Source organism: Pelmatolapia mariae, linkage group LG3_W (genome assembly GCF_036321145.2).
Source record: "Pelmatolapia mariae isolate MD_Pm_ZW linkage group LG3_W, Pm_UMD_F_2, whole genome shotgun sequence".
Classification (NCBI taxonomy): domain Eukaryota; kingdom Metazoa; phylum Chordata; class Actinopteri; order Cichliformes; family Cichlidae; genus Pelmatolapia; species Pelmatolapia mariae.
In genome coordinates this window covers 68339489-68411577 of record NC_086229.1, presented here as the reverse complement: position 1 = coordinate 68411577, position 72089 = coordinate 68339489, and the positions used below count along the sequence as shown (strand labels likewise).

Here is a 72089-nt window from a genome sequence, read left to right as displayed (position 1 = left end):
ACATACATCCAAAACAACAACAACAATAATAATAATAATAATAATAATAATAATAATAATAATAATAATAATAATAATAATAATAATAATAATAATAATAATAATAATAATAATAATAATAAAGGTCCACACTGCTCACGGACCCCGAGTCCCCGGAACCGGGTCCGTGACAGGCACTGTTTTGGCGTCTGTGGGTGCGATTGTTAACACCAAATACGCAGATATTAAATCTTTTGAATCTGTGATGAATACATGATGATGTAGCTCACATGATTTAGCTTCTCTGCTAATGAAACAAATTTAAAAATAAATAATTAAAACCAAAGTGATGAACGACTGAGACTCATTCATGAAATCACAGGATCAGACTTATCCAGTAGTTTATTGTTCAAAATACAGAGACACCCTTCACACTGATCTTTGTTGTCTGTCCTTCATGCAAACATTTGGAGCTCACAGACTCTGTGAACACTGAGTTTTCAAGCTTTTCTAATCCTGTGTGTGAGCAGCAGGAAAATACAGTCAGAGCACAAAGGCCAAACATTCAAAACCAGCAGCTACACTTTTTAAACAAAACTCAGTCGAGGAAATAACTGATCACTGATGTGAAGTCAGGGAGTACCGAGGTAAACTTTTCTTATCTTTGAGAGCTATTAAAACAACTACCAATGACATTAAATCGTACTGCTGAGTGACAAAAATACCAGTAGTTAATACATTAGATGGTTACCTAGGCAACTAGGAATCTGTCAGCTACAAATTGATGCATGAACGATAGGATCAGTTTATACTTGGATGTAATTTTAGTGAAACAGCTGATTGAGGATTAGTGTTGTTGAAGTTTTTTGGTCCAAAGCTCAAACTCACATAATGAGGTCATATTTGATCTTATAAACAAAAGCACTGATCCCAGTAACAGTGTTCATGGATACTGAGGGTAAACAAAATATACAGCTGACAAAGATAAAGAGAAAACTGAAATCAGATTTTGACAAATGAAACATTCAGGTGTGAAAATATTAATATAAATATGTAATCTGAGCTCAAAATGATGTAACTACAGTCAGTGGAAACAAAACCATCAAAGTAAAAAATGTTCAAGTGTTGCCTTCATTTGTTTAAAGACGTAAAAGTTATTTTTGTTGACAGCAGTTGCAGAGCGCTGTCTCTGACTGCAGTTTCAGGTTTAGTTGAGCCAGCTAACACAAAGAAAGTCTGACTGTGTTGAACTTGATTTGTAGTCACAGCCCTCTGGATGTTCCAGTGAACTACAGAGCTGAAATGTAAAGACTGTTTTTAAAGATTAAACTTTTCCAGTGAGATGAGCTGTTAGCAAAAACAGAAGCAGCCAGTAAAGATAAAGATAAAGAGAAATAATAAGATAAATGAAATAAACATACAGTACTGTGGGCCTGCTGTCTGTGCTCAGTTCATCTGTTTCTGCAGATTTTAAACACCCAGAGCTCTGAACGGCAGCGGCAAACTCAGAGCTGGAAAAAAACTCTGAAACATTTCAAAGCTGCTGCAGCTCAACAGGAGGCTGGTTTGTTTACTCTCTCTGTTGTTGTCCATGTTTTCTGTAGATCAAAAAACCAACAGCAGCAGCAACAGGAACCACATCAGCCAAACAGATCCACTCTCCTTCTTCCCTCCATCCTCTGTGTCTCCTCCTGTGTGACCTGCAGGTGAGAAACAGGTGTGAGGTGTCAGCTGTCAGGTAGGTGATGAGTGAAGAACAGAACAGAATCCATTTCCTCTTCAAACTGCTGTCAGACATTATCTACTGCACTCTGATCACATCACTCAGACCAGCTGCTTTCTACAAAGTCTCATCAACAACATCTTTAGAAACAAACATCAACAACCAGGAAGCAGCTTCACCTCTGATCACACACACACTCAACTCTACTCACTCACCTGGAGGATTAACATGAAGGTTGGTGGTGTTGATGAGCTTCAAATACTTTGTTCCTATCAGGACGACACCACACCTGTAGGTTCCAGCATCATTAATTGTCACATCCTTCAGAATCAGAGACACATCTCCATCCTTCATCTGTCTGTCCTGCAGATCCACCCGGTTCTTAAAAGATGGATGCTGGTTGTCTGAAACAAAGTGACCATCCCGGTACAGAACACATTCATCTCCCAGGTCAGCTCTGCTCCACTCTACAACTATGATGTTGTTGTTTGGAGCTCGACATGTCAGAGTGGCGTTCTGTCCAGACTCAGCTGTGATGTTTTTCTGATCTGAAAGAGGAAACAACACAGAGCAGAGAGGTTAAAGGTCAAAGTACAAATGTTCTTCTACAGCAGCCAATCAGAAACACACAATAAAACATTGTTTTCTGTTATTAGATGATGATCTTTGATTGTGTCTCTTCTTGTGTCAGCTGCTCCCTTCAGGCGTCACCACAGCGAGTCTTCTCCTCCTCCTCACCTGATCCCGAGCATCTTCATCAGGGCTGATTTGTGACAGAAGGACAGCAGCAAGAGTGAAAGGGAAGGTTTAAAGATGGCAGTGAGCTGCTGTGATGTTTGCTTTGGAGACTCTGACACAAAGACAGGAGGCCGAGCTGAACATGTTCAGATTTTCTTTCATTTATATCATTAGAAATGAAGATAAAGTTAGAGAGGAGAGGAACTTTTGGAAATGACAAAAACTTATATAAAAATATAGCCTTAGTTTTAGAATCGTTTATTGTAACAGCTGTACTGATGCTCCTAAACCTCTGACACAAACCTCCAGACGGTGATAATTAAAAAAAGAATATGTCTGTGAGGGTTCTCAGTCATCCAGGTCATCGTAGTGAAAGGAGCTTGCAAAGAAAAGCGTCTGGACTTCTTTAAGTTGCTTGAAGAGGTTTCACCTCTCATGCGAGAAGCTTCTTCAGTTCACTGAAGTCCAGACGCTTTTCTTTGCAAGCTCCTTTGACTTAAAAAAAGAATAAAACTTTTAAAAACTCTTCAAGCAATAAATAATAAAACATGAAAAAGAAAAAAAATCATCTGGAAACTAAACTGAACTAAAAACAAAAAGTCCAAATGGAATAAAAAGTCAAACTAATGAGAAAATACAAAACTACAATAACTCTGTTGCACAAACAACAACATGTGCTGATAATAACTCCAGCCAGCCTTGCGTCAGTCATGATACTGAATGAATCAGAAACTAATTCTTAGAGAAATATTATCAGCATGTAAACCAGACTGAGACTCTTTATCTCAGAAATAAACTCAGTTTAGTTTCTAACAGTTAAATCTCACCTGCAGAGATAAACAGGACAAACAGCAAAGTGGAGCAGAGTGACGCAGTTACAGCAGACATGTCCGTGTTCTCTGTTTCTGCTGATCTGACTCTTAGTTTGTTCTAAATGTCTGAGTCTGTTGGTATTTTCACTCAATAACTGAACCTGAGTTTAAACCTGAACACATCAGATTACATTTAAGGTTTAAAGTTAAAGCTGTGGTTCAAACTCTTCCGTGTCTCGTGAGGACGTGGCGTTAGAGTGACGTTTGGTAGGCTGGACTGAGGATGCGCAGAAATAAGTGCGTCATAACAAACGAGGCGAAGTGGAAAAGTTTTAGTGGTCAGTTGTTGAACGATCTCCACAGAACAAAATCAGAACCTCTCATGTGTCGTCATGTATGAACAGTTTGTGTTACAGTTGCTGAAGCAGAAGAACGTTTTGTTTCTGACGGCAGTTTGATTCTCGTTTCATCTTCACAAACAGAAAAACTGAATCAATATGAAAATAAGTCTCAGGGAAATAGTTTTACTTTGCAGCGAAAATTTCCTGTTTTATCTCAGAGTTAAATCTCACCTGCAGAGACGAACATGACAAACATCAGCAAAGTATAGCAGAGTGACGCAGTTACAGCAGACATGCCTGAGTTTAAACCTGAACACATCAGATTACATTTAAGGTTGAAATAAAGATGAAAGTCCCAGAGGGTTAGAGCTGATCTGTAGTTCAGCTTCTCAACACTTCAGCAATGAAACGTCAAGTACGGATGTTCCATTGGATTGATGTTTGATATGTTGGAGCAACAAAATTTGACATTTCTAGCAATGACTTCATGTTTCAGACTTTTCAGGGTCAACATCCACTAGGGAGGAAATTGTATTTTAAATGAAGTCTGACTCGTCTTTGCAACATTTTTTTTGTTCAAACATTTTTGTGGGTGAATGTTAACTGAACTGTAACTGAAACTTTTACCTAAAAGATTTGAAATTATTTTAGAAAAAGACAGCAAACACTTACTGTTGTTTTCAAAAAATCTGTTAAATCCTCAAACACTCGTCTGATCATCAGGATGGAACAAAAATCCATATAAAGATAAAAAGTGTGAGGTTGGTATAATCCATCTGCTTTCACTGTAGGTCAAAAGGAAACTACTCAAGGTTAATTTAATAAAAGCATTAAATTAAAAAGAAATGTAAGAAGTCAATCTGTTGGTGAACTGACCTCTGTGCCAAACAGCTGAAGCAAATGACTCTTGTTTCACTTTCACGTCCTGTTTAACATTTAAAGCTGGTATTACAGTAACAGGAAATGAATTTGTCTCCGAGGAAACAAGTACATGTTTAAAGACAACATCTGTCCATCAGTGAATTGAGATAAACTTGGTCTAATGAATAAAGTCAAAGGTCATGACCTCCCGTGCAGCTGTTCTGGAGAACCTGTCCACCTTTGATTGTCTTTAAGTTGATTAATAATCATAATCTATAATTTACTGAATAATATGGAGAATATAAAGCAGAAGCTGTGGGATGAAATTGTGTATTTTCTGAAATTGTGAAATTGTGTATTTGTATTAAAAAGTGTATTTTCCTCACGTGTCTTTGGCCATTTTACTTCCTGTCTTTCCACATATTTCATTTCCTGGAGGAAGGAGGAAGTGATATTGCAGCAGCTTCACTGCAGAGTTAAAGGAGATGAAATGATACCCACTGGTCAGCCAGTGGGTATCAGGGTATGGAGTGATCCATCGGTGCCCAGTATAGTGGTTAATGTGCAAGTTTACCATCAACGCTGACACAAATAGAAGAAAGCAGCCTTTGAATAGCTGTCCACTGCAGTGACCACTAAAGGCTTAAAGACTGTTCTTTGCTCTCGCAGACTGGACGTCCTCTGTGTGACTGAGACCTGTCTGACTTTTTAATTCAGTTCTTTTTCTGAACTTCTGTGTGATTAATGTGGATTTAAATCTAGTAATGATGTGATCCAGGAGTTTTCTGAGGTTTTAGATGAATGTGTCCCTAAATATGGCAACATTTCTATAAATGAGATAAACAGTTTAAAGCAGATCCTTTCTCTGTTATTTAAGTCCACACTGTTAACACCAGCTGAGATTTGGAACTGAAATTAGATGAATAAACAGAATGAATTTAAGAAAGCTTTTTTTTTCTCCTTGAATGACAAAACTGTGATCAACAGTTTGACTTTAAAGATAGTAAAAATGCTCCAGTTTAATTTGTGTCCATCCAAGCAAAGGTCTACAAGTTACAATTCTTTCAAATGTTCCCTGAATTTCAGTCCTGTGGTTCTGTGGAACAGCGAGGAGTTCAAATGTTCAACCTTAGAGAGGAGAGCACAGCGAGCAGACAGGGGAGTGAGGGTGAACCACACGCAGGTCATATCTGATCACGGGTGGGCTTGGACCAGAAACCTCAAGTTTATAAAGATATAAACAGTGCAGAGCTCTGCTGTGCTGTAAGCCAGGGAGAGCTCATGTCTGCTAACTGAAGTGTGGAGAACACAGATCCATTAGAGAGAAGTGTAAATGATCCATGCAGAGAACAACATGAACAACATGAAGAACATTTAACAGGCTGTGAACAAGAAGGTGAAGCAGAGCTGATGATGTGAGGATAAAAGTGAATGTTTGAGAGACGTGAGAGAGGCTGAGCACACACACACACACACACACACACACACACACACACACACACACACACACACACACACACACACACACACACACACACACACACACACACTGTAGTAGGTCTTTGCAAACATATTTGATTATGTGTGATTACAGAGACACACAGAAACATTTCACTTACAATTTTGGTCATTTTGTGATTTAATAAACATCACTGTGTGGATTCTGCTTAAGCAGCCATTAAAGATAAAACTGAAATAAACCTACAGTACTGTGGGCCTGCTGTCTGTGCTCAGTTCATCTGTTTCTGCAGGATTTTAAACACTGACAACACCCAGAACTCTGAACAGCAGCAACAGACTCAAAGCTGGAACAAACCTCTGAAAAATTTAAACCTGCTGCAGGTCAACAGGAGTCTGGTTTGTTTCCATACGCTGTCTTTGTCTACATCTGTAGATACAAAAACCAACAAGAAGCACAAAAACTGAGAGACTTGCTATCAGTCCATGCCTCCCTCTGCTGACCCCATCCTGCTTCTTCCCTCCATCCTCTGTGTCTCCTCCTGTCTGACCTCCAGGTGAGAAACAGGTGTGAGGTGTCAGCTGTCAGGTAGGTGATGAGTGAAGAACAGAACAGAATCCATTTCCTCTTCAAACTGCTGTCAGACATTATCTACTGCACTCTGATCACATCACTCAGACCAGCTGCTTTCTACAAAGTCTCATCAACAACATCTTTAGAAACAAACATCAACAACCAGGAAGCAGCTTCACCTCTGATCACACACACACTCAACTCTACTCACTCACCTGGAGGAACAACATAAAGGTAGATTTTGCCGATGAGAATCGTACGTTTTCCGAATCCCCAGATGACAGCCCGGATGACATAACACTCGTACATTCCAGTGTCATCAGTGTTCACACTCTTCAGAATCAAAGACACGTCTCCATCCTTCATCTGTCGGTCCTGCAGATCTGTCCGATTCACAAAAGATGGATGCTGGTTGTCTGAAACAAAGTGACCATCCCGGTACAGAAGCACATATTCATCTCCCAGGTCAGCTCTGCTCCACTCTACAACTATGATGTTGTTGTTTGGAGCTCGACATGTCAGAGTGGCGTTCTGTCCAGACTCAGCTGTGATGTTTTTCTGGTCTGCAAGAGGAAACAACACAGAGCAGAGAGGTTAAAGGTCAAAGCACAACTGTTCATTTCTACAGCAGCCAGAGCACTGAGCTGGAGAAGAGGGAGAAAATTAAAAATTAAATAGGAGAGACTAAACTACATTTATTTATTATGTAACTAATCAATCATTTGCTTCATTCACCCATGCACTTTTTTCTATGTCAGTGATTTCTATCCAACACACATTCACACCCTGATGGATGCACCAGAGAGCAATTTGATGTTAGTATTTTGCCCAAGAACATTTGCCACGCACACTGAAGAAAATGGTTATTAAACCAACAACAAGTAGGTGACCTGCTCTATCACCTGAGGTACAGCCACCCCCTTCTTTAAATATCTTCAGCTCTAGACACACTGACAGTAATATTTGATCAGTGTGACCAGTGACAGCAGGTTATGGTTAACTGAGTTCACTTCTTAAAGCTGCAAACAGATTGAACAGACAGTCCAGTTTAATTTGATGCTTTTTAAATAAAATAAAATTAAATATACTGTTTGATGGGCAGCACAGTGGTTAGACACTGTTGCATCATGGGAGGAAAAAGGTCCTGAGTGTGAATGCACAAGCTGTGCACAGTTTGGATGTTCTCCCCATGTTTGCTTTGGATTTTCTCTGGGTACTCCCCCTTCCTCCCACAGTCCAAAGACATGCACTCAGTAGGGTTCGGTTGACTGAAGATTCTAAATTGTCCATTTGCTGAGACAGACTGGTGGCTGGTCCAGGGCGTACCCTGCCTCTCGCCCTATGACAGCTGGGATAGGCTCCAGCCCGCACGACCCTGATAGAGGATAGATAAATATATTGATAGCTAAAGGTAACTAGCTTGTTGTATAGAATTGCATTTTTAATAATAATGGATTGCATTTATATAGCACTTTTCAGGACCCTCGAAGCACTTTACAATTCCACTATTCATTCACACACTGATGGAGCCAAGCTACAGTTGTAGCCGCAGCTGCCCTGGGGCAGACTGACAGAAGCGAGGCTGCCATATCACATCATCGGCCCCTCTGGGGACACAACCACCTAGACTGTCCGAGCTGGGGCTCGAACCGGCAACCTTCCGATAACAAGACCAACTGCCAACTCTTGAGCCACAAGCGCCCTAGTCAGTTTGAGTCTTCCATTATATTACTAGACCAATGATTCAATAATGTGTATACCATGACCATTTTAGTTAAATGATATGGAGTACAAACAATATTTGCATAAAAATATATATATAATTACAATTAATACAATCAGAAAATGGCATGAGAGAAATAGTACATGTACATAAACATGTACTTAAATACTAATGTATGCTCGATCGTTGTTTCCTTGTGGAAGACACTTCACCCGTTGCCTACTGATGGTGGTCATAGGACCCGGTGGCGCCAGTGTCCGGCAGCCTCGCCTCTGTCAGTGCGCCCCAGGGCGGCTGTGGCTACAATGTAGCTTGACGTCACCAGTGTGTGAATGTGTGTGTGAATGTGTGGATGTAATGTAAAGCACTTTGGGGTCTATAGGGACTAGTAAAGTGCTATACAAAATACATTTACCATTTAATGTATAATAAGTATACAGTATGTACTTTCTTACAGGTCAAGATGATGTTTTATCTTGTCTGACAGGAATCTGATTCCATATAAAGGATTTCACCTTAAAGCAGTGCTGCTAACTGATTAGCATTATCACACTGACCAACAAACTGAATCAATTTGAAAATATTTCTTTGAGAATTATTATTAATAAGTTAAACAGAGTAAAACTCAGTTTAGCTTCTAACAGTTAAATCTCACCTGCAGAGACAAACAGGAAGACACCGACAAACATCAAAGTGGAGCAGAGTGACGCAGTTACAGCAGACATGTCCGTGTTCTCTGTTTCTGCTGATCTGACTCTTAGTTTGTCCTAAATGTCTGAGTCTGTTGGTATTTTCACTGAATACCTGAACCTGAGTCTAAACCTGAATACAAGTTTTAATTTAAGGTTTAAATTAAAATCAAAATTTTCTTTATTGCCGTTTGATCGATCTCAAAATGTCTGACTGTGAACTTAAGGAAGTTAAGCCACATAACGTCGTGACGTGTTACGTTGTGATGTGTTACATTAGACCATATGCAGATCATAAAGTCCATCGTTAAAAAAGAGGTGAAAAAATAATTTACAAAATATAAAATATATAAAATCTAAAGCAGGTCTGAGAGTTTAACAGGTTCAGTTGTTAAATGATCTCCACATCATCCATCATCAGGTACACACTAAAGACCATCTGTTAATCCAGAACATTAACATTAACAATATGTTAATCTACTGAGGATCACAACTTCATCAACCTGTCAGATTACCTAACAGACACACCTTCTGACATTCACATTGTTTAACATGACAGATGTGTTTAAGTACAAGGAACATGTAGTTCCTTAAGTACATATAGATATGTAGAGAGAACCGTCTACTCTGTCTGTCAGTGAATTGAAATGAACTTGTTCTAAAGTCAAAAGTCATGACCTCCTGTGTGGCTGTTCTGTAGAACTTTGTCCACCTTTGATTGTATTTAAGTTGTGTTGGAGCCACAGAGAGCAAATCTTTGTTCTTCATGGAGAAGCAGTGAGTTTGTTTGGACTTTCCTGTGAAACATCAGTGCAGGAGTCTCTCAGTACATCAGTGCACAATGAGGACAAAGAAGCAGCAGAAACAGAGAAAACATGGAAAAGACGAGCAGCAGCAAATAGTCTACAGGGAGAGAGCATGCAGCTGCTGCAGCACTTCCTGGAAATCACATGACTTTATAGTCTTCAGTTATTGATCTGATTATTTGTTCTTTTGTGATATTGAGGATTTTTTGTTTCCTGTTGTTTTATTTTGGTCTGTTCTTCCTTGTCTCTCGTGTCTAGTTTTACTTCCTCTGTCTCGTCCTCTGTGATTGGCTCAGCTGTGCTCCCACATGTTGTTCAGTCAGTCTTCTCTTGCTCTTTGTTGTTCTCTCTCACAGCTGTGTCCCATGAAGGTTATAGTTTAAGATAGTGATGAGTAGATGACCCCCATGGAGCGTGTGGCATATTCACTTAACTCTGTCCACACTGTGTTGGTGTGACACAGAAGAGCACCATCTGTTGGATTCATTAATCATTGCAGATAACCTGGATAAAGCGTGTGAGACTGAACTAAAGTCTTTTATTCTGACAGCTCTGTCCTGTGTGTGGGTTTGAAATCAGCCCTGATGGCTCGTGTAACGTCTGCTTAGAAATCATCTGATCACAGCCTGGAAACAGCTGGAGCTCACATAACCAATCATTCTGACTGATTTCTTTATTCTATGCTGCACCTCCTTTTTACTCTTTCTTCCTCTGAAAGTGTCTGATTATCAGTAATAATCTACAATATACTGAATAATACGGAGAATATAAAGCAGAAGCTGTGGGATGACTTTCAGGAGAATCCTCAGAGTTTCTGCTCCTCATCATGATGGAAACATGAAAACATGTTGATGCTCTTTGAGCTGGAATCAGTCCAAAGCAGCCGTGAGTGTGAACCAGCAGACATCATCATAATAACTCTGACATGAATCCTGATAGAAATCCTTCTCACTGACCTCTTTAACTTGAACTCTGTCACTGACACATCTGCCAACATCTGTTCCTGTAACTCTGTAGCTCTGAGGAGGAGTTCAGCACTTTCTCTCAGATTGTTATCAGAAAAGTAGGCGTAGTAGTGGCGCAGCGATAAACAAATTCCAAACCACAAACTCACAGACTTTGAGTATTGTTCACACATGTATATGAGATCTCCTCACTTCATTTAATCATTACTTATTATTAAATTCTGGCTCTCTTCTGCAACTGGTCATGGCAAATTGTCACGTCTGAAGGGACAGAGAGTGGAGTGGAGAGAGTGTGGACCCAAACGCAGACAACAGAGTTGGAGTGGACAGTTAACAGAAGGTGAGCATTTATTTAGGGCTGCACAAAACATTATAAACAAAAGGTGAAGTGAGACTGAGAGAACCGAACAAAACCTAAACTGGGGAAAGCTAAACACAAAAACACTAGGTACATGAGAGAAATACAAAAACCTGGGACCTGAGAGGCTTGGAACTTGGGAAACACGAGAGGTAACGAGGGAATGAGGACCAGGAGGGACACATGGCTGTTACTGATCACACACACAAGACCAGGCAGAAAGAAAACAGAATACACTAACACAAGTCAAGCTAATAATACAAGAGACCAAACCATGAAAAAGTCTAATTCAATAAAAATATAGAAATATTATTTATCATAAATATGAACACTGGGTCATCAGATCCAGGACCATGACACAGATGACAACCACTCCATGAGCCTGATTCTAATAGAGGTTTATTCCTGTTCAAAGGGAGTTTATCCTTCCCACTAAGTACTTGCAGGGTCATAAGGAGCCATTTGACTTTTGAGTTTCTTTGTTTTTCCCCTTTGTATAATGTTGGGTATTTAACTTACAATAAAAAAGTGCCTTGAAGCAATTTGTTGTTGCGATTTGGCTGTCACGGTTTGGCGGGGCAAACCGTGGGGATGTAGGGAAGGAGGACCCAGGCGCGGAGCTCTGTGTGCAAACAGTGCATTTATTTACAGTGAATATGAAATCAATCAATAAATCCCTGTGCTATCCCCTGACTCCCGTGTCGCGTCCTTCGCGAAAAGTCTGTGTCTTAGTGCTCTCCGCTCCCGTGTCTCAGCACTCCCCCGTGCTGGCTGCTGTCTGGTGCTCCATGCCTCTTGTGGAGTCTCACGCAATGATCCCGCGTCGGTGGGAGCTCCATCGGTCTCTTAAATAGCTCCCCCAACGAGCCTGATCAGCAGCAGGTGTGTAGGGGGCTTCAGGCATGGCCAATCCTCTAGCAAGACCACACCCATCAGGCCTGCAGGTGCTTGACATCCCCACACATATACGCACACATACACACACCCTGCCTACACATACAATAAGTGAAACACCGAAGAGAAGCATAGAATAACAACTATATAACTATACATATCACAATATAATTCATAACTGCTCGAGGACTCTGGGTTGCTCCGACCCAGGACCCTGACATTGGCATGATAAATAAAATTGAAAAAAAAAACCCTGAATTGAAAAAAAATTTCATTTGAAGACCAATTTTTTCACAGCAAGGAAACAAAGGGTCCTCTAAATGTTGCCCACAAATATATATGTCAGGTTTCCTGGATCCTTCCTCAGTGTTTTCACTTCATACTTTATCACTCTTTTTTTAACCTTTCTCTCATCATCATCATCGTCACTCCCGTGTATTTAAGTCCTTAGTTTCCTCCAGTTCATCGTCGTGTCAATCCCGTAATGGGTGTGCTTCTCTTTCATTTTAGCCAGCCAGCCATTCATTCATTCAGACTGGCTGACTATGTTTTATGCTCTGTTCATACTGCCAACATAAAAAACACCAGCCTTCACCAAGCCGTGAGTGCTGCGTTTGGGTCCTCGCTTCTTCTTCTCCATATCCACACAATGATCACCCCACAATATCCTTCATATGAGAATATATATGAATGCATATCAGAAAATATTTTTCAATGAACAATATAAAAAACTTTTACAGCCTGCCTTTCTTCCTTTAATTTGTAACTTTATAAGTTACATTGAAACCAAGCACACCATTGTTTTTCTTGTGACATTACCAATAAGTTTGATGTGTCACATGGCCCTCTTCCTATTGAAAAAACAAAAGTTGTATCCAAGATGGCCGACTTCTAAATGGCTACCATGGTCACCACCCATCTTGAGGAGTTTGCCCACTCACATATACTAATGTGCCACAAACAGGACTTTAATATCACCAACCATTTCATGTTATTACGGTGTATCCATATGAATGGCCCACCCAGTAGAAATTAGTAGAAATATGTGGAAAATGCATGTGATACAACACCTTTACTGTCAGTGGACGATTATGAACATCTTTGGGTCTGATCTCTTTTTTCCTAATTGAATATACCTGCCACAGGACCGCACTCCACTCTTTACTTACAGCAGCTAACATGAGATTTTTCTTTTCTGATTTAGTCTAAAGTTGAACAATGGAAATCTGTAATTACTTGCCTGCTTTCCTGGGTGTAGATTGCTTTCTGTTCTTTACATGACTACCACTTTCATACATTGTCAATTGTTAGAAATCATTTTTATCTTTAAGACTATATACCTCATAATTTGTTTTTTATCCTTCACTGAACACAAATAAGTATTGTAGAATAGTTTTGGATTTAGACTTTTAAACTCAATAGCAGATTTGAGTTTAAAAGTGGCAGAGACAAGCTAGCTGCTCACCCTGTTTACAGCTATCATGTTAAGCTGAGCTAACCAAAATGGAGTTATGCTGTTGAGATGTCAAACAAGGTAACTGAATAAACACTCAACAAATAAATATCAGAACATTTGAATATTTGGGTGCAGTCCCAGTTATCAGCAGACCATCCAGTGCACTACATGTAGCCATACTTTAGTATGAACACACTTCTAGGCTAGGGATGGGTACCGGTATCCGGTGCCATGATGGCACCGGTTCTGACATAAACAGTAGTAACCATATTTCTCCTGTTTTGGCTTCCCTTCTGTTACGGTTCTGGGTCTGTTGGACCCAGTATTTTGAGTTTATTATGCTTTGGTTTATTTTGCATCTGGGATTGTTTTATTGTTCTCTTGTTGTGGTGATGATTATGATGATGTCTGTTATTTGAGTTCCATGTTTCTGTTTATTGATATTTAGGATTTGTGTTCTCATGTTTTGGTGTGGGTCATTTTCCGTCTGTTTCTCAGTGTCAGGTCTGCGTCTTGGTGTAGTGTTCTTGTTTCCTGTTTTATTGTGAAGGTCTGCGTCTCATGTGAGTGTGTTCAGTTTTACCTGTCTCGTCTTGTTAATTACTCCCAGCTGTGTCCACCACCTGTGTGTAATCTCCCTGTGTTTCCCTGTGTGTATTTAAGTCACGTCTTTAGTCATTGTTGTTGCTGGTCCGTCTGCGTTTACATCCCGCTTCATCTGTGTGTCTCCCTGCTGTCCGTCGCTTGCCACCTCCGCTCATCTTCCTTCATGTTCAGGTCCTGGTTTTTGTCTGTAGTTGTTCTCAGTTTAGTTAGTTTCGGTCCCGTGTTGCTGTTTTGTCCATTTCATTTTGTGTTTAATAAACCACCTTCTCACCTTCATTCTTGCCTGCAATTGGATCCTCCTTTATTATTTTCCACACGGCTCATCTCACTCGCCGTGACACCTTCATTGGCTTCCTGTTCAATCCAGAATTGAATTCAAAATCCTGCTCCTCACATACAAGTTCTTAAATAATCAGGCCTCATCTTATCTTAATGACCTTGTAGTACCGTATCACCCTATTAGAGCACTTCGCTCTCGCTCTGCAGGCCTACTTGCTGTTCCTAGAGTATTTAAAAGTAGAATGGGAGGGAGAGCCTTCAGTTTTCAGGCCCCTCTTCTGTGGAACCAGCTTCCAGTTTAGATTCAGGGGACAGACACTATCTCTACTTTTAAGATTAGGCTTAAAACTTTCCTTTTTGCTAAAGCATATAGTTAGGGCTGGACCAGGTGACCCTGAATCCTCCCTTAGTTATGCTGCAATAGACGTAGGCTGCCAGGGATTCCCATGATGCATTGAGTTTTTCCTTTTCAGTCACCTTTCTCACTCACTATGTGTTAACAGACCTCTTTGCATCGAATCATATCTGTTATTAATCTCTGTCTCTCTTCCACAGCATGTCTTTATCCTGTTTTCCTTCTTTCACCCCAACCGGTCGCAGCAGATGGCCGCCCCTCCCTGAGACTGGTTCTGCCGGAGGTTTCTTCCTGTTAAAAGGGAGTTTTTCCTTCCCACTGACGCCAAAGTGCTTGCTCATAGGGGGTCATATGATTGTTGGGTTTTTCTCTGTATTTATTCTTGTGCGATCTACTGTACAATATAAAGCGCCTTGAGGCGACTTTTGTTGTGATTTGGCGCTATATAAATAAAATTGAATTGAATTGAATAACCAGACCGAAAAGCAGCGCACATTTCGGTGCTTTATTTCGGTGCTTTATTTCGGTGCTTTTTTTTCCTGAGATGTGATACACTTTGGATTCGAGCCAATCATTTTACGTTTCCGAGGATAGTAGGCGGGCCCAGGTACGTCCATTCTTTTAGAGCAGAGCTACAGATTAAAAATGCCCAAGGCGAAGCGCTCAATGTCTGGTCTGTATTTCACTGCAAAAGATGCAAACTCAGCAGCCTGCAACAAGTGCTTTAAGGTGATACAGTGCAAAGAAGGTAACACTTCGAATCTGATGAAACGCCTGGTGACGCATAGCGTTTTTTAAGCCAAGAAACGCACCGTTTTTGATAGCTTGCTGCGAGACCTCACACCGAGCACATCTACTGTAGGTGGGTTGCCTGTTATCGGACCCGGAGTTAGCAACATCCCCCAAGAACCCTAAGAGGAGAGTCCTGGCCCGTAGCCCTGCCAGTGTAGCAGAAATGATGATGGATGATGATGGCAGCAGCAGCCGTTCTTCCCTGTGTGAGTAGCTTAATGTTGTTCGTGTGTAATTTACGTTGCGTAGGCTAACCACGTTATTAAATTAATGCATGAACTAGCAAACACCGTCGTAGTTACATTCGGCTGTCTTCTTGTTTGACGGCAGATATTCCCTTCACCCTGGCCAAAAAGGCTAAAATGACCAAAAAAAAAGTGGAAAACAGCTAAACATGAGAGGTTTTTGGGCAAAGTTTGTGTTTTTTCCATTCTTTAAGCTCTGCTTCCAGCCAAGAGTGATACCATATATGCCCTATAGCTGAAGAAAAGGCTTACATTGTTATCTTTTTACAAAAAAAAACAGCTAAACATGAGAGGTTTTAGGAAAGATTTATGTTTTCCATTCTTTAAGCACCGGTTTGAGCACCGTTTAAGCACTGGCAGCGTTTCAAAAGTAGCGGTTTGGTACTGGTATCGGATAAAACCTAAACAATACCCATCCCTATTCTGCACTCAGTTTAACAAGTCTAAGTAGAAATGTAGATCACTTCATTCAGAGCATCTCATTTCTGTCATCAATGATTTACAAGCTGTTAAAAAAGAAAGAAAGAAGCTGCAGAAAAACTGATGTTTTCTTGCAGTCAGTGATTTTCGGCTTTATTTCAAGTTTCACTAATCCAGTCAAGTTGTTTGATAGGTAGGACATTGAGCTTAAATGCAGGATGTAGGAGACAAAATATAAACTCCAGAGCAGCTTTAAAGCTGAACTCTCAAAGTACAAAACCACTGCAGGTCAGGAAAAAAGAATCTAAAACAAAAGGAAACTCTTCCAGGAAACCAGATAAGCAAAAGGCAAAGCAGCTCAAACAGAAAATCAAACATCTGAAAATAAAAACTAAGTAATGAACCCAAAAAAACACACATAAACCTAAAGAACTCGGATAGGAGCACAGAACTAAAGGCATTAAATACCATGACGGGAATTCGCATGAGGAATAAGAAAATAAAGACCCATAAACAATAAGAATCAACGAAAAGCAAAATATCAATACAAATGAGAAAATAAAACAAAACAAAAAAATAACATGATCCCAGCCACAAAAACAGGAGTTTCCTGGAACACTTAATCAGTGGCGGTCCTAGCCTGTTTGGCGCCCTGGGCGAACACTCCCTTTGCCCCCCCCCCCCCCCCCCCCCCCAAACACGCACACACACACACACAAAACATGTTAAACATGTTAAGGATTGTACATTAACATAAAACTGTTGTCGCAACCATACTGAATTTCACCAGAGAAACACACACGCACATGAAGACAGATAGAGTATGCATTGTATGAAATCTGCTACCAAACAGCCATCACAATTTGTCATTTAATGAGAACAAGACAAATCGACAATTGACACTGACTAATTAAAATCTGTAACATGATGTATTGTTTGGAGTTTAGTCTGTTACTGTTACTATTTTTACCATTTCTTCTTGGAGCAACTGTAATCCATATAATTTCCTTAGGGATTAATAAAGTATTCCGATTCTGATTGTTTCAGGATGACCTGGCATTATCCAATGACACATTTGCTTACATGTATCTTTTGCTCGTCTCTCCTCTTCTTCTTTTTTTATTTTTTCTAAACTGAGCACCTGAGCACCATACAACAGTATGAACACAAATCCCCCAACCCGAGGATCACCACAACATAACCCAATAGACTTACACCTTAGTTCAAAGATTCACTTTCTCTCTCGCGCACTGATGCCTGCTGCTGCCGTGACAACAAACACACAACCACTGTCATGTTGTCCGTCTGTGTGTTAGCAGTGTAGCCTAGCTCGGCTAAGCATTTGACTTTTGTTGTTAGGGCCAAAGGTCAAAGTTGAATTTCAAAATTAATGTAAAGAAACCATGTGGAGTATAATATCTGATATGAAAGGACACAAAGAACAACACACATTTGACACCAGAAAGTGTCACAAAATCACACACTGCATGAAAACATCTTAAAATCTGAAGTTTTTACAGATTATAGAAGCCAAGGATTTCCAGTTCTGCTCCAATCATGTGGGTAAAGATAATAAATACAAAGGTCAAAGGTTTAACTTTGACTTTAAAGTAATATATTAGTCACTGGAGGACATGAACACTTTCTTTGTTTGAGCTTTTTAAATATTCTTTTTTTCAGTGCAACATTATATGACTTCACACTGACACAAAGATTAAAATACTGCATTAGATTTACATATTAACACTGCTGACATCAGCACATGATCTATAAAACCTGATGATGTCATCAGGCTGACGTCGCCATTATGTCACAAAAACAAGATAAAACAAGTTTTAGTAGAGCCCTCTTGTTCTCTCCTTTAGTCTGAGTGTAGCCATTATAACAGTGAGACAGCACTTCCACCATGAGGTCAAACTGGAGCATTGCAGGTAATAATTCTCAGCCTGAACACTGTTGGAACATCAGACCTTCTCACCAGTGTTGGGCAAGTTACTTTGAAAAAGTAATAAGTAATAGTTACTATTTACTTCTTCAAAAAAGTAACTGAGTTAATAACTGAGTTACAATATTATAAAAGTAACTAATTCCTAGGTAAAACAACTATTGTTTTACTTTAAAAAACAGTTCCTGCTCTCCAGGAATCCACCCTGCAGGTGAGGAAGAGGTAGAGGAGAGTTGGAGAATGAACTCAACCTGGGTCTCTATTGTAGTCTGGTAGATGATTGGATGATGGGGTGGGTGTAGCTTCCTTTGTGGTGTAGTTGGGTGGGCCGCCCCGGGCTCTGCAGGGCTTGGCGGTGCTGCTGCTGCGAGCCCCGACCTGAGGCTTTTTACATTGCCTGTTTGGTATCATTGTTTGCAGCACAACCTCACATGTCTGAATTTACAGTGATTTTTTTGATTTTGACATAGTGATCTAAAATCAGACAAAAAACATAAAATCTGTCTAGAAAAAAGTTATATTTTTTACAGTAACAACCACAAACATGTTTAACAAATCGTTTTCATAACTTGAAATGCAAATATTGTCACATGCAACGGAGTGGACTCAGGTGCAGACTAAAATTCACAGTTCAATGCAGGTTTTTATTTGTACAAACACCAGGTGTGATATATATACATGTGGGGGAAATCCGGGGTTCCAAGGGTCCAAAAGGGAGGTCGGAGAAAGGGAATGGTTCTCTCACACTCGTGCTCCACCTCACGGTTCCACACACCAACTCAGTCACGTCCCAAACGGCAGATTACAAAGGTCCAGGGAAACTGTTTACAGGAGAGGGTAGTTACAACGAGGAAACAGACTCACAAAGGACAGGTTCATGAAAGCTCGAGTCTTAACACTAACGTGTCTCGCACAATGAGAGAATCTGAGCCCCGGCCTTAAATGGCAAAGAAACACAACATCAGAGTTATTGGAGACAGGTGCGTGGGCCAAAAGCAGAAGCCCACAGTGAGTCTGCCCAGGCAGAATGACGAGTGGGAGAGAGCAGCAAAACAATAAAGATATGTAGCCTTGGGGGCCGGCCGGGTAGACACAGCGACCAAGACAAACATAAATTTTAAGTTTTAAAAGCCTATGCACAAGTTTTTTAAAGTTAAATGCAGCCATTACCTAAAAATAAAGCCAAGGCTTTTTTTTTATAATCTTTTCAAACTATTTACAGAACAATCAGCTGTTCTGCATCAAATAAGATGCCAAACAAATTATTTGTGCCACTCCACAAAATAATTTCTGTCCACTATAAAGGAGAACATCACGCAACCAAAAAGCGCCAGACACCCCTAGCTGGTCGCGTGCACATTCGCACCTCGAAGCGCGTACAAAACAGGGTTTTAATAGTTTTGCAATTTTCATTAGTTTTTATTTTTATTTAGTTTTGACTTCAGATTTTCAATTTTATATCAGTTTTAATTAGTTTTTTACCAATTGTTTGCTAGTTTAGTTTAGTTTTTATTTTTTGGAAAATCCTTAGTTTCAGTTTAGTTTTGATTAGTTTCAGTTATAGTTTTAGTTGTGTTTGCAATAATTAAGTGTAACAAAATCCCAGTTTCATCATATCAGTCATTCTCTTCTGCTTATCCTTGGGTATGTTGCTATTACAGCTACCATACCCTGCACCCTGGACAGGTCGCCTGTCTGTTGCAGGGCTAACACGCAGAGACAGACAACTCACATTCCCACTGAGAAGGGATATTTTACTGTTATTTTATCATTGCATCAGAATCATACAACAAGCATTTATTGAAGTTGGGGATATTACATTAAGGTTGTATTACAGTGATTGTTATAATTAGGATAACTATAATTTTCTATTTACAGTTGTTAGTATAATCATATAATCTTTCATTGCAGGTGTAACCATGATCATCTTTATACATATTGCCACTTGGTGCTTATTATGGAGTTGTGCTCAAGTCAGTAAGGGTTAAAAGCTACAGTCAGCGGGATGTTTGGCTGATCTATTGTGTGAAGTGACGGAGAGCGTAGAAGGCCGCACATGCTTACAAGACACTTACATCATGTTGTTTTATGATCTTTTATTCAGTTATATCTTTTGTTAACCTTTAAGTAGTGTACATTGGCAATACTTACTCATTACTTCATTTACTTATCATCATTAATTGTTATTTCATTAAAGAATTTCTTTAGGCTGTCGGCCTTATGTTACAACTTCTATTACAGGTATTGTCATAGTCCCATATTAACATTTTCTATTACAGGTGCAGTGATAATCATTTTCATATACATGCATTGTATTTTTGTGCTTGCCAATGAGGGGGGCTCGATCAACTAGTGGAGGGTCGGAAACTTTGTTCGGCGCGAGGACCGAACAATCTATTGTGTCAAGGATCTTGAGCTATAGAAAGAACATGCTTACAAAACACATATACCATGTTATTCATCATGATCCTTTATTCATGTATATTCTTTTTTTAAAGCTTTGAGTAGTGGCATTTGATTAGAACATTTATTCAACATATCACATGTGTGGTTTCAGTTAGGTTATTGCACACATGAAGAGTTGGCCTCTGTCCTTACAGACAGAGTGAATGCTGAGGTCGAGGCACACACGCACACACGCAAGCAGTAGTTAAACTCATGTGTAGGAGAGAGTTCAAATATTTAAATAACAATCTGCGAAGCCTTGTAGCTGTTTGATTATGCTTGCAGGAGAGACGGTTTGTTCCAGGGGATAAGCGGAGTGAGAAGATTATTGGGAAGGATCTGGCCTCGGGAAGAAGATGTTCTTTCAATGTGTTAAAAGTTGTCAACATTGATTGTATTGTACCTACTTTACGCATGAGGGTGCGTTCTAATACCCTGATGTTCATAAAAACTATTGTTGTGTGGTTTTCGGTGAGAGATCTTTTGCTGTCTGCGTGCAGTATTCATCTCCCACACGTGTGTTCATTAAAATCATCGTTTTGACCTGACCCGGCCAGACCAGTGTTGTTATTTTGGTTTTCCTCTTGTATCCATCCCCAATATTTTGAACTCGTAACACCACCTATGGGTTCTTTAAATAAATAAATAAATGAATAAATAAAGGCAGATGAACAACCATTGATACCAGGCAACTATAAAATGTATATCTTGCCCCAATGACACTATTAACTCTTGCAGCACCGGCTGTTAAGGCAATTGACTCACACAGTTATGTAGATATCCCAGTCCTGTTGTCTTGGGATGCATCACGCTGCCTTGCCTGGGGTTAGCTTCTGTTTTCTGGGGATGAGGGTTGAGTGTGCTCCCTTACCTTCTCAAGGTAAGCTAGCTTAGCCTTCTTGTGTGAGCTTTTCAAGTGCACTTTAAGGTTTGTGGGATTTTTTTCCCTTTAGAAATGTCCCTCATAATTTGTCTCGTTCCACTACAAGACACTCGCTTTATCCAAAACACAGTCATATTCAAAGTAATCCCAAATTGGACTCTGGCGCTTTCCCCCGACTTTTCCTGACACGATTCTGCACGTGGACGGAGCAGCGACACAGACGACTCTACTAACGTACTGCCACCTGCTGGCATAATGAGACACAGCAAGAAAAAAACCTGGAACCTAAACTTCATTTTCACCCTTGACTATTGTATGACACACACACATCAACGAAAACTAAACACATTTTTGCTATAAATTCAGTTAATTTTAGTTAGTTTTGTGAACACTCATTACAGTTTTAGTTAGTTTTCCTTTTTTTGTTTTTATTTTTATTTCCGTTAACGAAAATGTTTTTTCACTTCTAGTTTTCGTTATTTCGTTAGTTTTCGTTAACGATAATAACCTTGGTCCAAAGCGAACTGGTCGTGCTTTAAAATATGCAATTTTCACTAGCGTGAAGCAGAAATGTGGGAGGAAGTAGTGCCAGACGGTATGTTTGCAAGACGGCAGCTGTCGATCTAATGTTTGAAGAGAGAGTCTCCCTTCTCTATTCACTGTGTAGACAGAGCAGCGGCATAAAGGACGCTTTACACATTAGTCATTACAAAAATGTATTTGAAATAATATTAAGATGCTCAAACAGAAAAACAATAAACATAAATATATAAAATATAACTATTTACAGAGAGACAGGAAGAAAAAGGATCCGGCTTAAAGTGGAAGAGCTTCAGGAAGAAGGAGGAGAAAAATAAGAACATTGTTTCTGCCCTGGAGAGCCTGCTGCCTCATCAGAGAACTACTGACTGCTAGAATGATGGCTTTGGCTGGACCGCCCCTTTGACGTCACCAGGGTCCTGATTGGTTGTCGCGGCGCGACTTGACGCTGGAGTTCAGATTTTTCCAAACCGAGCAGTAGACGCGAAAAGCGTGAATGCACAAAATGCACCACTCACACTGCAGCGCGTATTTTGCTTCGTGCTTCAAACGTGTCAGTCGCGCTACTAGGTTGCGCGAATCAGGCAGAAAAGCGCTTTCGCAATGCAAATCTGCATCTGAATTTTCATCGCGCTCCTCCATTGACTTTACATGCAAACCTGATGTCGTGTCTATCACGTTCGGTGTGAACGCACCGTCACTCCTCCTGTTTTCCACCTGGAGACAGTGTTTACACTGTAATCTGACTTTGGTGGCTTTGTGGCAGAAACTGTGACATTCAGCAGTCGTCTCAATGTTCTGACACACAACACAAAACTATCCACTACACTACATACTAACTACACTTTAACTACACACTCCAAACACGCTAAACATCACAAATCTCTCACATCTCAAAACTCTCTCTCTCTCTCACTGCCATCACTCCTAAAACTTTCCCCTCTGCCCTAAACAACCAAATGCCATGTTGCCATATCATTTATTAATTGGTACAGAAAGAAAAGGTGGATTTTTTTGTTTTGTGAGAGTTTTGGAAGAGTACTTTCCTTAGAAAAGTCCTGCAGTAAACAAAACGATGATATTCAGGAAAAATATCGTTTTTATCATGAGGCTGGTTTTACATGGCCGATCAACACAATTTAAAAACTAGTAAACAGTTTGAAATCCACACAATTGTTACACAAAAATGGAAAATCAGGGTTGTCTTCGGCTGACACAGCATCTTGTTGCTATGTTATCTTAAATTGCTCATGTGATTGGTTTACCGTGACTACTTCTCTCTCCAAGCCAATCAGCAGCACTCGGGAGATTTTTTCACCCCTTCCAGCTCTCAGTAAACTGAAGACAGCTTTAACCGTCTGTGTGTTGAAAAACAGTAACAGGTCTGCACTGCATTTTCTTCTTAATAATAGTAGCGCTGTTGTAATGATAGAAATAGTAATTAGTTGGATTACTAGTTACCGAAAAAGTAACGCTGTTACTTTTAATGCTGTCATTCCCATCAGACCTCCTCACACTTTGAACTCATTGTTATTCTGAATGTTTCTATTTTCACTTTGTTTCTATTTTTCTTCTCTCTGTGGTGATTCTTTGGTTTTCTTAAGTATTTCTGTGTCTCCCTGTCTGTGTTTACTCCTTGTCTCTAGAGTTTATCACTTCCTGTTTTTTTTTTTTTTTGAAAGAATCTGTTCTTGTGTGTTTTTTTTCTCACTTTACTTCCTATTCCTGTCTCTCCACACAGATTTCTATCTTCCAGCAGTGACTCTGAAGTATCTGCAGCTATAATCAGAGCTGGTTGAATCTCTAAACACCTTGATTACCTCCTTTCAGTCTGAACTGTGTCTGTGTGTCCTGGACTTATGTGGAAGATGTAAGTCAAGACTTAGTTCTGAGCAGGTTTTAAGTGTGTTGTGTCCTCACTGGAAAAATGACAACACTCAGAGCCCTAAAAACACAAGACTGCCTTTAACATTTACAACAATTTCTGCATTTTAGCATTTTAGCCACAGTTAAAGAACCCACTCAAAAAAGAAGATATTTTGACTGATATCAGTTAAGCTGACCTTGTTTACTTCTTCATGCTTTCTTTTTGGGTGTATGTCAAAGAATTGTTTCAGCAGGCAAAGAAAGACACAACTCAGACATGTATATACATGGGTGATCTCAGTGGAGACTCACACTGAGACATCAGTTCCCTCTTTATTTATACACTGCTCCTTCCTAAAATATGTCGGGGTGGCGCCCTTTGTGAGTAAAACCAACTCCTTACAAGGTGATAAGCATGAAACATATGTTCAAACTGTTAAAAATAGTAACTGGTCAAGCTTATCTCAGCAAACTCAGGAAGGGGGAGGTTTCCTGTGGTATTTCCTCATGCAAGCTTTGTCATGAAACACAGTGAAATAGGAGTTTTAAATGAAGCTAAACAACTAGGGATTTTTAACTACAATAGAGCAGAATACATATAAAAATCCTTTAACAGTGTAAAAATCTAAAAATCTGATAAACATGGTTTTTAATACAAACTTCTTTGGTCATAATGGGCACGGATGTTCCTCTATACTGTGCCGGCCATTTGTTATGGTGTTCCATGTATGCGCCAATGTTCTCTTAATGCTAGTAAGATGCTAACAGGCAGAGAACAAAAGCCAACAAACATCAAGTCAATTGAACTGACTTCCAGTAAGTAATTCTGGGTCATCAGACTCTAATTCAGTGATAAAAAGGCTGCCAAATGGGCACCACGGTGTCAGGCAGTGAGCACAGGGTTCACTAGAGGACATCGGGCTCTCAGCCACCCTCATAAAGCCTATTTCTGTCATGCTTCTGCATTTTTTGACACAGAATTTTGAGTTTTATGTCTTTTTGTATCATTGTGTTCTAGTTTGTATTGTTTTAAACTTTAGTTAGTTCTGTGTGTTATTTAGTTCTTGTCTGTTTAGTTTCATCTCATGTCTGCGTTTTCCCTGCTATGTTGGCTATTGTGTTGTGTCTTCAGTGTGTGAGTCTGTCATGTTTCCTGTGTTTAAGTCTCCCCCGCCCTTTTTGTTTTTCTCAGTAATGTTTTTCACCATTCATGTCCCTCTATCTCACTCCCTCTCGCTCCCCCATGTCCCCTCTCTCTCCCTCTCTCTCTCTCTCTCGTCTCTTCCTCTTGTTTACATTTTCCCTTGTGTCTCATTCCATCTGTCTTGTGTGTTTGCCCCAGCCCGTCATGCCCTCTGTTCATGTTGTGTAGTTATGTCCATGTCTCGTGTCGTGCAGTTCTCCTAGTTTAGCTGTCTGTCTCCTGAAACAACCTCCATGTTCAGACTGTGCTGGCAGGCACAGCAAACCTTGTGCCATTTGAACAACCTGTGTAACCTCTGTAAGGTCCAGTTTTTGCCTCACCCTAACAGTTCTGACCCTGACCCTAACCAAATGCAAAACTAGTGAAAAATGTCAGAATACATGAGAAGGAAACATGTCAGTAACCTCCAGCTGTGAAACCCTTCCTGTTTTGAGCGGTGTTTCATTGCACCTGTTAAGATGAAACTGATTAACAACTTCCTCTGATTAGTCACTAGCTAGGGTTGTGCATCTGAATTAAAAGAAGTAAGATGACAGAATTCAGTTGAATAGAATCTGCTGACTTTAAGCATTGTGTCAAGATAAGTAGAAAGACCACGCTATAATGGACAGTTGAAGGAAAAGGTCAACTTTACAAGAAACCTTTTTTTGTTCTGTTTTGTTTTGTTTTTGAAAGAAAGATGAGTATTTTGATGTCTTTGAAGTCTGAGCTCTGGGCTTGAGTCACGATGTGGTTTGATTAGCTTAGCTTAGCATGATGTCTGTAAACAGGGTGAGCAGCTAGCTTGTCTCTGTCCACAGTCACAGATAAAGAGCAGCTGTACCTGGGCCTCCTTGTTCTGATGGTTGTTTGTCCATAACGGACGTCTTCACTTCTCACTGCTGAGTAGACCACAGCTGAATCAGTCTCTGTACAATAAACACATTAAAATTACTACAACAGTGCTGTGATATTATTACACTACAGTGACAGAGATATTTCATTCTGTTCATGCTTTTAAAAGACATTGAATTGTGTCTTTTTATAAACTGCAGCAGCTTTTCACAGTTTGTTTTTTATCTTGACATCTCTGCTGTGAAACATAGTGAGCACAAAAATGAGGATGTTACTGAGAAAAGGAAGAAGGGCAGCCACAAAGCTGATGCACTTTTACCACAAAGGAAACATGCATGGCCACTATTATCAGCCACTCTTATCAGCCAAACCCACACACACTGCAGCAAGAAGCTCCATCAGTGTCAGACTAACTCGAGTCAAAAACAAGCTGCTGTGTTTTACATGCAGCACAAGTTTAAAAGGATAAAAAGTCAATGATGGATATAAAGGACATTTTATCTGTTCAGTCTCTTCATATGTCTCATGTTAACACGTTCCATATCTTAACTGTGTGTGTACAGACAAACACGCATGTGTGGGCCTCATCTGAGCTCTGACATTTATAGCTCAGTAACAGCACTGCTGAATGTGATGTCATCCAACAACAAACACCTGCTGTAGAGCTGCAACAAAGTCCTTCTAGAAGTAAATCCACCCACTCTGTCTACACGGCTGTGGACACAATTTAAACGCTGAGGCTTCAAAATCCATCCAGCTCTTATTTAGATTTGATGCAACAGTCTCCATGGAGACGACTACAATTTACTGCATCTTTACTGTGATAAGCAGCTGAAACTCTTGTGAACTTCAACACAAGTCATATTTCCTGTTTCAGAGCTGCTGATTGGTTCTTTGGGCCCTTTACCTTCAGGAAGTCATGGAAGAAGCACTGCAGTCGCTCATGGAGAAAGAAGTGTGAACTGATCAAGCAAAGAAACTGAAACATTTCAGACTGAAGAAACTGAACTGTTTCCTAATTCATGTGACTCTGATCTTTGACCTGTTTATTACCTTTACCCAAAATCATTGGAGCAGAACTTGAAATCTTTTGCTTTTATAAGCTGTATCAGTTGTATTCATGCAGTGAGTTTGTGAAACTTTATGACATCATTGTGATATCATAAATGTCATGTTGTCATGTTGTATTGAAAAAACATAGTACAAACCTCCTACTCTGATTTGTTTGACTGGTTGTTGATGATTTGATGATTTCACAACACTGTATGTGATGTCACTGGTGATGTCATCTTCTCCATCTGATGAAATGAGTTAAACAATTTTATGATTTAAGAATCTAAAAAGACCAAATTATGACCACAGAATGGAAACAAAAAAACAAAATTAATAAGAATGAATATGTGAAAACCTTCATGTTTCCTGTAAACACATCGCCTCAGCAGCAGAACCAGTAGCACCAGTAGAACCAAAACATAGACTGATCCAACAGGCAACAGCACAGAGAGAAGAACAATGGTGTGTTTGTCTAAAATAAAGCAAACAGTCATTAAGTTGTCGTCACATTGTGAATGTTGAAACCTGCAGAAACACAGACAGGTGAGTGTGTCACCTGTGACAGTGATCCAGCTGTAAGTGAGGGGAGGGGCTGTGTGTCTGTGAAGTTGTGTCTCAGCTGGAGGAGCCAAAGATGACATGCCGTATTGATGCAAATGAAGATCTGATCATATATTAGTTTTATTATTGATTTTGAGAACCAGTGTGAGTATCTTTCTATTTTCAGTGACTAACAGAGAACCTGAATCTAAATGTGATCAGATGAAGTGTGAGGTTGTGAGAAAGTCTCTGACTGCATTCATAGATGTGTCCTTTCAGCTGCTCGCTCTGATCCAACCTTTGGTCTCTAAGGAAGAGGCTTCAGGGAGATGTTTGCTACGTTGGACTGTAGGACCATCAGAAATGTGTGCAGTAATAAAACAGGCAGCACTGAAAGGAGCTCTAAGTGTTTGTGTTGTTTAATGATTTGTGCACAACAAAAAAACCCACCAGCTCCACCCCTCCCCTCCCCCTCCAGCTGTAGGCTTTAACATTGCGTTTCCCCACACATGTTTACAGACGAGTTAGAGAGCAAGAGTAGAAGAGACTGATTCATAAATGTCTTTGTTTCTGCTCTAACCTTACCCAAACAATGCTGCTCTACAACTCTAGACTACCAGCCACAAAGACAACAGCTGGAGAAACATCTGTCTACCTCTGACATCCACCAGCTCATCCATACAACAAATAAACATCAACAACCAGGAAGCAGCTTCACCTCTGATCACACACACACTCAACTCTACTCACTCACCTGGAGGAACAATCAAGTGGATGATGCTGATGAATTCCCATGAGTCTGTTTCTCTTCCCATGTAGACACGACACTCGTATGTTCCAGCATCATTAATCGTCACATTGTTCAGAATCAAAGACACGTCTCCATCCTTCATCTGTCTGTCCTGCAGATCCACCCGGTTCTTAAAAGATGGATGCTGCTTGTCTGGAACAAACTGACCATCCCAGTGCAAAAGCACATATTCATCTCCCAGGTCTCTGATCCACTCTACAACTCTGATCTCACTGTTTGGAGCTCGACATGTCAGACTGACGTTCTGTCCAGACTCCGCTGTGATGATTTTCTGGTCTGAAAGAGGAAAGAACGGAGAGCCGAGAGGTTAAAAGTCAAAGTACATTTATGATCAGAATGATTGACTTTAAATATTTTCTTTATTTCCTCTGACAATTGAGTTTTTAGTCATGTTTGATTTACTGAACCTCTGAACATCCACCAGGTCACCAGTGACCCACTGAGGGGGAATTTTAGCCTCATGCTAAACATGCAAAGTGTAATCAAGGTGACATCCAACCACTACCAGCAATCTAATTTTTGTGGCAGGAGTTAACTTTGCATAAGTTCCGGGTCAATCTGCTGCATCTCCCTTGCTTCATTGTTGCTGCTGTCTCAGTGGTTGCCGTCCTCTCTCAGAAGTTGACAGTGTAAGTGGTATGGCTGATTCAATCAAAATTGTGCCCGATTACCCGATCAATGGTGAGTTTGTTACTTTGTTTGTTTTGTTATAATTAATGGAAATGCAGAGCTGTGGTCACGCAGTCAAAACACCAGTGAGCTAATGCTAGGCTAGTGAAGCTTAAATTTGATTACTGGTTTATTTGGTAAATGGTAAATGGCCTATATTTGTAAAGCGCTTTATACTTCATACAGTCATTCACCCAATCACACACACATTCACACACTGGTGAAGGCAAGCTACATTGTAGCCACAGCCACCCTGGGGCGCACTGACAGAGGATATCTGTTTTTTGGTCTTATCACTATGGCCACATGTTAACAGTTCCAGAGTTGAGTGAGTGATTTGATTTTTGTAGTTTTGTCCATATTGTAGGTTTTTTTTCTTACTTTTCTACTTTTAGTTTATTGAACCAGTTGCACAATACATAAACAATTAAAGTTGTTCTGTAAATAATTATGTAATTTTGGACAATATTTCTGATTTACTTTACTTTGACTTTAATATTATTCTAAATGAAGAATGATGTTTTATGACTTGTTTCGTTATTGGTTGTTTTTTATGGATTTGTTTATTTATTTGAGATAGCAGTAGAAAGCTTTTCCAATTTAATTGTAAATGTTAATTATGTTTTCTGACCTAGTTTAGGTTAGTTTTTTTTCTTGCGATCATTGTCCTGTTCAGTGCGGGATGAAAAGCCATCCAACCATCACTGCATTGAGGTGGGACCAAACTTAACCTATGAGTTAACTGAACTGACCTGAACTGAACCTATACAAGATCATCAGGACCCTAAGAGCTTTCATCAGGAACTCAATGGGGATGTGGCGTACAACACGAGAGGCCAACGTCAAGCCCACAGCACAAGCCACTATCAAGTGCAGGATCTATCAAGGAGATGCTCTGTCCCCACTGCTGTTCTGCATAGGCCTGAACCCCCTCAGTGAGATCATTAACAAGACTGGCTATGGAGACCGACTACGGAGTGGAGCAGTTGTCAGCCACCTCCTATACATGGATGACATCAAGCTGTATGCCTAGACTGAGCGAGACATCGATTTACTCATCCACACCACCAGGATATACAGCAATGACATTGGAATGTCGTTCAGACTGGAGAAATGTAGTCGGATGATAACAAAGAGAGGGAAGGTAGTCAGAACTGAGGTGATTGAACTATCAGAAGGCAACATTGCAGACATAGAGGACAGTTACAAGTACCTGAGGATCCCAAAGGCAAATAGGAACCATGAAAAGGCTGCTAGGAAAGCTGCAACCACCAAGTACCTGCAAAGGGTCAGACAAGTCCTCAGGAGTCAGCTGAACGGTAAGAACAAGATCCGGGCTATCAACAACTACGCCCTGCCTGTGATCAGGCTGGGGTAATAAGCTGGCCAAAGGAGGAGATAGAAGCCACTGACATCAAGACCAGTAATATGGACTATGGTAAGCCTGCAAATGTCTCATCCCCTTATGTTGGGCACGAATTGGCCGGGGTTTGATCAGCTGTTGATGTGGGGTCGTCCGACACTGATTCTGGGACGGGGGAGATGGTGGACCCTTCAAGAGAGGACCAGCCGGCTCCGGAAATTACCCCTATGGGAGATTTCCCACTGGAGCGTTCTCGTGATGAAACCTACGCATAGCCTTTTACCAAGTGATTGAGATTGATGGTCACGTGGTGCGCCCTGAAGTCGTGCGGACCCACCTGTGCTTCGTGTTATTACAAGATAGGTTGTATCGAGTGGGTTGTGACGCTTGCATGGAGGAGACGCACATCCGGTTGTTGGAGCCACCAGGCCGCCTAGAAATAATTTTCCAAGCGACTCATTATAACCCAATGGCAGGGCATATGGGATATGACCAATGTTCCCTCTAATTTTTCATGTGTCTGAACGAACACACAAACTCCCTGAGCGGTCCCTTGGACCACTGTGAGCGACATCAGACGTGTGCACTGTGGTCACGCCAGCATTGAATCCATCCAAGTTACATGGTTTATTAAAATAACCAAATTACAGTATTTATGTTAGACTACTTTTAATTAACTGCTTTAGCCCACTTACAATGAAAATTAAAAAAAAATCTAGTCATTGACCTGTGTAGTATGTTAACACTATTGGAAGTAAAAATAACTTGAACTCAAATTTCGAAAACACAACTTTCATTTTTTCTTTTTTTCTTTTTTTTTTATAAAGCTCTGACTTGTATTCTGAGTCTGTGGTCTGGGAGAGAGTCCTGTAACTCTCTGTCTGCAAAATATAGTACATAATGACCAATGCTGGGCAATTAATTATATAGTTACTTCTTTAAAAAAGTAACTCAGTTTGGCAAACAACAAAGTTTTTTGCAGCTATTTTTTTTAAATGCAGCCAATGCATTTTTAAATAAACATTTCAAACTATTTACAGAACAATCAGCTGTTCTGCATCAAATCTGATGCCACACAAATTATTTGTGCCACTCCAAAAAAAAATTTCTGTCCACTGTGAGATAAAGGAGAACAACAGCCTGATACCTGCAGGCCTGACAACAGGAGATGTATCACTCCTGTAACACCTGTAACATTCAGCAGTCGCCTCACTGTTCTGACACACACAACTAAACTATTGACTACACTACACACTAACTACACAAGATTTGCGCTAAACATCTCAAATCTCTCACATCTCAAAACACCGCCGTCACTCCTAAAACTTCCCCTCGTTTTTTAACAACTAGATGCTGCTTTGCCATACCATTTTTTGATTGGTCGACATGGTACTTTTTTGGACGAATAGGAAAGAGAGAGGGGGGTGGGGGGTTGTTTTTGCTCACTTTGAGCCTTTTTTCTTATAAAACGCCGTTTTTACCGTTTCTTCCCGCAGTAAATATAAACAACGATAGTATTCAGGAAGAAAACCAAACATTGCATATATTTTTAATCACAACTCTGGTTTTACATGGCCTATCAACACAATTTAAAAACTGGTATAAAGTCCACACTTTTTCCGTCAATTGTTCCGTCTGTCCTGCTCACATCTCCAATGGTTGTACACGTTGTCATTAACGTGGCTTCACTCCACATCAGCCACGTCGCTTTGCTAGCTAAAACTCCGGTGTCGGCACATAAGGACGCTGTCATAGCCTGTCAACGACGTTGATTGGCTGCGTATACGAATGTGAATCTCATTATTGGCTGGACTATGGGATAAGGTGGCATCGCTCTAATCCCATATGGGAGCAGCCAGTCACTTACTGACTAACACTGCAAAACAGAATTGTTGAAGTATTAATTTTAATTTCAATTCAGGTTAGATTTTGTTTGTGCGCAACGCAGATTTTCTGTGCGCAGAGAGCGTGCCAGCAGTGCGCAATTGCGCACGTGCGCAGCTTAGAGGGAACATTGGATATGACAAAACTCATTTTATTGGCCCGGCATCCACGCTGATCTGCGCTGCTAGTGCACATCCTGCCCGGAATGCAACCTTGTTTATCAGCTGGCCATTCCAAAAGCGCCTTTGTGCCCGCTCCCTCTAATGGACGTCCCGTTTGAGCGCATTGGCATGGACCTTATCGGGCCGCTTCACTGGAGTGCATGCAGCTATTGCTTTGTATTAGTTCTGGTGGATTATGCAACGTGATACCCGGAAGCAGTGCCACTGCGCACCATCTCTGCAAATAGTGTGGCACATGCACTGTTTCAGGTTATCTCCCACGTCGGTATCCCGAAGGAGATAATGACTGACCAGGGCACGTCGTTCATGTCTCGCACAACGCGGGAACTGTACGAATTGTTGGGGACTAAATCTATTCAGACCAGCGTCTACCACCCTCAGACTGATGGGCTGGTAGAGCGACTGAATAAGACTTTGAAGTCCATGATTCGTAAGTTCATTCATGAGGATGAAGGCAATTGGAATTGTTGGTTAGACCCTCTGTTATTTGAAGTGTGGGAGGTGCGCCAGGCCTGCACAGGATTTTCTCCCTTTGAACTGCTGTTCAACAGGAAGCCTCGTGGGGTGCTCGACCTGATTAAAGAAAGCTGGGAGGATGGTCCAAGCCCAGAAAAAAAATGAGATTCAGTACGCGTTGGACCTGAGAGCAAAACTCTACATTTTGGGGAGGTTATCACAGGAGAATTTGCTCCAGGCCCAGCAGTGTCAGCAAGGCCTGTATAACAGAGGGCTCAACTCAGGAAATTTTCACCGGGTGACAGAGTGCTTCTTTTAACTCAAAGTTACTCACCAAGCGGCAAGGATCCTTCGTGGTCACACGCTGAGTGGGGGATGTTGACTATGAGGTCGCATGGTCAGACAGGGGAAGGGCCAGACAGATTTATCACCTCAACTGCCTGAAAGCATGGAGGGAGGTTTAGACCACTTCTCTGGTGAGACTGGTTAAGGAGAGAGATGAGGGCCGGAGGTGCCAAATTCCATCATTTCCGCCTCCCTCCATTGTGATGACCATATCACACAGGCCCAGAGAGCGGATTTTACAATGTTGCAACAGTGTTTTTTGGACGTGTTCTGCGCCCTGCCCAGCTGAACGTCGGGCAGCCTGGTGTGACATCAACAGCATTTGCAGTGGGTGGCCGCGGTTGTGGAGTCCTTGAGGCAGGCGGGGCTTACGCCTAACCCAAAGAAGTGTGCGGTTGGATGGAGGGAGGTACAATATATGGGGTACCACTTGGGGGGCAGGCAGGTGCGTCCACAGGTGGACAGTGGACGGGGCCGTGCCAGGCAGCATTTGTGCAGGTGAAGAAAGCTCTTTGTGGGGAGACTCTGCTCCAGACTCCTGACTTTTTCCTCCCTTTTGCTCTGCAGACTGATGCCTCGAACAGAGGGATGGTGGCCGTTTTGTCCCAGCAGGTAAGAGGGGTCGACTGGCCCGTGCTCTACATTAGCCGTAAGCTGTGAGAGCGTGAGAGACAGTACAGCACTGTGGAGAAAGTGTGCCTGGCTATCCGGTGGGCGGTCGACTCCCTTTGCTATTATCTCCTGGGGCACTTGTTCACCCTCTGCTCGGACCTGCCCCGATGCAGTGGCTCTACCGCATGAAGGATGTCAACGCCCGGATCACCCAGTGGTATCTCCAGTGGGTGGTGTAGGTTCGGCCAGATGGCTCCCAGGCCTCAGTTGCGTGGTGGAGGTGTGTGGCGGTGGTGTGGTCCCTGGCGCAGCTGCTGAGGAGGAGTAGTGCAGTGAGCGCGGTACTGGGAGGCAGGTGAGCCACAGGTGGTGGAGATTGTTTGATGACAGTGTTTTCTTTTTCTTTTTTTTTTGTCTATATAGTGATGGCAGAGTCAAGTGGGAGGGAAAGCTGGACCTGAACGGACTGTTTCCCGTGAATGCAGAACTGTCAACTAAACACAATATTCCTGAGCACGATCACTGTGTGTCTTGATCCATTCTCAATCATCCAGGAAAGTAAATCTCCGAAAGTTGATTCTGTTCATCTGGACGTAGCGTTTTGTGGGAGAAACGTTTCGTCACTCATCCAAGTGACTTCTTCAGTCTCAGCTGACTGCAGGTTTCAGTCATTATGCAAATGTACTGTTTATAAGATTTGGGGAAACCTGCAGTCAGCTGAGACTGAACAAGTCACTTGGATGAGTGATGAAACGTTTCTCCCACAAAACGCTACGTCCAGATGAACAGAATCAACTTTTGGAGATCACTGTGTGTGTCGCATACTTTACAATATCGTTCAATGTCATCCATGGAGAGTGTCGGCAGACACATGATGCAACCAACCATCAAGTATTCGGGCTCTCCCAAGCCCCAGCTACTCGTCGAGAAGAGGTTGTCCTGTTCCCAATGACATCAACATCAGGAAAAAGGAACATGAGAAGCTTGAGGAATACCAAGGGCTCAGAGAAGAGCTCGAGAAAATGGGGAGGATGAAGGTAACAGTGGTCCCATTGCTAATCAGAGCACTAGGTGCGGTGACTCCCAAGCTAGGCGAGTATCATCAGTAGTCACATACAAGGTCTTAGGTAGTCAGGCCTCATCTTATCTTGAGGACCTTGTAGTACCATATCACCCTATTAGAGCACATCGCTCTCGCACTGCAGGCTTACTTGTTGTTCCAAGAGCATTAAAAGTAGAATGGGAGGCAGAGCCTTCAGTTTTCAGGCCCCTCTTCTATGGAACCAGCTTCCAGCTTGGATTCGGGAGACAGACACTATCTCTACTTTTAAGATTAGGCTTAAAACGTTCCTTTTTGCTAAAGCGTATAGTTAGGGCTGGACCAGGTGACTCTGAATCCTCCCTTAGTTATGCTGCAATAGACGTAGGCTGCCGGGGCATTCCCATGACCTTTCTCACTCACTATGTGTTAATAGACCTCTCTACATTGAATTGTACCTGTTATTAATCTCTGTCTCTCTTCCACAGCATGTCTTTCATCCTGTTTTCCTTCTTTCACCCCAACCGGTCGCAGCAGATGGCTGCTCCTCCGTGAGCCTTGTTCTGCCGGACTTTTCTTCCTGTTAAAAAGGAGTTTTTCCATCCCACTGTCGCCAAAGTGCTTGCTCATAGGGGGTCATATGATTGTTGGGTTTTTCTCTGTATGTACTGTACAATATAAAGTGCCATCAGGCAACTGTTGTTGTGATTTGGCGCAAAATAAATAAAATTGAATTGAATTGAATTGAATATATCCGTCTATAACATTCACATCCCCACAGTATATTCCTTTGTGAGCTCTATTTCTGTTGTTAGTTTTTTATTCACACACTCTTAGTCCTGAGTTGAACCTACTTCTGTTTCACTTATTAAACACTAAGCAGCAGTCAGGTGTCCTATCCTTTTGCCGAATTACATTAGCTTCCACAGAACAACAACATGTGCTGATAATAAGTGAACATAATGTGTGAGAGAAAGCAGCCCTCTCATTATAAGACAATGTGAGTCTCTGCATGCTGCCTATATGTAGCTACAGCTGTTTGTATACACTGAACAAAAAGCTTTGTAGCTGTATACTGACTCCTGACACTACAACACATCGCAATGATACACACATTACACTTCTTTGTATCTGTCACGGCTGGATCAAAGACACAAATGCAAACTTCATACAAACAGACTGAAACAACATGAAAACAATTCTATTGTACTCCTTTGTGCTCATTTGGCTTCTAACAGTTACATTTTACCTGTAGAGACAAACATGAAAGTCAAGCAGACATTAACTTGCTATTATTACTGCTCACCTTAAAATATTATAAATCTCTTGGTCTTTAGTTTACTGAGTAGCAGAGAATCTGACTCTAAATATGACTCTAAAGCTGAGTTTAAATTTGATCAGATGAAGTGTGAGGTTGTGAGAAAGTCTCTGACTGCATTCATAGATGTGTCCTTTCAGCTGCTCGCTCTGATCCAACCTTTGGTCTCAGGCAGCACTGAAAGGAGCTCTAAGTTTTTATGTTGTTCAATGATTTGTGAACAACAACAAAATGGGACCTCACTCATCCATCAGTCATCATGTGGACATTTTTCTGACACACTTTGAAGCTGATGGACGTTTTGTGTCTGCACTAAGTACGTCTTCAGCAGCTATGGCACCGGCAGGATTCACTTTCACAGACTCACAACCACCAGCTTCACTCCTCCCCTCCCCCTCCAGCTGTAGGCTTTAACATTGAGTTTCCCCACACATGTTTACAGACGAGTTAGAGAGCAAGAGAAGAAGAGACTGATTCATAAATGTCTTTGTTTCTGCTCTAACCTTACCCAAACAATGCTGCTCTACAACTCTAGACTACCAGCCACAAAGACAACAGCTGGAGAAACATCTGTCTACCTCTGACATCCACCAGCTCATCCATACAACAAACAAACATCAACAACCAGGAAGCAGCTTCACCTCTGATCACACACACACTCAACTCTACTCACTCACCTGGATCAACAATCAGGTGGATGATGCTGAGCTTCAGTGACTGTCTTTCTTCTATGACACGACACACGTATGTTCCAGCGTCCGTAGTCGTGACATCCTTCAGAATCAAAGACACGTCTCCATCCTCCATCTGTCTGTACTGCAGATCCACCTGGTTCTTAAAAGATGGATGTTGGTTGTCTGGAACAAAATGACTATCCCAGAACAAAAGCACAGTTTTTGGCCACAGGTCAGCTCTGATCCACTTTACACCTGTGATGCTGATATTTGGAGCTTGACATGTCAGAGTGACGTCCTGTCCAGACTTTGCTGTTATGATCTTTGGGTCTGAAAGAGGAAACAACACAGAGCAGAGAGGTTAAAGGTCAAAGTACAATTATGATCAGAATGACTGACTTTAAATATTTTATTTATTTCTTTTGACATTTGAGTTTTTACTCATGTTGGATTTAATGAACCTCTGAACATCCACCAGGTCACCAGTGACCCACTGAGGGGGAATTTTAGCCTCATGCTAAACATGCAAAGTGTCAGAAACTACAAGATGTTAGCTTCCACAGAACAACAACATGTGCCGATAATAAGTGAACATAATGTGTGAGAGAAAGCAGCCTCTCACTATAAGACACTGTGAGTCTCTGCATGCTGCCTTTATGTCGCTTCAGCTGTTTGTATACACTGAACAAAAAGCTTTGTAGCTGCATACTGACTCCTGAAACTACACATCACACTGACACACACATTACACTTCTTTGTCTCTGTCACAGCTGGATTACAGATGTTAAGTGTCCACCCAGCCTCGTGTCTCCTTCACACACAGACAGTGTTGGTCAAGTTACTTGAAAAAAGTAATCAGTAACTAATTACAGATTACTTCCCCAAAAAAGTAATCCTGTTACTTTACTGATTACTTATTTTCAAAAGTAATTGATTACTTAGTTACTTAGTTACTTTTTAAAAACACGATTTACAACCTGAATAGGTGATAAAGCGATAGATCTTTCAGCCCAATTCTACTTTTTCTGCATAATCCATCATACAAAATGTAATCAAATGGAAACGTCTCTTTTTAAAATTTGTTTTATTAGTTTTAACCTTTTAACTTTATGCATGAAGCAAAAATTTAATTATATGCAACATTCTCTGACTGGAAGAAATTTGTTTAACATTTAAACTTATTTTCTGAACATTTCAGCACATAAAATATTTTTTTTTGTGTGTCTTTACACTCACTCTTTCAAATAGATGCAAGTAAAAGACAGCAGAAAATAAATAAAATCAAAGACTAGCGGTCCTGTTGCTCTATTTTCACCTGTATAGCAGGAGTGGGGTAGGCGGAGGTTTACCCTGGTGCAGGTGTGCCGCAGCGCTCAGTTGAAGAATCCGCGAGTTTCTCTGTGAGTTTCCCATTACAAGGTAGCGCACTCCCGGTGCTTGCTTGGAAGTTGAGGGGTTTTTTTCGCTGTAAAAATAAGTTTTCTTCCCACGCACAATGGACACAAATGTTTTTGTCACTTTTTATGGAATCAAACTCGAAGTAAGGTCAGTACTTCCACACTTTAAACGCTGCACGCTCATACTATTTCCCGCACTCGATATATGATCCATTGTTGATCTGCACACAGCTGTTGTCACCACTGTTGTCGCACTCACTTATGTCACTGTCATGAGACATTCTCGCAAAAAAATCACGGGTTTAGTAACGCAGTAAGGCAATAGTAATCCCTTACTTTACTCGTTACCTGAAAAAGTAATCAGATTACAGTAACGCGTTACAACTAACGCTTTACTGCCCATTTTTGCACACAGACAAACTGAAACTATATGAAAATAATCCTCCTGTACTTCTTGTTATCTCAGAGAGAAACTCAGTTTAGGTCAATCTTACCTGCAGGGACGAAGACAAGGACAAACAGCAAAGTGGAGCAGAGCAGCGCAGTGCCAGCAGCCATCTCTGTGTCAGTATTTGTGCTTATCCGAGTCTTAGTTTGTTCTAAATGTCTGAGTCTGTCGGAGTTTTCAGTCAATAACAGAGCCTGACTTTAAATACTGACTACATCAGATTACATTTAAGCTTGAAATAAAGCTGAAAGTCTGCTTTGAAGAACAGATCTGACTTTCAGCGCCTCACTCGGACTCTGCGGTTTGTGGTGCATTGAAGAACCTCGGAAACCTCGCCCTCGGTTTGATTAAGCAATAGGCCCACCTGACCTGGTGACGGTTACAGCGTAACAGTTGCCTGCTCGGTGTAACCAAAGTGTCTTATCTGTGATGAAACTTCTGCTGTGAATATGTGATAAACATCAGGAGGCAGGTTCACTATAACCAGACTCACAGTACACATCATGGCAGTGTTATAAGATATAGTATCCACAGTGTAGAACAAACCTGATGACACCAACTAGAAAACTGAAAAACCAACCAGACACATACAAACTGAGCGCTGTCATCAGGCTGTTGTACGTTTTTGTGACGTTATGACAACGTCAGCTCTCTCTTGTTCTCTCCTGTATAACAATGAGAAAGTACTGCCACCATGAGGTCAAACTGGAGCATTGCAGTTAATAATTCTCAGCCTGAACACTGTTGGAACATCAGACCTTCTCACACTTTGGACTCATTGTTATTCTGAGTGTTTCTAGTTTCACTTTGATTCTATTGTTTTCTTCTCTCTGTGGTGATCCTTTGGTCTCTTAATGTTTCTGTGCCTCCCTGTCTGTGTTTGCTTCAGTGTTTCCTCTGCATGGCTCATGGAGGAAGTTTTGATCTGTGTTTGGTGTTTCACTGACTAAACAGACAGCCTTTGCTTCTGTTTGCTCATAGAAGACTGATTATAGCAGGATTCATAACACTGACAGCAAAAACACGGGAAGGAAACTCGGGCTAAACTCCATCAGCAGCAACAAATGAGAACAATGTGAAGCTGTTGTGTCTCAGAAGATGCCCGTCTGTGCTTTCATGTGCTGTCCTTGGATTATTGACTATTATCAATTTTCTTGTTTGACTAAAACATCGATTAATTCTTTCCAAAATGTTGCTGTGAGGTTCTTAACTCATTCTCATGAATCTTTCAAAGCTTCTGCTTTGGCCTGTATTTATATAGCGCTTTTACTAGTCCCTAAAGACCCCAAAGCGCTCCCTCTAAGCTTTAGACTCCAGTTTAACATCTTGATTATTATCTTTATGGTCTTGTTTATGTCATGTGTTCATTTTGCGTTTTGCTGCTGGCTTTTTTTTTTTTTTAAATTACCAAAAAGCTTAATAACTGTTCTTGGTCTTAACAAGTGCAATATAAATTAATTTATGAAACTGAAAGCTGTTCTGAGTCAGGTGAAAAAAGCGAGGTTGCTTTCATTCAAGAAGTTGCAGATAAAAGTGTTTGAGAAGCAGACATAACCAGATTTGAAGTCTGACTCAGTTCCAGTGTCACCATCCCAGCCCTTATGCATGGCAGACTATGAGGGCTCACGGCTGACCTATTGTCAAAGTTGACAACATTCTATTACATAAAACCAAAGTACACTTCACTTCACTAAACTTCAGTTACGACACATCAATTTACTGAAGGACTTTCCCTGCTCCAGGATTTTGTGAATAGTTTCCTCTTCAGCTTCACTATAAATAAACTCACTGAATCTGATCCTCCTGCATTTAAGTCCAGCTTGCTCCATTTATTATGACAGCAAATTACTTTTATCTATCCCTAAGAGTCTAGTTTTGCAGTTTGACCTGTTCTAGTCTGGATGAGTAACACTATGATGAAGAGACATTTTGTCACGGTTCCTGGTCATTTTGACCCAGCTTTTTCGGTTTCTTGTATTTTAGTGTTTTTCGAGATTATGTTCATTATATTTATGTTCTGATTCTTTAGCTATCCTATTCTATGTTCCAGCTTACTCTGGTTTAGGTTTTGTTCTCTTGCCCTCATGTTTCGTATAGGTTTAGTTCTGTGCTTAGTCTTCTCTGCTCGTGTGTCCCTCTGTCCAAAGTCCATGTTTCTCAGTCCGTGTCTTTGTGAATTGTTTCTGGTTTCCTGTTTTACTTTGAAAATTTATGTCTCATGTCAGTATGTTCAGTTCTCCTGTTCCCTTGTCTCGTGAGCCTAATTTCTCCCAGCTGTGTCTCCCTCCTGTTTCCCATTTCCTGATTAATCCCCTGTTTATATAAGCCCTTTTTGTCCTGTGTTTGCTGTCACGTCGTACTTTCTCCATGCTGTGTGTTTATAGTGTTCCAGTCTTTCTGTTTTGTTTTGATTTTTGTGGGAGTTGTTTTTTAAGTAGATTTTCCAGCAATAAAAGCGATGCCCTGAGTTTAAGTCCCGTCTCCGAGAGTCCTGCATTTTGGGTCCTTTTTTCCTTTTTTCTGCCTACCTGCCTGTGACAAAGTGGAGGAGCAGTTGTAAAGCTCTCCATTTGTCCCATATGTATTTACTTTATTTTGCACATTGTACACATTATTCTGTTTCTATGTGTTTGCTTCCATTTGCTATTTGTCAAGTAACATTGCTTCACTCACTATCCCGGGTTTGTTTGTGTAAGCGTTCTGTTGCCAGCAAATCAAACATTCTGCAAATTAAGACAAATACTAAGTTATGTTTCTTTAGATTTTATTATGTTACAGATTAAGTCATTTGTTCATACTTACTTTGTTTGTCTTTTCAGTTTTCATGAGGGTCAGGTGTGGGGAAACGCCCGCCTGGCATTTCCTCATTTTAAAATCCTGATGATGTCACACATGACATCAGCGGGTCAAACCAAGTGGAGGGGTTTCTTTTTCCATAGAGATGCTTCCTTTTGTTTGTGTTAAGGTTTAAAGGAATTTGTTGAAGGTTTTTTCTTTTGTTAATATTGCCATTTAGTTGTGTAAATGTGCATATTAGAAGTGTGTAGAGTTTTTGTGTTTTTAAATCATCTGTGTAGAGTTTTACATCGCTCAGTTGAGTGAGTGGTACTGGTTGGGCAATTGGAGGGAAATTGATGGCCCTATTTAAAGCCAGTCTCTACCACATGCAAGAGAGAGGAGAGGTGAGCTGTGTTACCAGAGCCATGTTATGTTGAGTTTTGTTAACTGAATTGATTTGGGGGGAAAGTTTTGTTAAGTTACGTTATATTAAGTTCACTGTAAATAAATTGCTCACCTTGGAAATCTGAAATGCCTGCCTAGTCTGCTTCCCTACCACCTTCCTTGACGTTCGTGTCTGACTACTTCACACTGCCACACAGCCAAGCATGACACGTTTGGATTTGGTAAAAATTATGTTAACCAAGGACAAATCATGTGTAAAGAATACTGTTTCCACTGTAAAACAGCACAACTGACTTATTACACCTTGTTACACCTTATTATTAGCAGTGTTGGTTACTTGAAAAAAGTAATTAGTCTAATTACTGATTATTTTCACCAAAAAAGTAATCCTGTTACTTTACTCTATGTGTGTGTGCATATATATATATATATATATACATATACATATACATATATATATATATATATATACATATACATACATATATATATACATATATATATATATATACATATATATATATATATATATACATATATACATATATACACCCATCTCGCCCCTGCGGGCGGTTTATCCTTCAAGCTCGGGTCCTCTACCAGAGGCCTGGGAGCTTGAGGGTCCTGCGCAGTATCTTAGCTGTTCCCAGGACTGCGCTCTTCTGGACAGAGATCTCCGATCTTGTTCCCGGGATCTGCTGGAGCCACTCGCCTAGCTTGGGAGTCACCGCACCTAGTGCTCCGATTACCACGGGGACCACCGTTACCTTCACCCTCCACATCCTCTCGAGCTCTTCTCTGAGCCCTTGGTATTTCTCCAGCTTCTCGTGTTCCTTCTTTCTGATGTTGCTGTCATTCGGAACCGCTACATCGATCACTACAGCCGTCTTCTCCTGTTTGTCTACCACCACTATTTCCGGTTGGTTAGCCACCACCATTTTGTCCGTCTGTATCTGGAAGTCCCACAGGATCTTAGCTCGGTCATTCTCCATCACCCTTGGGGGCATCTCCCATTTTGACCTCGGGACTTCCAGGTTATACTCGGCACAGATGTTCCTGTACACTATGCGGGCAACTTGGTTATGGCGTTCCATGTATGCCTTGCCTGCTAGCATCTTGCACCCTGCTGTTATGTGCTGGATTGTTTCTGGGGCATCTTTACACAGCCTGCACCTGGGGTTTTGCCTGGTGTGATAGACCCCAGCCTCTATGGATCTTGTACTCAGAGCTTGTTCTTGTGCTGCCATGATTAGTGCCTCTGTGCTGTCTTTCAGTCCAGCTTTGTCCAGCCACTGGTAGGATTTCTGGATATCAGCCACCTCCTCTATCTGCCGGTGGTACATACCGTGCAGGGGCCTGTCCTTCCATGATGGTTCCTCGCCTTCCTCCTCTTTCTTGGGTTTCTGCTGCCTGAGGTATTCACTGAGCACACTGTCAGTTGGGGCCATCTTCGTGATGTATTTGTGGATGTTTCTTGTCTCATCCTGGACTGTGGTGCTGACACTCACCAGTCCCCGGCCCCCTTCCTTCCGCTTAGCGTACAGCCTCAGGGTGCTGGACTTGGGGTGAAACCCTCCATGCATGGTCAGGAGCTTTCTTGTCTTTATGTCAGTGGCTTCTATCTCCTCCTTTGGCCAGCCTATTACCCCAGCAGGGTACCTGATCACGGGCAGGGCGTAGGTGTTGATAGCCCTGATCTTGTTCTTACCGTTCAGCTGACTCCTCAGGACTTGCCTGACCCTCTGCAGGTACTTGGTGGTTGCAGCTTTCCTAGCGGCCTCTTCATGGTTCCCATTTGCCTGCGGGATCTCCAGGTACTTGTAACTGTCCTCTATGTCTGCAATGTTGCCTTCTGGTAGTTCAATCCCCTCAGTTCTGACTACCTTCCCTCTCTTTGTTACCATCCGACTACACTTCTCCAGCCCGAACGACATCCTAATGTCATTGCTGTATAGCCTGGTAGTGTGTATCAGTGAATCGATGTCTCGTTCGCTCTTGGCATACAGCTTGATGTCATCCATGTACAGGAGGTGGCTGACAACCGCTCCGTTTCGTAGTCGGTATCCGTAGCCAGTCTTGTTAATGATCTCACTGAGGGGGTTCAGGCCTATGCAGAACAGCAGTGGGGACAGAGCATCTCCTTGGTAGATCCCGCACTTGATGGTGACTTGTGCTATGGGCTTGGAGTTGGCCTCTAGTGTTGTACACCACATCCCCATTGAGTTCCTGATGAAGGCTCTTAGGGTCCTGTTGATCTTGTACAATTCTAGGCATTCCAGTATCCAGCTGTGGGGCATTGAGTCATAGACCTTCTTGTAATCAATCCAGGCTGTGCACAGGTTGGACAGTCTGGTCTTGCAGTCTCGGCTGACTGTTCTGTCTACCAGTAGCTGGTGTTTTGCGCCTCTGGTATTCTTGCCAATCCCTTTCTGTGCCCCGCTCATGTATTGACCCATGTGCCTGTTCATCTTAGCCGATATGATGCCTGACAGGAGCTTCCATGTAGTACTGAGGCAGGTTATTGGTCGGTAGTTGGATGGGACCGGTCCCTTCTTGGGGTCCTTGGGGATCAGGACCGTCCGACCTTCGGTTAGCCAAGGCTGCTGCTAAGGGACACCCAGCACATTCAGGTGGTAGAATCTGGTAAAGGTCGAATTAGCTGACCATGTTGCCACTGAACAAATGGCATAGAATGAGGCGCCCCTCTACAAGGCCCTGTTCTGTACTGGACTGGTCCTTCCACCCCAAATGAACCCTGACAAGACACACCTGTGAAGTGAAAACCATTTCAGGTGACTACATCATGAAGCTCATTGAGAGAAGGCAAAGGGTTTGCAGTGCTGTCAAAAAAGAAAAGGGTAGCTACTTTCAGGAAGCTAAAATATAAAACATGTTAAGAGATATTTATCCATTTTTTCTTTGCTACACAAATCCATATATCTGGAAAAAGTATCTTTCTTCTGCAATGGCAGTTGATCAATGAGCATTGCTCAAAGGCCATGAGGGCCATGTGTATGGTACATATACAGATAGTTGTGGAATGGCTGCGGCATTGTAAGATGGTGAAAGATGTTCCCTTAGGCCCCCTCCTCGATTCAGAGATGGTCTTTCCCTTTTCACGTAAATGGCCTCCTTGACTCCGTGCTCAAACCAGCGTTCCTCCCTGTCCAGGATGTGTACATCCTCATCCTTGAAAGAGTGTCCACTGGCCTGTAGGTGTAAATAGACTGCAGAGTCCTGGCCTGACGAGGTAGCTCTTCTGTGTTGTGCCATGCGCTTAGCTTCATCAAATATCTGACTGCAGCTTCTCTGTGGTTCAATCCTCAGATAACAAGCTCACATCTGATCTCACAAACAGCTGCTGAACATGAAGCTACAACAAATCAGTCACTGTAAATCTGTCCTGCAGCTGCATGCTCAAACTGGCGTTAAACAATTTCTCCATTTCATTTGCTGTTATTATAGAACATACAAAGAGAATTCACATTCAATTAGTATTATTATTATTCAATAATAACAAAAACTACAAAAACTCTCCAAATATCACAAAATAACTGAAATAAAAAACAAACAAACAATCAGTAGGTTTGTAAATCTTATTATGTAAATCTTATTAACAACGAAAAGCTAAAACAAAAAAGCACACATGATGTCAAATTACATTTAGCGTCAGATGGAGAGAAATATTTCAGTTTGCATTCATATAACCCTATAAAAAATTTTAAATGCAGATTTGATGTACTGGATGTAATGAAAGATAATGCAAATTTGTTGGCTCAGAAAGAGTAATGTGAACTATAGAGAGGGCTGTTAAACAAAATTACAACAACCTAAAGTTCATATTTTTGACCAATTTTAAAAAAAAAAAAACCTCTACTTGATTTGAAATGCACTTCAACAACGCAAATTTCCCCAAACATCATGCAGCTGTAGATGGGTCCTGACCATGTTTGTTAACAGTCTGTAATCCACAAAACGTCATCTACACTCAGATCATCAAACACAGTATTTGTAATTATACACTGATATTTAGTTGTTGTCGTTCAAACTCCCAGAATAAGGAAAGATTATAAACAAAAAACACTTAATCATTGTGAGATTTTAGCCCATACATTAGGTATATTTGTAACACAGTTTTAGTTTGTGTCACTGAATCTCGTGAACAGATTGGATAGTTAATCCTCCAGGTGGATGAGAAGAGGATTAATAAACAGCCAGCACAGACGCACACTGTTGGTCTGAGTCTGAACATAATCAGAGAAATGAGAAATAAAATCAAATTATGGATGTTTGAAGTCTACAGATGTCTGCTGGATCTTTCTGTCTATCTTGGATACATATTTAAACACCATGTTAAAACAATTTTTTTGCATTTTCTTTGTACTTCACAAAACCAACAACAGCCGCAGTAACAAGAAGCAGACCAAAAACTGTCAGTGCAATAGATCCTCCTGATGGTCCTGCAGTTGAAAAACAGGTGTGAGGTGTCAGCTGTCAGGTAGGTGATGAGTGAAGAACAGAACAGAATCCATTTCCTCTTCAAACTGCTGTCAGACATTATCTACTGCACTCTGATCACATCACTCAGACCAGCTGCTTTCTACAAAGTCTCATCAACAACCAGGAAGCAGCTTCACCTCTGATCACACACACTCTACTCTACTCACTCACCTGGAGGATCAACACTCAGGTAGATGATGCTGATGAGGTCACTACTGAGATTAGCTCTTTTCCTGCGATTATTTCCTGTCTTGACACGACACTCGTATGATTCAGCATCATTAGTCGTCACATTCTTCAGAATCAAAGACATGTCTCGATCCTTCATCTGTCTGTCCTGCAGATCCACACGGTTCTTAAAAGATGGATGCTGGTTTTCTGGATCAAAACGATCATTGTGGTACAAAAGCACATTTTCATCTACCAGGTCAGCTCTGCTCCACTCTAAAACTGTGATGTTGTTGTTTGGAGCTCGACATGTCAGAGTAATGTTCTGTCCAGACTCAGCTGTGATGGTTTTCTGCTCTGAAAGAGGAAACAACACAGAGCAGAGAGGTTAAATTAACTGCAACAGCAGCCAGTGAGACAGAGACCACTGAGCTCTGCTAGAGCTCTTAGAAACAACTATACTGGAATGACCAGATACACGGAAACTAAACACCATTCCAGATATGTTTCACTGCCCTAATACAGACCGATTTAAAGCAGTCCAGAAACAGAGCCTGTTTAAATCATGTTTTAAAGTGATTTTAATCTCACCTGCAGAGACGAGCAGGAGGCAGACAGACAGCAAGGTCCAGCAGAGAGACGCAGAAGCTACAGCAGACATTTCCCACAGATAACCAAAGGGTGCAACTGTTTGAGAATGTCAGAGATAAAAACCTGACTAGATCACAAGTTAATGAATGAAATGAATTTGAAAGTAACTCAGAGTTTTACCAGTTGTAGTTGATATGTGGGTGGGCGGATAGATGCCTTGAGCTAATCACTCTGAAAAGAGAAAAGTGAAGTCAGAGTGATGACAGCATTTCAGAGCCCTGAGGCCTGATTAGCGTGCAGCGATTTTAATCACACAGCCAGATCAGTTTTTAATACAGTGTTGCCCAACAGCCTGCGTCACAAGTGATAGTCAGTCCAGTTTTGTAGCTTTATCCTGGTATGCAGAGATTTTCCTACATTCTCTGAATCTTTGACACTTGAAGACAGAAGGCTAACAGGACACGTAGCTGGAAACACTTCCCGCAAGTTGAGCTGCCGAGGATTCACAGAATTTACAGAAAATGTTAAATTTTTGTGATTTATATCGTTATCGGGACGATAGAATTCTTATATCAGGATATGAGATTTTGGTCATATCGCACAGCCCTAAGTGGTCATATATAAAGCATGTGTGAGGATGGTGTTAATTTAAAATGTGAATCATAGTGTTCCAGTCAGTCATCAGTGTGTCTCTGCACAGCTGTAATTAAAATGTGTTCAGAGGGCCTCAGTGTCTGAATGGTTCCAGTTCAGCTCCTGGTTTGATTCCTGTGTTTCAGCTCATATCTGCCTCTCTCACTGAGGGGGACGTAACTACATGGACATGGATTTGTTCATCAACCAAACTACAGATCACTGAGAACAGAGGACAATTGTTTTTAGTTTTTCCTTTTCATCTTTAGGAACTCATAAATGTCTGACGTATGTCACTGTGTAAAAATTATATATTTAAGTACTAAAAAAAAATCACTTATGTTTCTTTTAGAATTTAGTTCCCTCCACTGTCTTTGAACCAATAGAAAGCTGGTGCTCAGAGGAAGAGGGCGGGCTTTACTTGGTGTCAGTGACAGAAATGAAAAAAAGCTCAAATGAGTGAGAAGGACGATGAAGGAAACATCTGTGCTGTGTCTGCTCTGTAAGTAGAATCTCTGTGTTTGTTTGAATTCTTGTACTTTGACTGTCTGCTCTCCTGATAACTGATGATGGAGGAGAAGACATGAAAAACAAATCAGGCTGAATTCAAGTTCAAAACACCACGAGGACCAACTGCAGGTCTGAACTGACTCTTTATCTTTGCTCAGGAGTCGAGGAAACACAGCAGGCAGTGAAAAGATCAAATCATTCGCTCATTATTTTACCACACAAATCTGTACAGTGTAACAGTAATATTTATAATTAGTGCATATTTTGGCTTATATATCTTCACAGTGCCGTCAGTGCACCTACAGTAACAATAATGATGGTTTAAAGAGCTCTTTAGGTGAAAAGGAGCAGAGACTGTTTAACATTTGGTTTCTCAAACAGAAAACTTAGTGTAAAACGTTAAAACATGTTCACTTATTGTTTGAGGTTAAACAGGTACTAAATCAGGGTAAGTTGGACTGAGGTGTGATTATTGTTATTGTGTTTTATACATTGTCAACCCTGCATTGGACTTTAGTGAAGTGTCACATTAAGGGTTAGGGTTAACTAACTGGTTGAGCAGCTGTCACTGCTTAACCAGTGACAGCTGGGCTCCAGCTTTGCAGACCCAAAGATGAGAAATTAGTTAAGAAGATGGATGATCTATCACATGTTCTTTCTTCTGCTTTGTTCGACCTCACACACACTTTTCAGTCTTTTGTCAAACTTTATTGAAACATGTTGCTGGCATTAAATAGAAAATGACCAGATATCTCAGACAGAGACAGATGAAGTCACTTTGATGAAACGAAGCGTTTCTCCCATTGTCCGGATGAACAGAATCAACCTTTTAGGATTTAGAATAGCCTTTATAGAATAGAATAGCCTTTATTGTCATTGTACAGGGTACAACGAAATTGGAGTGCCACTCCCTTGGTGCAAAATACAATAATAAATATAAATGTAAAATATAAAAGGTACAATAAAACAAACAATAGTAAGTACAATATATACAGGATAGCAGCATTAATATAATGACAGTAAGAATAGCAGCATAATAATTGACGGTGACAGTATGGTGTAGCTAAGCAGTTTCAGTTGTTTTTGTGCTTATTTACTATGGTGATAGCTCTTGGAAAGAAGCTATCCCTGAATCTGTTTGTCCTGGTTTTATGTGACCTGTACCGTCGGCCTGATGGTAATAGTTCAAACACTTGATTGCTGGGGTGAGAATGGTCCTTGATGATATTGCCAGCTCTGCTGAGGTACCGAGAGTTTGCAATGACCTCCAGGCTGGGCAGAGAGCAGCCAGTGATCTTCTGGGCTGTGTTGATGACCCTCTGCAGTACTTTCCTGTCTGCAGCTGAGCACCCTGCATACCATGTTGTTATGCTGTACGTTAGAATGCTCTCTATGGTGGCTCTGTAGAATGTCACCAGCAGCCTCTCCTCCAGGTTGTTCCTCCTGAGCACTCTCAGAAAGTGTAGACGCTGCTGGGCCTTTTTTACCACTGCCGTGGTATTTGCAGTCCAGGAGAGATCATCAGAGATCTGCAAGTCCAGAAACCTCATGGAGTGCACCCTCTCCACACAGCTCCCGTGAATGTACAGTGGGGCCGGGTCTGCTCTGCCCTTCCTGAAGTCGAAGATAAGTTCTTTAGTTTTCGTGGTGTTCAGTTGGAGGTTATTAACTGAACACCACTCAGTCAGTCTGTTGACCTCATCTCTGTAGTCCGACTCATCCCCCCTTGAGATGAGTCCAACCACGGTGGTGTCATCCGCAAACTTTATGATGGTGTTTGAGAGATGGGTAGGGGAGCAGTCGGATGTGTAGAGTGTAAACAGGAGGGGACTCAGAACACATCCTTGTGGAGACCCGGTGCTGAGTGTGATGGTGCTGGACAGGTGGGGGCCGAGTCTGACAGACTGTGGTCTATTTGTCAGGAAGTCCTTGATCCAGAGGCAGATGGGGGTGGAGAGTCCCAGGTGAGACAGTTTCTGGACCAGGATCTCTGGGATGATATGATTAAATGCTGAGCTGAAGTCCAGAAAGAGCATTCTCACATAGCTTCCTCGGTGCTCCAGGTGACTCAGCGCAGTGTGGAGCGCTATGGTGATAGCGTCCTCGGTGGACCGATTTGTCCTGTAGGCAAATTGGTGGGGGTCCAAAGTGGGAGGCAGACTGGCCCTGATGTGCTGACAGACCAGTCTCTCAAAGCACTTCATCACTACAGGTGTAAGTGCAACAGGCCTGTAGTCATTTGGGCTGTCCACAGCTGTCTTCTTGGCGATGGGGATGATGGTGGAGGTTTTGAGGCAGGGCGGGACGGTGTTTAATGACAAGGAAAGGTTGAAGATTTTAGTGAAGACTCCGGTCAGTTCGTCAGCACATGCTCTGAGAACCTTTCCATGTATTCCATCAGGACCTGCCGCCTTCCTGGGATTCACTGACCTTAGAACACACCTCACTTGATGCTCCCTAAGTGTTAGTGTGCCGGTGCTGGGGGCGGGTGGAAGTGGTGTGACAGCTGAGGGCCTGGTCGTCTCAAAGCGGGCGAAGAAACGATTTAGATCCTCAGCCAGCGAGGCATCAGTCCTAGATGTCGCCTGGTTATTGCTTCTGTAGTTGGTAATGTGATTGATCCCCTGCCACATTTTTCTGGGGTCGTTGTCAGCAAAGTGGTCTTCAGTCCTCCTCCTATAGGCAGCCTTAGCTTTCCTGATGCCTCTACTCAGGTCTGCCCTGGCCGCCCTGTACGCAGCCCTGTCCCCTGACTTGAAGGCAGTGTTGCGGCTTTTTAGGAGGGATTGCACTTCGCTATTCATCCAGGGTTTTTGATTTGGAAACACCCTGACCCTTTTGTTGACGGTGACATTATCAACACAGTTCCTGATGTACGAGAGTACAGTGTCCGTGTACTCCTGGAGGTTGTGGCTGGAGAATAAATCCCATACAGTAGATGAGAAGCAGTCCTGCAGTTGAGAGAGGGCTCCTTCAGGCCAGGTTTTTATTGTCTTTGTCTGGGGCTTTGTTTTTCTCAGCAGGGGGGTGTAGGTGTAGGTGTAGGTGTGTTACTTACCTGAATGATGCATGCATCAAGCCAGAGAGTGTGTTTGTCAGCTGTTTGTGTGGAGTTGTTCTTTCTGTTCACTTCAAATCAACCTGAGTGTCATTTCTCTTTAGTTCTGATCTCACTGCTGAGCTGCACAACAAACCAAGGTCAGTAACCTTCTTCTGTCACAGTTTAAACCTGAGAAATGCTCACTGATATGACCTGATTGGGTTCATGTTTCACAATGTAAAGTATAACAAATCATCAGTTTTTCATTTTAACCCTCACAGCTCGTCTGACTGTGAGTCCCAGCAGCTCTCAGTTCTTTGAAGGAGACTTTGTGTCTCTGAGCTGTGAGGAGGATGACAGCTCTGCTGGATGGACTCTGAGGAGAAACACAAGCAGACAACAGAGGACTCTGCATGGAGATGGGTGGGGAAGAATAGCTGGTTCTTACTGTAAGATCAGCTACACTTATCCATTAGACAGTGGAGTTTACTGGTGTGAGTCCAGACAGGGTCCCATCAGTAACATGGTTAACCTGACAGTCACTGGTAAGCTGAGTGTGTGGAGTTAGTGTTGATGAAGCTGTGTGTAAATGGATGAAATGCTGTAGTTTGTCTCTGTGTTGAGGTGGATCAGTGATCCTGCAGAGTCCTGTCCTCCCTGTGATGGAGGGAGATGACGTCACTCTGCTCTGTAAAACAAAGACCACTCCCTCCAACCTCCCAGCTGCTTTCTATAAAGATGGCTCCCTCATAAGCAACAGGACTTCAAATAACATGACCATCCAGCATGTTTCCAGGTCTGATGAAGGCCTCTACAAGTGTGACATCAGCGGTCATGGAGAGTCTCCATCCAGCTGGATCACTGTCACAGGTGACACACTCACCTGTCTGTGTTTCTGCAGGTTTCAACATTCACAATGTGACGACAACTTAATGACTGTGTTTGCTTTATTTTAGACAAACACACCACCACATCTCCACCTACATCCACCTCTGCTCCAGGTTCCACCTGCATCACTCTTCCTCCATCACTCTCTCGTCCTGCTCTCTCTGTGTTGTCATTTGTTGGTTTAGTGTGTGTTGTGGTTCTACTGGTGTTACTGGTTCTGTTGGTGAGAAAAGATGTTGATGGGAAACCTGAAGGTGAGACTCAGACTTTCTGCAGTGTTGATCTTTCATATCTGAGTTTGTTTAGTAGAATAAAGTTGAAATTCATTATGATCACATTAACAACTTTCTTAAATGCAGTTTCTGTTTAGATATTTAATTTTTATTATTATTATTCATTTTGTATCATTTCAGCAAATCAAAAAGAAGCTGGAGAAGATGGCATCATCACTCATGTCATTTACATTTCAACATCAGGTCATCAGCAACATCCAGTCGGACAAAGCAAAGGTAGTATTGTGTTTCCTTCAAAGTACTGTATTTACTGAGTGTTGTTCACTGTGAGCTGGACTGTGTGTGTTTGTGGTCTGTGGTTAACTGAAAATAACAGCTCTGCGGTCATCCAGCATCCTGTTTCTGATGGCAAGAAAAACACTCCAGCTGCAGGTGTTCATTTTAAACACAGGAAGGAACATGGACACATCATGAATCATAAATGTATACAAAGAGAAGATTAACAACATTAAGTACTGATAATATCATCTATGCTCATAATTTCTTAAATACCCTCACGCACACACAGTTTTCCTTAAAACTTAACCTTTGACCTTTTGAATTTATCAGACTCTAAAATGTAAATTTCTGTCTCAGTGTCTTTATTATAATTCTTAATCTGACTTTTATAAATTCAACAATTATATATTTTCTGTGACATCCTACGTTGAACTATGTGGCAGTACCCAATCGCAGGGCTGCGAGACATGGGATTTAACTAAGTAAGTAGCTTTATTTACTGTGATGCAAAAGCTAAAAGAAGTACAAAAAAAACACTAAAGGTGTCACGGTCTGCGTGGCAGACCGTGGGGATATGGGGAATGAGGACCCAAGATGCAGGACTTTGTGATGAAGGCAGTGCGTTTATTTACAGTGGTGTAGCTGGGTCTGTGACAGTACCCCCCCTCTAAGGGTCGGCTCCCGACGACCCAAAAACAAAAAAGCAAAAAGAACGGGAAAACCAACCCAGGGCGGGCGGTGGCGGGTCCAGGACGGAGGGCCCCAAAACCTCTCCGCTAAACAGCCACCACAAAACAAAAAATGAAAAACTCATGCGTGGAGGCCGCGCTAGACGTGGAGGTCCCTCCGGCACACTGACCTCCAGTTCTGGCTGAGCGGATCCCTCCGGACCTCTGAGCTCCTCCGGTGGCAGCTTGGGCTCGACAGGCTCACCGAGCTCCTCCTGCTCACCGATCTCCGGCTCGCTGAGCTCCTCCCGCTTGCTGATCTCCGGCTCGCTGAGCTGCTCCGGCTCGCAGGGCTCCGCAGCTTGTGGTGCGGGCTCCTCCCGCTCTCCGAGCTCCGGCTCGCTGAGCTGCTCCGGCTCCTCAGCTGGTGGCTCGCTGAGCTCCAGGTCCGGCTCGTCCCGCTCCTTCCGCTCGCCGAGCTCCTCAGCTAGCGGCGCTAGACTGAGCTACGGGCTGGGCAGCAGACTGAGCTACGGGCTGGGCAGCAGACTGAGCTACGGGCTGGGCAGCAGACTGAGCTACGGGCTGGGCAGCAGACTGAGCTACGGGCTGGGCAGCAGACTGAGCTACGGGCTGGGCAGCAGACTGAGCTACGGGCTGGGCAGCAGACTGAGCTACGGGCTGGGCAGCAGACTGAGCTACGGGCTGGGCAGCAGACTGAGCTACGGGCTGGGCAGCAGACTGAGCTACGGGCTGGGCAGCAGACTGAGCTACGGGCTGTGCTACGGCTACGGGCTGTGCTACGGCTACGGGCTGTGCTAACAGCTGGGTTACAGCATTAGCATTCACACAGTCTGAGGTAGAGTTGACAGATGGGGTGTGTAAAGAAAAATTGTCCATATGACTCACCACAGCCGGCTGTTGGAAAGTCCGAGAATCTGGCTGCGGTGAGGGGCGCCGGCGGAGCGAGCGTCGCTTCTTTGACGACGACGGCGCCAGCGTGTCAGGCTGAGGCTCCACCAGCTGGTCGGGCTGGAAAGCAGCCTGTTTAGGAGAATTGAGGTGGAGAGTGTTAAGCAAAAAATCTGCCACGATCGGGTAGAGAGAGTCTATAACCCAGGGGAAGCAAAGAAGCATCTCCTGCAATCGCTTCTCCACAGCGCGATGAAACTCCTCTCCGGGCGTATTTATCCATAGGTCACACAGCTTATTAACTTTGCCAGTTACCTCCCTCTTGAGCTTCTCCATTGAGTCCGCTGGGTCCATAATGTTGGGATCGTTCTGTCACGGTCTGCGTGGCAGACCGTGGGGATATGGGGAATGAGGACCCAAGATGCAGGACTTTGTGATGAAGGCAGTGCGTTTATTTACAGTGGTGTAAATAGTCACAGAATCAACCCCGTGTTTTCCCCTTGACTTCCGTGTCGTGTCTTCACCCACAAGTCCGTGCTCCGTGCTCTTCTGCTCCGCTTTGTCCCCGCACCCCGTGCTCGCTGCTCTTGTCTTCCCTGCTCCTTCCTGGAGAAAATAACGAAGAGGCAACTTGTCAGGACACTCGATTACCGCAGGCATGCACGCACTGAATTATACATTCATCGACACTAACGTGGAGTTTCACACAACAATCCCACGCTGAAGAGCGCTCAGCCACAGTCTTAAGAAGCTCCCCAACGACGCTCCATTAGCTGCAGGTGTGTGAGTCATCATCTGCTTCAGGTGTGGCCATCCTCTAGGTAGGACACGCCCAGCAGGCCTACCTGAACCCAGTACTCAGCCACACTCACAGACACACCCACTTGCCTATACATACAAGGACGGGGAATACAAGAACAGCAGCAGTGCAGACAACACACAAACATCACATAATAACAGCAATGATTATAATAGTAGTCGACACTGCCCACGGACCCTAAATCCCTGGAGCTGGGTCCGTGACAAAAGGACATAAAGAAAATATAAACAAGAAACTAAGACTCTGATAACTGGGACTCACAACTTGGCACAAACCAGGGAACATAGAACACACACAAGAACATAGCTAATGTGGAGAACACAACAATAAACAGAGAGATACTGAAGACCTAAATACACAAGCACAGTGATCAGGGAAGGGCAGCTTGGGAACACAGGAAGAATTAATGAGGCATAATGAGAGTAATGGGGTAGCAAAGACAATGAACATAAGACAAAATACTTAATAAAACAGAAAACACGACAAGCATGAAGATTAAGACATGATTGTGACCGGGGGAGAAACAGGCAAGAGGAAGAGAGGGAACACGGACCAGGAAGACCGAGTTATATAGATATGAAGACAAGCATGACAAAATGAGAAACGTGGAACACAAGACACTGTAACAGAAAATAAAAGACTAGAAACTATAGGTGAAACACAAGTAGCAAACAACTAAAAGAACTCAAATCACAAATGACACTAAATCAACAAATATTAATTAAACCAGAAAACACATTAATGCTGGATCCCAGATCCAATACCTCCTGACATGTTGAACCTTCATCCTGATGATGAACTCTTACAGCTCTGTGGTTATTCACTTCTTCAATTAATTAATTTAATTTATTTATTTGTTAAACTAACAGCACTTCCTGGATACTCTGCTTTCTCTGTGGCTCCTGATAAACCCAGAAAATTCATAATCATACAGATTTATTCTTTTTGTTTGTGTGAGTCACAGTAACCTATATTGTGTGCTGTTGTAGCTCATAATCGTGTTCATGCTGCGAGAACATGTCTGCTCTAAGCTGAAGGAAGTCAGGGTGAAAAAAAGATTATGTCATCTTTGTGGTCGTCCACTTTTCTTGTTCCACTTCATTGTTCTTTGTGCTCGCTCTATGTTTCACAGCAGAGATGTTCAGACCAAACCAACTGTGAAGAGCTGCTTAAAAGAAAATAATAAAATGTATTGCTGTCGCTGTAGTGTAATAATGTGTCAGTACTGTGTCAGTAATTTTACTGCTTTATTTACAGAGACTGATTCAGCTGTGGTCTACTTAGCAGTGAGAACTGAAGACGTCAGTTATAGATAAGCATCCATCAGAACAAGGAAGCCCAGGTACAGCTGCTCTTTATCTTTGACTTAATGATCTCAGATTTCTCACCTCTGTCAAAAATAAAGTGTTTCCTGTGAAGTTGACAGTTCCTTTAAAGAAACATGAGCAGCAGAGTCTTAGGGCAGTTATAGATCTGTGTTCCTTTTTGTACTCACACAAAATAAAACTAATTTCTTCACAGAGTTTATTTTATGTCACATCACATGTAATGTGTCAATGTCCTAGAAAATGTGTCAGTTTCAGTCTGTTTTGTGACAATAAGTAAGAAATATTCCACACAGTACAAACAGAACCTGACAGCAGCCTGTTTCTATTGAGACGTGAAAAAAAAAGTTGATAATCTTTGTTTACAGAGGACCTGTTTGGTTTTTCTTGTTTGTGGTCATATATCTCCTGTTCCACTGGTGTTTCTATTAAAGGGTTCAGTGTATGTAAAACTCCTGTGAGTCAAAAGCTCAAGCTGCAGGGCGGTCTAAATTTATCCTGTCAAAGAATCATTTCAGCAAGCAAAGAAAGACACAACTCAGACATGTATATACATGGGTGATCTCAATGGAGACTCACACTGAGACATCAGTTCCCTCTTTATTTATACACTGCTCCTTCCTAAAATATGTCAGGTCGGCGTCCTTTGTGAGTAAAACAACTCCTTACAAGGTGATAAGCATGAAACATATGTTCAAACTGTTAAAAATAGTAACTGGTCAAGCTTATCTCAGCAAACTCAGCAAGGGTGGAGGCACCTGTGGTATTCTCTCATGCAAGCTTCGTCATGAAACACAGTGAAATAGGAGTTTTAAATGAAGCTAAACAACTAGGGGTTTTTAACTACAATAAAGCAGAATACATATAAAAAATCCTTTAACATATCCCTAATATGGCTGTTTCTGACACAGAAGCTCTGCCCACTTGTCGATCAAAACCTGAACGAACCTCCAATCAGAACTCAAATAACAGTATCCAAAACATTTATATTTTTTATATGAGGAAGGGTGGTTATCAGATACAGGACGCTGATTTAGGTTAGAAAAACATATTTTAAAAAAACTGAGCTTTATTAGCTGAAAGTCCAAAATCAAAAATCTAACTCAGTCCAAGGAAAGAAAGCCAAAATCCACAAAACACACAAACAAAACCAAAAAGGACTAGAAAGAGCTCTCGCTCACACACATACACACCAACACAGTGTGTGATGGGACAGGTGAAATTAATCAGGACAATGAGCCAGTAACATTGAACTAACAAGTAAACCAGTAAATTAAGAACAACCCAAACGGACACAAGGAACACATGAAGGATAGAGGGAACACACATCGGTGGTGACTTGTGTGGACTTGGTACAGTTAAATATCCCAGAATGCATTTCGTCCAAAACTCAAACACGGCAATGGTGGACGAATGTGGCTAAAAACTTTTAAATATTACTGTTTCTGGGTCACAAAATAAACTTTAAAGTAATTTTCAAGCGAGAATGTAGCTGTGTAAATTTCAAATATCTGCGTCTCCGGCATTTTCGGAGACGTCTGTTACCCACCAGCTCCATAGCAGACTGGGAGGTCGAGGATTACTAGAGCCGTCGAGAACTCCCGGCACATCGTTTTCAATTTCAGTGTTCTATTTGTTCCTGAATAAATCGGTTTGGCTGAGATTAAACTTAAGCTTTATAACACACTAATCACAGTTAAATTAAGAGGGGATGGCAGTAAAATCTCCGGACCTGTGACATCATCAAGTACGCTGTTGTTCCAATTGTACAAATCACGAGTCCGTACTGGCGTTCTCGGCAAGTCCGGACTCGCCGAGAACGCCAGTACGGACTCGCGTATAGTGATGTGTCGGTCGCGAACGAAATGGCTCGTAGAGCCGGATCTTTGACGTGAACGACGCGAGCCGGCTCCTAATCGCGAGCCGTGGGGTTTTTTTTTCCTTCTCTCACCCTCTCTCTCGAGCCTTGTGCTTTGCGCTGGGAAGAGGGGGGAGGGGCGGTAGTTACACTCAGTAGCACAGGAACAGAGCGGGAGAGAGAGAGAGAGAGAAAGAGCCAGGGACAACAACGTCACATTAGAAAGGTATAGTAATCATCCACAACTATTTTCAGTTGATAAAGGATTCAGAAATTTTATTCATGCAGGCCCATATGACAGAGAATGTTCATCTTCTTTTTGTTTTCATATTTTAATTTATATTTAATTGTGTTGTGGTTTGCAGTATTTTGTGTTTGTTTGTTTGTTTGTTTAAAAGGAAAAAGCTGAAAATTTAAATAGTTAAAAGTTGAACTGTGACTAGTTGGTTTTTGTATTATATGATTTATTTATTACATTTTATGTAGAGTGAATAAATAAAAGTATATTTACGGTAGCCCCTACAGACAAAGCACGTACAAACCTCAAAACACGTACGAACTCTGAAGCACGAACAAACTCCAAAACACGTACAAAACACAACAGAAGTGCTCCAGGATGCTAGGTGCAGTGTTGAACTTTTGTTACCTAGTGGCTACACAAGCCAGCAAGTACCAACGACCGGATTTGGTGTGTGGTAGTAACTGGTAAATGTGCTTTTTTTTTTTAAAAAATATTTGAATATGTATGAGTGGTTGTGTATAAATACACAAACGATACACATATGCTTTCAATTGTGTAATTTAAGTGATCTAGGTAGCTCTGTTTTGAAGTTCAGTTAACGCTAGAAATGTGTTTTGGAGTTTGTACGTGTTTTGTCTCTAGGGGCCACCGTATATATTTATATATAAACATATATAAATATAACCACTTTTTTCTTCATTAGTAATTCCTTTTGTGCATAATTTTATATTATTGTTAATAATAAATTAATTAAAGCAACAAAACAACCTGAAGAGCCAGTTCAGAGCCGAAAGAGCCGGCTCTTTTTAGTAAGCCGAGCTGAAAGAGCCGGTTCTCTAAAAAGAGCCGGAAATCCCATCACTACTCGCGTACTTGAGAATTGAAAAAGGGCCACGGTGTGAAAGAGAGACAGAGATTAATAACAGGTATGATTCAATGCAGAGAGGTCTATTAACACATAGTGAGTGAGAAAGGTGACTGGAAAGGAAAAACTCAATGCATCATGGGAATCCCCAGTCTATTGCAGCATAACTAAGGGAGGATTCAGGGTCACCTGTTCCAGCCCTGACTATATGCTTTAGCAAAAAGGAAAGTTATAAGATAAGAGGTAAACCAGGCGAGTGCTGTTCCATTGCTGCCAATAAATGCTAATCTGTGAAGCAGGATGCGGTGGGAGATAATATCAAAAGCTGCTGTAAGGTCAAGGAGAATGAGGATCGAGATGAGTCCAGAGTCAGGTGCAAGCTGTGAGCGGTTTCTGTAATGTGACATGTTTTATGTGAGCGGGATTGTCCCTTAATTGGGAAACCGTGGGTTAACCTAACGAGTTTTAACCAGATTTGTGCGAACGCTTATTGTGTTTATGAAGGTTCAGGTCAGTGAATCCAGATTACATAAAGATATCCAGGGTTTGTTGATCTCCTGGAGCGTCCTGGACCACTTCTGTTGCGTTTTGGAGTTTGCAAGTGCTTTGGAGTTTGTATGTGTTTTGGAGTTTGTATGTGTTTTGGAGTTTGTACATGTTGTGGATAGGCATAGCTTTGAGTCACGTGGTGTCTGTAATAGTATTAGCAATTGCTATATCACCTGTTCGCCGCCCGAACAGGTGATATAGCAGATAACAAATAAAGGAGCTTTTAAACTGGAACTTTGACTCAAATGCTTGACAGTCGCCAATAGTACGTGTTTTGGAGTTTGAACGTGTTTTGTCTCTAGGGGCCACCGTACTCATCTACAGGTAAATATATCAACAAACAAAGGCTGTTAGAGCTCATTTAACAGGCTGTCAGTAAAGCACTCAGGGTCAGGGCAACGCTCAGTTTTATATATATGTAAGGACAAGAAAGACATTGTGGACAAAACAGGACACCCCCCAATAATCTTTAGTTACAATATTATAGTTAGTTAAATTGTCTGATTGTTCAAATATGTATTTTCTTTGATTGTTGGAAAATAATCTGTGCCCCAGTCTCCAAAAATGACATAGTGCAGGAAGGGTAGTTATTCCTCCGTTAACCACAAGAGGGAGTTTCCCCTAAAATGAGCAGCTCTAGCGGGACTAAATAAGCCCAGCCACTAACCATAAGGCAGTGCGCCTATAAGAGTTGTGTGAGACTGCAAAAGTGTGTAACGTTGTGCTATGTCTACATATATATTTGCAGGTAAGCAGATACGAGATGGTAAATAACTTAAAATGTATCTACAGATGAGTCCACGGGGTTGCAGAGAATGTGGGAAAGTTGGCCGTTAATCCCCATTATGTGCCATTAGTGTATAAGTTATTGGTAGCGATGTGAATTAGCCGTGCCGCTAACAGTTAGCAGCTAGAGATAATTCATTAGTTTGTGCGGAAACCTCGTGGCGCTTTTGTGGATTTATACCTGTACCGGGCTGTGATTACAGCAGATATAGACTGGTGGATCACACTATCTTTTGTTTGTGTTTATTTCATTGTTGTACTGTAAGAAGTATTAGTGTTTTGAGTTTACAAACTAACCATAAGGCAGTGCGCTTATAAGAGTTGTGTGAGACTGCAAAAGGTGTAACGTTGTGCTATGTCTACATATATATTTGCAGATACAGTAAAGGCGAACTCACAAAGTCACACTGGTTTCAATTCATTTTAATCCACGTGCAACACACATGTTGCTTTAACATCTTCAGACTTTCTCCAGTAGGTGAAGGTAGGACAGAACTCTGCACTCAGTCTTTATTTCTTATCCACTCTTTAATACAGTGCACAGGAGGTTTGGCTGCTTTGGCTTTGTGCAAAAGAAAATAAAACTGGTGGCTTGTTGAACCAGATCAGTAACCAGAACAATCAGGAAAACAAACTGCACAAACAGTGTGTGCTATATGAATCATCTGCATGTAAAACTGATTAACTTTTTCTTGTGAAATGAAAATGAAAGCCTCTCTGAATCTCTCCCTGTAAAGTGGGGTGAAAAAAAATCAAGGTTGGGTTCAGTCATGAGGTTGCAGAACAAAGTGGAGTGTTTGAGAAGTGGTGATGTGAAGCAAAGATAAACAAATTATGAAGTCTAGCTCAGTTCCAGTGTCAGAGTCACAGCCCTGAGGCGTGGCAGAGTATCAGTGCTCAGAGCCGACCTGTTGTCATTTTATCAAGAGCCTGAGCCTAAATGAAAATGTGTGTCCAAATTTTAGACTGGCTCTTATATAGCGCTTTTACACAACTTGCCTTATTCACCCATTCACACACTTTTCTATGCTCTTTCTATCTAACATTCACACACTTAACTTGGAGTTAGTGTCTTGCCCAAGGATATTTAGCATGCTGACTGGAGCAGACAGAAACTGAACCACCAACCTTCCAGTTAGAAGGTAATCTGCTCTGCCACCTGAGCTACCGCCACCCCAAAGTGCAATGTAGTGTAGCTGCCCTTGGTCTTCTGCCATGGCACCATTCTTCCTGAAAAATAAAGTCTCATTGTATCATGTTCTGGCTGTGTGTCTGTGTCTTCGTGCATGCTCAATCATCCAGGTAAGTAAATCCCAAAAAGTTTATTCTGTTCATCTGGAAGTAGCATTTTCAGTGGGAGAAACATTTCGCAAATTATCCAGGTGACTTCTTCAGTCTCAGCTGACTGCAGGTTTCTCCAATCTTATAAACAGTACATTTGCATAACGACTGAAACCAGCCCATGGAAGGAACGATGGGCTGTGAGGTCAGTTCCTTAATCATAATTATGCAAATTCTCATGACCATTGATCAACAACCACTGACCAAAACAAGGGAGGATGTGAAAAGTGGCACGTTAGCCTTCTTAGACTGTTAGATTTCCATCAGTAATGGGGGACATCTAAAAGCTGACGTGTACCATAAACCTATACATACGGATCAGTATCTAAGGTTTGACTCTCATCATCCACTGGAGCACAAACTGGGTGTCATCAGGACGCTACAACACAGAGCGAACACCATCCCCACTGACACAGCCGCCAGGGAGGCAGAAGAACAGCACATCAAGAAGGCCCTGAGTAAATGTGGTTATCACAGCTGGACTTTTGTCAAAGCTGGAAAGGCACCTAAAGAAAGCTCCAGCCGATCCAGGAGAGAAGGACAACCGCTGCCTAAGTGAAAACCTGTAGTGATCCCGTATGTGTCAGGAGTATCGGAGCAGTTGAGACGCATTTTTTTCTAAACACCGGGTCTCTGTGGCTTTTAAACCCCAAAACACGCTGCGCCAAAAATTGGTCCACCCCAAGGATCGGGTCCCCCGACACAAACAGAGTAACATAGTGTACGCTGTTAAGTGCCAGGAGGATTGCCAGGATTTATACATCGGGGAAACCAAACAACCTCTAGCGAAGCGGATGGCACAACACAGAAGAGCTACCTCGTCAGGCCAGGACTCTGCAGTCTATTCACACCTACAGGCCAGTGGACACTCTTTCAATGATGAGGATGTACACATCCTGGACAGGGAAGAATGCTGGTTTGAGCATGGAGTCAAGGAGGTGTGGAGATTCAGAAAATTATTTTATTGCTACCATATAACCGGCATTATTATGATTGCATTAATAACATGTTTTACAGCATTATTTTATTGGTAGTATTTCTTACAGGGTTCATATTGCAGTGAAGATGTCTTGTCATCACATTGATCTTTCTATTCACAGGTTTAGTTATGATCATTTAATACACATTGCATATCTGTGCTTGTTTGGAGTTGATGTTCCATCCAAGAGGGTTTTGAGCTTCACTGGTGAGAGTGTCCAGGTGATACATGTTGAGGGAAGATGAGAACATAGAAGGTTGATTGCATGCATGCTTACAATACACATAAATCTAGCAGCAGGCCTGAGCGAAGGCCCAAGTGTCTTCTGCTTCTCTTTGAGACCTGCTGCACTTTAGTTTACTTGGTGATTGATGACGAGGGTCAATAATTAGCCCTTAGAGACCCTGAAGCTTGAAGTTTATTACCTTAAAAGGCAAGTGTTATAGAAAAGAGAAGTTATATGTCTGTTTATAGCTATTAAAGATGTACAAGGTGTACCCTTGCCCAATGTATTTTTGACCTGTAATTGACGTACGTGGGGGTGTGATCCTCTATGCTATAAAATCAGCATTCAGTGTATTTTTGTCAGAAGACATATATATTTCTTCTCCTGTGTGTTAATAAACTCACTGTTTGATTGCACTTTTCTGGGGCCTCCGTGGTTTGTTTTTCTGCTCTGCATTTGATCGATTTCGCGACAGAGGCCATTTACGTGAAAAGGGAAAGACCATCTCTGAATCGAGGAGGGGGCCTAAGGGTACATCTTTCACCATCTTACAATGCTGTGATTGCAGCCATTCCCCAACTCTCTGTGAATGGTACTCATGGCCATTGATCAGTGGTCTTTGATCAGTGGGTTTTGGTCAGTGGTTCTTGATCAATGATCATGAGAATTTGCATAATTATGATTAAGGAACTGACCTCACAGCCCATTGTTCCTTCAGTGGGCTGGTTTCAGTCATTATGCAAATGTACTGTTTATAAGGCTTGGGGAAACCTGCAGTCAGCTGAGACTGAAGAAGTCACTTGGATGAGTGATGAAACGTTTCTCCCACAAAACGCTACGTCCAGATGAACAGAATCAACTTTTGGAGACTTATAAACAGTACATTTGCACAATAACTGAAACTAGCCCACTGATGAAACAATGCGCTGTGAGGTCAGTTCCTTGATCATTAACATGAAAACTGTCATGAACATTGAGCAACAACCACTGAAAAAGACCATCTAATTTTTGTGATTCAAATTCACAGAATAAGTTTATAAACAGCTGCTGAACCTGAAGCTACAAGAAAAAAAACACTCATTGATTGTTAGATTATGCCTCATAAATTCCTGTATGTTACAGTTTTAGTTTGTGTCAGTGAATCGCATGAACAGGCTTGATGGATAGTTGATCCTCCAGGTAAGTGAGTAGAGGATGAATAAACAGACAGCACAGACGCACACTGTTGGTCTGAGTCTGAACATAATCAGAGAAATGAGAAATAAAATCAAATTATGGATGTTTGAAGTCTACAGATGTCTGCTGGACATTTCTCTCTATCTGGAATGCTTATTTGAACAACATGTTCAAACATTTTTTTGCATTTTCTTTGTACTTCACAAAACCAACAGAAGCAGCAGCTACAAGAAGCAGACTAAGAACTATCAGTCCCACAGATCCATCCTCCTTCTCTTTGTCTTCCTTTCCTCCACCTTTGTTGACTTCATCCTTCTCTTGTCCTCCTGTCTGACCTGCAGGTGAGAAACAGGTGTGAGGTGTCAGCTGTCAGGTAGGTGATGAGTGAAGAACAGAACAGAATCCATTTCCTCTTCAAACTGCTGTCAGACATTATCTACTGCACTCTGATCACATCACTCAGACCAGCTGCTTTCTACAAAGTCTCATCAACAACATCTTTAGAAACAAACATCAACAACCAGGAAGCAGCTTCACCTCTGATCACACACACACTCAACTCTACTCACTCACCTGGAGAAGAAACACTCAGGTAGATGAAGCTGGCACCCACATTTGGGCTCTTCCTGCGGTTTGTTCCTCCTGTGATGACACGACACTCGTATGTTCCAGTATCATTAATCGTCACATCCTTCAGAATCAAAGACACGTCTCCATCCTTCATCTGTCTGTCCTGCAGATCCACCCGGTTCTTAAAAGATGGATGCTGGTCATCTAGATAGAACCGCTCATTGTGGTACAAAAGGACATTTTCATTTTGCTGTTCAGCTCTGCTCCACTCTAAAACTGTGATCTTGTTTTTGTTTGGAGCTCGACATGTCAGAGTGACATCCTGTCCAGATCCAGCTGTGATGTTTTTCTGGTCTGAAAGAGGAAACAACACAGAGCAGAGAGGTTAAAGTAATTGCAACAGCAGACAGTGAGACCACTGAGCTCTGCTAGAGTTGATGGACTCTGTTGAACTTAAATGTCCACTTTTTTGGCACAAAAGTGGATCTATTTTAATTCAGTTCAGTTCAATTCAATTTAATTTAATTTTATCTTATAGCACCAAATCCCAACAATAGTCACATCAAGTTGCTTTATCTTGTAAGGTAAATATCCTACAATAATACAGAGAAACCCCAACAATTAGATGACCCCCTATGAGCAAGCACCCGGCAAATGGGGGAAGGAAAACCTTATAGCCACTTTACTTTCATTATCAGTCAAAACATACACCAGCTGATGTATTGTAATAATACAGTAAACTAATATAATAGAATACATCTAAACATAAAAATATAAAATCTAAGATATACACATTATCGAAATACTGTATTTTAATTGTGTTTATAAATATAACAGTAAAAACTGTACAGGATCTTAGAAACAAATATATTGGAGCAAACAGAAATGCAGAAACTAAACATCATTCCAAATATTTCACTGTCCTAATACAGAGTGATTTAAAACAGCCCAGAAACAGAGCCTGTTTAAATCAAGAGGAAATCCTGTTTGATCTAAAACAAGTTTAATCTCACCTGCAGAGATGAGCAGGAGGCAGACAGACAGTAAAGTCCAGCCAAGAGACAGAGACACTACAGCAGACATTTCACACAGATGACCTAAGGATGGTGTGATTGTTTGAGAATAACAGAGATAAAAACCTGACAAGAATACAAGTTATCTAAGGAATTGAAAGTAAATGAGTTTCATCAGGTGTGGGTGTGACGGGTTGGGTGGGTGGATACCTTCAGCTGCTCATTCTGACTGGTTTCTGAGAAAGGTGGAGTCAGAGTGATGAGGATGATTCAGAGCTGAGCCCTGAGGTCTGAACCTCCTTCTCAGTGGAGTTTTATCCTTTATCGGGACATCAGCATTTCATTTCCATCACTAATTATTTTAAATGCTATTCATTTAATAATTCATTCTGATTAGAGTGCAATGATTGACTGGTTAAAAATCCAACTGAACAACTCTGTGACATTATTTTTTGGTCCAGCCAACGCTGCCAGGTTGCACCTCAGATGGTCCAGGATCTCAGTGATGCCTTGGTACATGTGTGGGAGGAGATCCCCCAGGATACCATCTTTTTTTAGCATGCTCTGATATCGTCAGGCAGACACGTGAGCCATATAAATCAACGAGTATCACCATGAGTTACTGCAAAATGGACTAACCTGCCGGATCATTTTCTTACTTTGATTTTTGGCATGTCTTTAAATTTAGCCCATTGTAGGGTGATCATTTTCATTTCCATCAAATTATGTGGCATCCTTTAATTCCTAACATGTTACCCAATCCATATCAGCATACCTATCCAGTATGATCTTTAATGTCTGATGTGTTTTTAAAGGTGCTCCTTTAATTGTTTTGAGCAGAATATTTCTAATCCTACCTTGATGACAGTATTTATTAATGCTTTTTTTTTTTTTTACTTTAAAGCTTGATATCAAGATTATATCTTACAGGAATCTAAAGAATGTCTAACTACCTGATTGTTGGACAGGCAGCAGTGTAATCAGATTAAATTTTATCTTTGGTGTTTTGTCATTTCAAAACTTCTTTTCTTTCTTTTTTTCCTATTTTATGTCATGTTGGCTTGTGAGGCAGATGAACATATAATGAGATCACTGTAACTGAAAAGCGCTGTTATCCTGCACATCATCCATGTTCTTAATCACACCTTGATTCTGTTCATGGTTTCATGATCTGAAAGAAATAATAAAAGTAATAAATATAATATATAATATAATATATTATATCAGGGGCGATTCTAGGATCAGAGCTTTGGGGGCACCCAGAGAGCTGCCCAGCCAGGCAAGATAAACTTTACTCGTCACGATGAGACGTCTTCCCTGTCTCCGTCAGTCCCTGCATCCTTAAATGTCTCCAGTTCTTCCAGAGTTCCCAGAATCCTATGCAGTTTTACCCCTGAATGATGTCACATTTTCAATCTCTATACATATCCAGTCATTCCATTCACACACATATTCACCAGTGTGAGAATGTGTGTGTGAATGGGTGGATCACGATCAGGAGTAGATTCCTGATCGATAAAACAGGAATCTTCACTGCAGAAATGAATCATGATGAAGAACCATCCACTTCACAGTGAGTTTGACACGTTGCCCTCTGGCTGTCACTTTAGAGTACCTGTGAAGTAGATCAAAAGACTCCAGGTTTCCTTTATCCCTTCCACAACCCATCTCCATAATGGCAAGTAACTGTCTTGTTGGTTTTTATTGTTGTTTTGTTTACTCGTATTGTTGCTCTTGCTGCTAAACACATTTCCCATTGAGGAGTATTGAACTGAGCTGAACTGAATTGAAGTGAACTGAACTGAATGTTGTCATGTTCTTCATGAAGACCCATTTTTTTCTTCATAGAAAGATGTTTAGGTCAAACAGAGAATTTTAATACTTCCCACAAAGGAAAACCCTGAAGATTGTAATTACAAAATTTTAACTTATGATTATATTGGTTGAGTTTTAACTGTTTGCAGACTAAATATGTCCTCTCCTAGATAGCACCAATCTGAACCACAAAAACCAAAGATGCAAACAATCTACACTAAATAGGTGTGCAGTGTGAACTATCTTCATGTATAGAGATTGAAAATGTGACGTCAATCTGGGGTAAAACCGCAAAGGATTCTGCGCACGCAGGCTTTCAATTGAAATCAGTTACACAGCGATAAAAAGAAACACAAAAAATGGCAAGAAGCTGTTGTATTATTAACTGCAATAGCCGATCGCATGACAGCCACGGGAAGCCAACGGGTAAAGAGAACAGTTGTTATCGGATTACGTCGTTGAAGAGAAATTGTTCAAGCCATGTTTCCAAAGTAACAAACTGGATTGCAGCCATTTAAAGACCAGATATAACGTCCCAGAGCACTCCAGCTCACATGTTAGTCTGCTACAAACATTTCCACAAAGGTAAGTGTTGTGTAGTAGTTAATCCGTCATTTTTCATAAGATAATTGTTGATATAGGTTACAAGCAAGTCTGGCGATGAACAGAAATTGTCGCACTATGCTCCTTTGTTTATTGTGCATAAATAGTGAATTGTCCTGACAGAATATTGTGTTTCGCTTCTGTTATTACCATTGTACATTGACAAAAACATATACTTTTATTCACAGGATTTATGAGGTCTCTCCTCAGTGTGGATAAACATGTGTTGTTTTAACTGTGCACCTGTTGCAAACAGTTTCCCACACTGATCACAGCATTAAACATCATTTCTAATGTGAATCCGTAGATGAATCTTTCGGTAGTATTTGTCACTGAACGTTTTCCCACAAAAGTCGCAGCTGTAGGCCTTAATTCCAGAGTGGGTAACTAGATGCCTCTGTAAGTTTCGACTTAGAGCAAAAGCCTTACCACACAAGCCACAGATGTACTCTTTAACTCCACTGTGGATGAGTTGGTGTTTTTTCAAGCATCCAGCCCGTCTAAAAGAATTTCCACACAAGTTGCAGCTGTATGGTTTTACTCCATTGTGGATGACATGATGTGATTTTAAGTCTTTAGGTTGAGTAAAAGTCTTTCCACACAAGTCGCAGCTGTATGCTTTAATGCCACTGTGGATGAGTCGGTGTCTTTGTAAGCCTACAGCGTGGGTAAAAGACTTTCCACACAACTCACAGCTGTAAGGTTTAACTCCACTGTGGATGAGTCGGTGTGTTTGTAAGTTTCCAGCCTGGGTAAAAGACTTTCCACACAACTCACAGCAGTAAGGTTTAAATCCACTGTGGATGAGTTGGTGTGTTTTCAAGCCTCCAGCCCGTGTAAAAGACTTTCCACACAAGTCACAGCTGTAAGGTTTAACTCCACTGTGGATGAGTTGGTGTTTCTTTAAGTCTCCAGCCTGGGTAAAAGACTTTCCACACAACTCACAGCTGTACGCTTTAACTCCACTGTGCAGGAGTTGGTGTCTTTTTAAGTTTTTTACCCAGGTAAAAGACCTTCCACACAAGTCACAGTTGTAAGGTTTAACTCCACTGTGGATGAGTTGGTGTGATTTTAGGCTGTCAGACCGGGTAAAATCCTTCCCACACTCATCACAGCTGTAAGGTTTAACTCCACTGTGGATGAGTTGGTGTCTTTTTAAGTCTGCCGCCTGGGTAAAATCCTTCCCACACTCATCACAGCTGTAGGTTTTCTCTCCCTTTCTTCTGTGAGGTTTGTCGGCCTCCTGAGAGCACTGACTTCTCGCTCCATGTTGGTCCTGTAGTGACAGAGATTGATTGATTTTTTGATTTGATTGATTGAATTGAATTTATTTCAGTCAACAACAACAACAGATTATAATTTTACATAAAAGTACTCAAACAGTAACCGAAAAAGGAATAGGCTGAAGCCTTTTGGCTTATACTTATCCTATCCCTTATCCCCATAGAAATAATCAAATCCTTAACCAAGAAAATAAATGGCATTGATAAATAAGTTGTATAACAGTTTGAAAAGAAATCAATGATAAATCAAGAAATTAAATCAACACACAAAAAAAAAAAATTAACAAACCAAATCTCTATAACCTTATATAGACCGTATAATACAACTTTGTAAAATCTTCCTGAAGAATAACAAAGAAAAGCACATCTTCAGTTCATCATTAAGTCCATTTCATAATTTCACTCCCAAAACTGACACACATCTATACTTAACATTGGTTCTCACTTTAGGTATTTCAAACTTATAAGACCCCCTCAAATCATATTTTCCATCTCTTAGTTGAAACATACTTAAAATACAAATTGGAACATTCTTTTTCATCACTCGATATATCATTTCTAAAAAGTTTTAGAATATATAATGTCCATGAATTTTAACATAGATGATCCTACAAAAAACTGGTTGGTGGACTCCCTATATCCAACTTTATTTATTATTCTAATAGCTCTTTTTTGCAATTTAAATATTGAATCCAAATATGTTTTGTATGTGTTCCCCCAGATTTCTGCACAATAGGTCATATAAGGCAAACAAAGGGAAGTATACAATAAATAAAGGCAGTTCTTATTCAAAAAATCTCTTGTTTTATAAAGAATAGAAAAAGACTTGGATAATTTCACATATTCTATGTGGGGCTTCCAACAAAGTTTATCATCAATAAGTACTCCTAAAAATTTTGTCACATATACTCTTTCAATTTCAGCATTATTTAAATTCAATTTTACTTTAATATTACTTTTACTACCTCCAAATAACATAAATTTTGTTTTACTTTCATTCAATGATAGCTTATTAAATACAAACCATCTATTTAACTTCATGAGTTCTGTTTCCACTGTTTTCAGTAATTTCTTTATGTCTTTTCCAGAGCAAAATAAGTTTGTATCATCAGCAAACATCACATATTTTAAAGTATCACTGGCTGTACAAATATCATTTATATAAAGTAAAAATAACTTAGGTCCCAAAACAGATCCTTGTGGAAATCCACAAGTTACTTTTCTAAGTTTAGATTTCATGTTATTAATACTCACATATTGGAACCTATTATTCAAGTAACTATTTAACCAAAATTGTACAACACCTCTTAAACCATACCTTTCACACTTCTGTAAAAGTAAAGAATGATCTATTGTATCAAAGGCTTTACGTAAATCAATGAACACACCTATTCCAAACTGTTTTTCATCCACAGCCATTGCAATATTTTCAATAAATTCCATCACAGCTAGAGATGTTGAGCGATTTCTTCTGAACCCATACTGATGATCATTCAATAAATCATATTTATCAATAAAAGAATCTAGTTTGTTTGCAAATAGTTTTTCAAGAATCTTTGAAAACTGAGGCAGTAAAGATACCGGTCTACAGTTTGACACAATCTGTTTATCACCAGTTTTATATAGTGGGGTCACTTTGGCAATTTTCATTTTATCTGGAAAAATTCCAGTTTGAAATGATTTGTTACAAATATATGTTAACGGTTGAAGGACACTATGAAGAACTTCTTTAATTAACGACATATCAAGGTCGTCACAGTCCATGGATTTTTTACTCTTGAATTTGCTCACCACTTCTAAAATGTCACTCTCACAGACTCCACCAAGAAACATTGAGTTACATTTACAAGAAGTAGAATCTACTTCATCATTTCCTCCTGGTACAGAAATCTCTTTTGCCAAGTTGGGACCTACATTAACAAAGTAATCATTAAATTCATTAACTATGCTCTCAATATTCTCAATCACTACATTACCTCTTTTTACAATATGTGTTGGAGAACATATATTATGTTGATTTTTTATTATCCTATTTAATACACTCCAGGTAGCCATCTTTTTGAAGCAGCTGTTCATAATATCTTTTCTTTTCATATCGCATAATAGATGTTAATTTATTTCGATATTTCTTATATTTGTCTTCATTTTCCTTTGTTCTATGTGTCAAAAAAAATCCTGTATAACCTATTTTTCTTTTTACAGGCTCTTTCCAGACCTTGTGTAAACCATGATTTTTTCTTTTTAGAATTTTCGGAAAACTTTTTAATTGGACAATGGCTGTCATAGATTGACAAAAATATATCCAAAAATGCATTATATGCATCATTAGTGTCTTCCACATAGAAAATTATGACTGGCAAAAAGTTTAAGTCTGTTTTAAAAGCCGCAATTTGTTCTGGTGTTTTTATTCTACCACTGTAATCAATTTGCTTTTCCTCTTGAAAATGAAGTT

At 41.2% G+C, this 72089-nt stretch overlaps 1 protein-coding gene and 1 long non-coding RNA gene across 2 annotated transcripts in view; both read right to left on the bottom strand.

Moving 5' to 3' along the window:
- Window positions 1–18177: 18177 nt before the first annotated feature.
- Window positions 18178–27087, bottom strand: LOC134618111 (uncharacterized). The gene is made up of 3 exons (XR_010091793.1): window positions 27000–27087; window positions 25781–25865; window positions 18178–18840 (listed from the first exon to the last, which is right to left on the bottom strand). It is a non-coding gene; the product is annotated as an uncharacterized LOC134618111 (long non-coding RNA).
- Window positions 27088–64182: 37095 nt separating this feature from the next.
- The window catches only part of LOC134623892 (uncharacterized), an 82076-nt gene continuing 74169 nt past the window's right edge, over window positions 64183–72089 (bottom strand). The window contains exons 5-6 of the mRNA XM_063468901.1: window positions 64927–65277; window positions 64183–64688 (exon numbers count right to left, since the gene is read on the bottom strand). Of these exons, the coding sequence (XP_063324971.1) occupies window positions 64507–64688; window positions 64927–65277 (533 nt within the window). The 3' untranslated portion in view covers window positions 64183–64506. The remainder of the gene's footprint in view (window positions 64689–64926; window positions 65278–72089) is intronic.